The sequence below is a fragment of the Oncorhynchus gorbuscha genome, unplaced genomic scaffold (genome assembly GCF_021184085.1).
Source record: "Oncorhynchus gorbuscha isolate QuinsamMale2020 ecotype Even-year unplaced genomic scaffold, OgorEven_v1.0 Un_scaffold_1224, whole genome shotgun sequence".
In the NCBI taxonomy this organism is placed as follows: Eukaryota; Metazoa; Chordata; class Actinopteri; order Salmoniformes; family Salmonidae; genus Oncorhynchus; species Oncorhynchus gorbuscha.
Window position 1 is genome coordinate 1,985 of NW_025746064.1, and position 72,089 is coordinate 74,073.

The window sequence follows — 72,089 nt, forward strand, 5'->3', positions numbered from 1 at the left end:
GAATTGAATGACCCCTGAAGGTACATTTTGTCACACTCTGACCATAGTTTGCTTTGTATGTTTCTATGTTTTGTTTGGTCAGGGTGTGATCTGAGTGGGCATTCTATGTTGGATGTCTAGTTTGTCTGTTTCTGTGTTTGGCCTGATATGGTTCTCAATCAGAGGCAGGTGTTAAGTCATTGTCTCTGATTGGGAACAATATTTAGGTAGCCTGTTGTCATTGTGGGTGATTGTCTATGTTAGTTGCTTGTGTCAGCACAGTTCTCATTATAGCTTCACATTCGTTTATTGCTTTGTATAGTTTGTATTCAGTGTCCAGTGCTTTCTTTAATTAAAAAATCATCATGAACACATACCACGCTGCGCTTTGGTCTGCTTCATACGACGATCGTGACACATTTAAAGGTATACCAAACAATAAGGGGATTTCCTGAACCTATATTATACTAGAAAAAAAAATCTGTTATAAATTATTTTGTCTTAGTTAAAAATAAGTTGTCCTCCAGTAAACTGTGATTAAATTGCCAATATCCACGTCCACGTGGAATATCTATAAGAGTTATGTGAAGGCCAATTAGATGATGATCCGATCGCATTCTGTCTCCTATTAAAACTTTTTTAACCTTTGATGCAAGAGAGAAAGAGACAAGAAAGTAGTCAAGACGACGAGCTTGATTAAGTCTCCTCCATGTATATCTCACTAGGTCGGGGTTTTTTAGTCTCCAAATATCCACTATTTCTAATGTGTCCATAATATTTCTGATTTCCTTAAGGGCATGGTGATTAGCTTTACGGTCCATTGAGGTACTTAACACTGTTATAGTCTCCTACCATCATGATTAGATCATTTGTTGCCTATAAGTTCAAGAAATTGGTATAAATGTTTTCAAAGAAGTGTGGATCATCCTAATGGGGACCATATAAATTAATGAGCCAAATCTCTTCTTCGTCCACTTTCATATTCAAAAGTATCCACCTTCCTTGCGAATCATTCCTGACTATTTGCACATTCAGATGGAAATGATTGTTAAATAATATCATCACACCCTTTCCCCATTCCCTTTTCCACGCAACTTCATCTCAGGATGTAGAGTGACTTTCCTGTAAACAGTTTATGTTATATTCCTTTTCTTTTAGCCATGTAAAGACTCATCTTTTTTAATAATCTGCTAAACCATTACAATTATAACTGATGCTAGGACAGCAGAGTCTCTGCCCAACTGCCCGAAATGGTCTGAAACACCTAAGTCTTGAAAGAGTAACCCCCCAAAATACAAATAATAATAATACAAATCATAATAATGTGACACTGACTAATTGAGGAGAAATGTGTTTGCTGTGATATGTGGTTGTCTCACCTGGCTATCTTAAGATGAATGTACTTAATGTGCTGGTGACATCACAGGCACTCAGTCAGAGAGAACTCAACCATGACTGTAGTCATACAAAAACACTCCAGGCACTCAGCCCATAAGAACCATTCATTCAGATCTAATATGAAGAACTGAATACAGAACCATTCTAATATGAAGAACTGAATACAACCATAAGAACCATTCATACTGTCAGATCTAATATGAAGAACTGAATACAACCATAAGAACCATTCATACTGTCAGATCTAATATGAAGAACTGAATACAACCATAAGAACCATTCATACTGTCAGATCTAATATGAAGAACTGAATACAACCATAAGAACCATTCATACTGTCAGATCTAATATGAAGAACTGAATACAACCATAAGAACCATTCATACTGTCAGATCTAATATGAAGAACTGAATACTAAATAGAAGAAGAGGTTGACCAGTACATATTCATGTCACTTTATTTTTCATTGGCAGATCAATAAAGTTTGCTTATGGTTGCTTCAATGCAGTTTTCCAAACACATTCATGATCAGTAACTAAAATAACTCATCTAGTTCTAAAGACAATTAATAAACACACTTATTCATTTCATAAACTGTGTAACATTAAATAAAGTTGTAAAACACCACCCCCCAAACTAGTGGTGAAAAGTGATCATCACACCATCTCTATCATCACATGTGAGGGGCGGAAGGTAGCCTAGTGGTTAGAGCGTTGGGCCAGTAATCAAAAGGTTGCCAGATCGAATCCCTGAGCTGACAAGGTAAAAATCTGTTGTTCTGCCTCTGAACAAGGCAGTGAACCCACTGTTCCTAGTCCATCATTGTAAACATGAATTTGTTCTTAACTGACTTGCCTAGTTAAATAAAGGTTCGATAAAAAAGTGTCTACTAGCTCCTTCCCACAGAATACTGCAGAGGGACAACCTGGTCTCAGAGCAAAACGTATTATATATTACAAAAAAATCCGTGCCACTCCATTCAGTATGGATTTCACAGCCCCAGTCATGTGAAATCCATAGATTAAGATTTCATTTGACTGATTTCCTTATACAAAATGTAAATCTTTGAAATTGTTACGTTTAGATTGTTGTTCAGTATAATACGACTTGCAGGACGTATCGTATGTTAAGAATTACAATTCGTATGTTATTTCATGCATTGTTATTCATACAATATGTTACGAACTTGTAATATGGAAGATTTGTTACGAATTCCAATTTGTTGTTGCTGACGTTAGCTTGGTTAGGGGTGAGGGGTTTAAGATAGAGTTAAATGGGTTCAGGAGAAAGGGTAGCTAACATGCTAAGTAATAGTAGTAAGTAGTTCCCAAGTTGGTAATTAGCTAAAATGTTAAAGTCCTCCATGATGAGATTCAAACACTCAACCTTTGGCATGACGTTTGAGTTTACACGCCCACCCTTCCACAGAGCAGGAGTAAGGCTTCTCTCCTACATGTAAACGTTGGTGTGTTTTTAAGCTGCCCAGTTGAAACTCTCCCTACAGACAGAGACAGACCAGGCTGAGAGGGAAGCAGTACCACCCAGTCAATTGGCAGACTAGTGTTTGTTTTCAAAATGAGAAGAATAAAAGAGGGTATTCAACACCAAGTGCAAATCTTTACAGTAGAAGCCAACAAAACACACCAAAACTGACAAGGTGCAAAGTAAAGAGAGGCTAAAATTCTATAATGCTACCTTTCCTCTGCACAGTTCTCTCACAGTGAGAACCAATAGGATTACAGTGTTCTACAGTGTTCTATGCTTTCTTCATTTGATCCAATTACAACTTCTTTTATGAGATGAGAATTAAGTGATGGAGTGACTTTATTCTTAGCTGGTCAGAGAACCGATGAGGCTTTTCTCCTTAACCTCACTAGGGTAGGGGTCACTATTTTCACCTCCGGATTAAAAGCGTTCCCAAAGTAAACTGCCTGCTACTCAGGACCAGAAGCTAGGAAATGCATACAATTAGTAGAAATGGAAAGAAGACAACACTCCAAAGTTTCTAAAACTTAAAAAATATTGTCTGTGAGTATAACAGAACTGAAAAGGCAGGCAAAAACATGAGGAAAATTCAACCAGGAAGTGCCATTATTTTGAAATGGCTGTTTTTCCAATGTAAGCCTATTCACCATTTAAAGGGATAAGACCCAGATTCCGTTCCCTATGGCTAACACTAGATGTGAACAGTCTTTAGACATTGTTGCAGGCTTGTATTCTGAAGAATGAGGGAGAATGACCACATTGAGTCAGTGGATAGTGGGATGTCCCCAGAGCTGGGTCCTGCAGAGCGCACCTTTCTTGTTGTTCTTTTATATTGACGACGCTGTTTCCAGTTTAAATATAATCTATTATTTAGGCTAAAAACAACCTGAGGATTGATTATAAACATCGTTTTACATGTTTCTACAAACTTTACGGATACTATTTGGAATTTTCGTCTGCCTCTTGTGACCGCATTTGAGCCATTGGATTACAGAACAAAATGTGCCAACAAAATGGAGGTTTCAAGATATAAAGAGGGACTTTATCGAACAAAATGAACCTTTATTGTGTAACTGGGAATGTTGTGAGTGCAACCATATGAAGATCATCATATTTCTGACTTTCGTGACTAGTCTACTTGGCTGGTAACTGTATGTAATGTTTTGTGTGCTGAGCGCCGTCCTCAGATAATCGCATGGTTTGCTTTCGCCTTAAAGCCTTTTTGAAATATGACATGGCGGCTAGATTAACAAGTTAAGCTTTATTTTGATGTATTACACTTGTGATTTCATGAAATGTAAATGTTTATAGTAATTAAATTTGAATCGGTCACTCTGCAATTTCACCGATGTTGACCAGGTGGGACGCAACCGTCCCAGGTACCCACATGAAGTTAATGTATACGTTGGTGTGTTTTTAAGTTGCTCTGGTGAGATAAACTCTTCCCACAGTCAGAGCAGAAGTAAGGCTTCTCTCCTGTGTGTTCTCTGGTGAACTTTTAGCGCATTTGATGTTTTAAAACATTTTCCACAGTCAGAGCAGTAATAAGGCTTCGCTCCTGTGTGTATACGTTGGTGTGTTTTTAAGGTGCCCAGCTGAGAGAAACTCGCCCCACAGTCAGAGCAGAAGAAAGGCTTCTCTCCTGTGTGTGTCCTCTGGTGAACTTTTAGCTCAGTTGATGTTTTGAAGCATTTTCCACAGTCAGAGCAGAAGTAAGGCTTCTCACCAGTGTGTATAAGTTGGTGTGTATTTAAGTTGCTCTGGCGAGAGAAACTCTTCCCACAGTCAGAGCAGAAGTAAGGCTTCTCTCCTTTGTGTGTTCTCTGGTGAACTTTTAAGTTGGTCTTATGAGAGAATCTCTCCCCACAGTCAGGGCAGTAGTAAGGTTTTTCTCCTGTATGGATACGTTGGTGTGTTTTTAAGTTGCCCAGATGAGAGAAACTCGCCCCACAGTCAGAGCAGACGTAAGGCTTCTCTCCTGTGTGTATAAGTTGGTGTGTTCTTAAGGTGCCCAGCTGAGAGAAACTCGCCCCACAGTCAGAGCAGACGTAAGGCTTCTCTCCTGTGTGTATACGTTGGTGTGTTTTTAAGGTGCCCAGCTGAGAGAAACTCGCCCCACAGTCAGAGCAGACGTAAGGCTTCTCTCCTGTGTGTATAAGTTGGTGTGTTTTTAAGGTGCCCAGCTGAGAGAAACTCGCCCCACAGTCAGAGCAGACGTAAGGCTTCTCACCAGTGTGTATACGTTGGTGTATTTTTAAGGTGCCCAGATGAGAGAAACTCGCCCCACAGTCAGAGCATACGTAAGGCTTCTCTCCTGTGTGTATAAGTTGGTGTGTTTTTAAGGTGCCCAGCTGAGAGAAACTCGCCCCACAGTCAGAGCAGACGTAAGGCTTCTCTCCTGTGTGTGTTCTCTGGTGAATTTTTAGATATGTTGATGTTGTGAAGCATTTTCCACAGTCAGAGCAAGAGTATGGCTTCTCCCCTGTATGTATACGTTCATGTGATTTTAAGTGGGAAAGCTGAGAGAAACTAGTTCCACAGTCAGGGCAGAAGAAAGGCTTCTCTCCTGTGTGTGTTGTCTGATGACGTTTTAGCACATTTGATGTTTTAAAACATTTTCCACAGTCAGAGCAGACGTAAGGCTTATCTCCTGTGTGTATTTTTAGGTGTATTTTTAGCTTTGATAGAAATGGGAAAATCTCTTCACAATGTGGGCAGTGATGAGACCTCTTAGCTCTCTGATCTTCCTGCTGTTGCTCTCTGGATGTGGAGAATGTCTCAACATGGTCTCCTGTGTGAACAACAGAAAAAAACAGTCAGTTGGTGTGATATACATGTTAATCAAATGTATTTTATGAAGCACTTTTTACATCAGTAGTTGTCACAGAGTGCTTAACCTGTCTGGTTCAAATCCCATAATTAAAATTATTCTACACCATTTTAAAGATAAACTTCTAGTAAAACCAGCCACAGTGTTCGATTTCAAATAGGCTTTACGGCGAAAGCACACCAAACGATTATGTTAGGTCAGCACCTAGTCACAGAAAACCATAGTCATTTTCCAGCCAAGGAGAGGTCTCATAAAAGTCAGAAATAGCGATTAAATTAATCACTAACCTTTGATGATCTTCATCAGATGGCACTCACAGGACTTCATGTTACACAATAAATGTGTGTTTTGTTCGATAAAGTTAATCTTTATGTCCAAAAACCCCATTTGAAATTGGTGTGTTGTGTTCAGAATTGCATTGTCTCAAACAAACATCCGAGGAAAGTAGAGAGCCACATCAAAAAACAGAAATACTCATCATAAACATTTATAAAAGATACAAGTGTTAAACATACAAATACAGATAAACTTCTCATTAATGCAACCGCTGTGTCAGATTTCAAAAAGTCTTTACGGCGAAAGCACACTCTGCGATTATGTTAGTTCAGTGACTAGACACAGAAACCCATACAGCCATTTTCCAACCAAGGAGAGCTTCACAAAAGTCAGAAATAGCATTAAAATTAATCACTTACCTTTGATGATCTTCATCTGGTGGCACTCCCAGGTCTCCATGTTCGACAATAAATGTTTGTTTTCTTCGAAAAAGTTCATCTTTATTTCCAAATACCTCAGTTTTGTTGGTGCGTTTAGTTCAGAAATCAAAAGGCACAATAAGCACTCTCGAAAAGTCAAAAAACACAATAAAAGATAGTAGAAACATGTCAAACGATGTTTAAACTCAATCTTTCGGTTGCCTTTGTCATAAATAATCAATAATAAATATTTCAACCGGACAAAAGCTTCGTCAATGGAAAAAGGTAAACAAGAAATGCGCGCTCCCGATCACGTGCCTGGCTCATGTGGATGGAAATTTCCACTGTCCTCTCATTGAAAGCGGTGTATCTCCCTCATTTTTTCAGAGTAAAAGCCTGAAACAATGCCTAAAGAATGGTCACATGTTGAGGAAGACAGATTTCCACTGGGTCCTAAGTCTTTGTGTGGTGGATAGGCTTTCAATGGAAAAACAGCCTTTCAAAATAATAGTACTTCCTGGTTGGATTTTCCTCTGGTTTTCGCCTGCCATATCAGTTATGTTATACTCAGTCATTATTTTAACAGTGTTTTCTATCCAAATCGACTAATTATATGCATATCCTAGCTTATGGGCCCGAGTAGCAGGCAGTTTAATTTGGGCACGCTTTTCATCCAAAATTCCAAATGCTGCCCCATACCCTAGTGAAGTCAACTTCTTTGGGGTAGGGGGCAGTATTGGGTAGCTTGTATGAAAAAAGTGCCCAAATTAAGCTGCCTGCTACTCAGCCGAAAAAGCTAGAATATGCATATAAATAGAACATTTGGATAGAAAACACGCTGACGTTTCTAAAACTGTTTGAATGATGTCTGTGAGTATAACAGAACTCATATGGCAGGCAAAATCCTGAGAAAAAAATCCTACCAGGAAGTGGGAAATCTGAGGTTTGTAGTTATTCAACTCAGCTCCTAATCGAAGATACCGTGTGATGTTAGTTATTTTTCACTTCCCAAGGCTTCCACTAGATGTCAACAGTATTTAGAACCTGTTTTGAGGATTCTACTCTAAGCGGTCCTTCTGTAGCTCAGTTGGTAGAGCATGGCGCTTGTAACGCCAGGGTAGTGGGTTCGATCCCCGGGACCACCCATACGTAGAATGTATGCACACATGACTGTAAGTCGCTTTGGATAAAAGCGTCTGCTAAATGGCATATATTATTATATATTATTAAGGAGGGGCTCATAAGGGCTCTATGAGTGAGTGGTCTGGCAGAGTGCCACAGCCTCAGTCTGGCGCGCTCACATGAAAGGTAGCTACGTTCCACTTCATCTGTACAGACAAAGGAATTGTCCGGTTGGAACATTAATGAAGATTTATGTTAAAAACGCCCTAAAGATTGATTCTAAACATCGTTTGACATGTTGCTATGGACTGTAACGGAACTTTTGAAACTAGTGAAAGCGCTTGGTGAGTTTAGATTGTGTACTGAACGCGCAAACAAAATGAGCTATTTTGAAATAAATGATGTACATTATCGAACAGAACAAGCACTTATTTTGGACCTGGGATTCCCGGGAGTGCATTCTGATGAAGATCATCAAAGGTAAGTGAATATTTATCATGTTATTCTGACATCTCTCGACTCCAACATGGCGGACATTTGTTTGGCTTGATTTTGTTGTCTGAGCGCCGTACTCAGATTATGCTTTTTTGGTAAAGTTTTTTTTCAATCGGACACAGCGGTTGCATTAAGGAGAAGTATATCTATAATTCTGTGCATAATTATTGTATTTTCATCAACATTTATTATGAACATTTCCGTAATTGATGTGGCTTTCTGCAAAAATCACCGGATGTTGTGGAACTACTGAACGTCACGCTTCTATGTAAACTCAGATCCACTCTTTCGTTGGAAAATGGCTGAATGCTTTCTGTGACTTGGCTCTGACCTAACATAACGATATGTTCTGCTTTCGCCGAAAAGTGTTTTTGAAATCGGACACTGTGGTTGGATCTTTAAAATGGTGTAAAATACTTGTATGTTTGAGGAATATTAATTATGGGATTTCTGTTGTTTTGAATTTGGCGCCCTGCAGTTTCACTGGCAGTTGAAAGGTGGGACGCTCGCGTACCAAACGGTCCCAGAGAGGTTAACAGAAACCCAGCCTAAAATCCCCAAAGAGCAAGCAATGCAGATGTAGAAGCACAGTGGCCACAAAAAAACTCCCTAGAAAGCAGGAACCTCGGAAGAAATCGAGAGAGGAACCAGGCTCAGAGTGAGGAACATCCCCACAGCATGCTGCTGCCACCACCATGCTTCACCGTAGGGATGGTGCCAGGTTTGCTCCAGACATGACGCTTGGCATTCAGGCCAAAGAGTTCAATCTTGGTTTCATCAGACCAGAGAATCTTGTTTCTCATGGTCAGAGTCATGTAGGTGCCTTTTGGCAAATTCCAAGCGGACTGTCATGTGCCTTTTACGGAGGAGTGGCTTCCGTCTGGGCACTCTACCATAAAGGCATGATTAGCGGAGTTCTGCAGAGATGGTTGTCCTTCTGGAAGATTCTCTCATCTCCATAGAGGAACTCTGGAGCTCTGACAGTTTGCTCAGTTTGGCCAGGTGGCCAGCTCTAGGAAGAGTCTTGATGGTTCCAAACTTCTTCCATTGAAGAATAATGGAAGCCTCTGTGTTCTTGGGGACCTTAAATGCTGCAGAAATGTTTTGGTACCTGTCTCCAGATCTGTGCCGACACAATCCTGTCACGGAGCTCGACGGACAGATCCTTCCACCTCATGACTTGGTTTTAACTCTGACATGCACTGTCAACTGTGGGACCTGACATAGACAGGTGTGTGCCTAATCATGTCCAATCAATCGAATTTACCACAGGTGGACTCCAAGTTGTAGAAACATCTCAAGGATCATCTCATAGCAAAAGGTCTTAAAACTTATTTACATAAGCAATTATTTTTTCTTAATTACATTTGCAAGAATTTCTAAAAACCTGTTTTGGCTTTGTCATTATGGGGTATCGTGATGTCATTATGGGATATTGTGTGTAGATTGACGAGGAAAAACATGTCATCAATTTTAGAATAAGGCTGTAACGTACTAAAATGGGAGAAATGGGAAAGGGTCTGACAGTGCCCTCGGAAAGTATTCAGACCCCTGGACTTTTTCCACATTGTTATGTTACAGCCTAATTCTATAATGAAATAAAAAATATCCTCAGCAATCTACACACAATACCCCATAATGACAAAGTGAAAACAGGTTTAGACACTTTTGCAAATGTATAAAAACAAAAAAAAAACAGAAAAACAAGAGACTCAAAATTGAGTTCAGATGCTTCCTGTTTCCAATGATCATCCTTGAGATGTTTCTATAACTTGATTTATACAAAATATTAAATATCCACTACTGTTCAAATGTCTGGGGTCACGTAGAAATGTCCTTGTTTTGAAAGAAAAGCACATTGTTTGTCCATTAAAATAACATCAAACTGATCAGAAATACAGTGAAGACATTGTTATAAATGACTATTGTAGCTGGAAACGGCAGATATTTTATGGAATATCTACATAGGCGAACAGAGGCCCATTATCAGCAACCATCACTCCTGTGATCCAATAGCATGTTGTGTTAGCTAATCCAAATTGATCAATTTAAAAGGCTAATTCATCATTAGAAAACCCTCTTGAGGGCCTCCCGGGTGGTGCAGTGGTTAAGGGTGCTTTACTGCAGCGCCAGCTGTGCCACCAGAGACTCTGGGTTCGCCCCCTCTGTCGTGACAGGCCGCGACCGGGAGGTCTGTGGGGCGACGCACAATTGGCCTAGCCTCGTCCGGTTTAGGGAGAGGTTGGCCGGTAGGGATATCCTCATCACGCACCAGCGACTCCTGTGGCGGGCCGGGCGCAGTGCACGCTAACCAAGGTTGCCAGGTGCACAGTGTTTCCTGTATGCCTAACTTGGTGATTGAGGATATTAAACATTTTCAACGTTCTTAAGACAATGTGTGGGCAAAGGCAGGCGTGACAAGTTTTTAAATGTTTTTGCTTCGCTGTGAAGTCTTGAGTTGTTCAGGGATGTGTGATGTCAGAATTACAGAATTCAACCTAGCAATAGACTGGTCATAACTTATGTAGGTCTAATATATGAAGATAACATATAGATAGAACCAGCTCTTACCGTGACTAACAGTTGTCCTAATCTTCTCCTCCTCTTCCTCTTCATCTTTAATGTTGACATTCAGCTCCAGTGTTTGACTGCAGTCTTCCAGCTTCACTGATGCCATCTCTGGATCCTGCAGAACAAACTGGGCTCCACTGTCACAATCAGGACCCAGTGACTGTAGGTTTGTACTTAGTGTGGAAGGAGAGAGGCAGGCTGGGTTTGTCCTCACTGTTGATGTTACCGGCCTCATACTTAATCTGAGTCGGTCTGTAGTAATGAAGACAAACGGACACAAAAGTTATTTTCTTGACAGTTCTGGCACTTTATTCTGTAAAAATATTTTCTATTTTTTCATGTTCAATTATCTAATTTCAGTAGATCAGGTAGATAATCCCTGACAAAACATTCATTCACATTAGACACAAAGTACACATTTTAAATTGCACAACATAAGTGCACTTAATCTATCGTAGATTTCCTATATTCACATAAATTCATAAATGACTCAACAACCATTTAGTACAAGATCACAGTATGTTTCAGGCAGCACTATGTACTATTATTTAGAGTGGTTGTATCTAAATGACAATTTGATATATGCCTGTTGATTTGGAGGATTGGTTTATGGTTTCTGGGGTTTGGGAAAGGAGACAAAGCTGAACGATGAATTATGTCTATGCTGTCTGACTATGGGTGTCTTTGCTATTAAAGGAACTCGGTTGCATTGTAAGGGGACTCTCAGAAAATTCACTGGGAGACACTGAATTTATCTGAGAGTCACAGGATTGTGATAAGAGCTCATACAATTAAAGATGGACTTTTATAACTAACTCTGACGTGTGTGTGTGTGTGGTTTGCTCCCATGATTTGTTAGAGGAAATTTCCACGACAGTTTCTGTACAGCACTTTGTGACATCAGCTGATGTATGAAGGGCTTTATAAATACATTTGATTGGTTGATTGATGAGGCTGGGTCAAACTTCTCTGACATTGAAGCTAAGGAATCCTTTTCTGTACTTTTCCAGACAAAACCTTCTAACACCTCAACAGCACTGATAAGCTTTCACTTCTTTAACCCTCTTTCCTACTGATCAACCTTTAGGCTTCAACCACTCTGTCTCCCTTCACATGTTCTTTAACAATATCATCCATGGACATAGATATTGGGACCTCAGAGATTATTACTCCCTTCAATGTAGCATCAGCTCCAGGGTCATGGCTTCTGAGCTTTGTCCCATTATGATTTTCCAATTGAATAATCTTCCCTTGCAGAACCTGACCAGCACAAGATATTAACAATCTACCATTTTCAATGTTTTATTTCACCTTTATTTAACCAGGTGGGCTAGTTCAGAACAAGTTCTCATTTACACAGCTGCATCCCAGTTTAACTTCACCTCTTTTTATAGCCTATAGCCTATAGGTTAATCAGGGTGTGAATGAGGCCCTGTGGTCTCCTCAAACACCATCCCAACTTTCCACTCTAACACATTATTACTCTAGCTCCCTACCTTGGGCCTCTAGTTACTATGCTACATGCACCCCTGCTTCCAGTATCAATATATCTGTTCTTCCTGTCTTTCCACTACAGACCATTCACATACTAGGCCCTCATCCTCCAGCTCCATATCATCAGAACTGTCCCCCACATTGATCGCATTCCAGCACAGCTGTTGCTTCTCAAACTCTCCATTTCCATTGTTTCAGGGGTGTCAAACTCATTCCATTGAGGGCCGAGACTCAGCGGGTTTAAATTTTTTCCTTTCAATTAAAACCTAGACAATCAGATGAGCGGAATTCCTTTCTAATTAGTGACCTTAATTCATTAATCAAGTACAGGTGTGGAGTGAAAACACGCAGACACTTGGTCCTCCATGGAATGGGTTTGATACGTGAACCGATTCATCCGCATTAATCGACGCCATTTCATGCAGTTGGCCTCTCTCTCCAAATGGTGAAGGATAACTCCAGTTAGCTTCCCTCTATTTTGACACTTCATCACACAGCCTCATGCCGCCATTTCACCACGAATAAACTCCAAGAATTACACAGCCTCATGTCGCCATTTCACCACGAACAAACTCCAAGAAAGACGACCGAAACGGTTCCCGCCATTTGACTTGCTTCGTCCGAATCTGTGTATGTAAACTCGCGAGAACAGGATGGTTCGGACGAGACTATTGACCAGCTCATAAACATTTTACACAAAACCAAGAACATGTAAAAACAAACTTAAATAAATTGAATCTTTATGAAATGACATTGACGAAATTATGTACATAGACTTTGGGTTTGTCTTAGTCTATCTACGTGACTTGTAAAATCGTTTTTCATCACGTTCTTCACTCACTCGGTTAGACTCCAAAATAACACATACAATTAAAACCATTACCAGACGTGAAACGGATTTGTTACATAGCATGTTATATATTCTTTCGACATTAGAAAGTTTAAACATGCTATTACATACCTACAATGATACATTTGAAACAGACACAACCACTATCCAAACAACAGCACAGTTCTGTCGATTCGACCCGGAACTTCCTGTTCCCCACTACGACATGTTCAACAGCATCATCTTATTCTCTGGTATACTGACATTTGCACACTATAACCTCTCTGCCGCCACCTACTGTAAGGTTAGTAAACTGTAGAAGAAAGTACATTACCTTTGCCGAAAAGGGGAGGGGGATTCCTAAAGAAAATAATGTACTTTTAACTCCATACATGTTCCTTGACACCCAAAAGTACTCGTTACATTTTGAATGATTAGCAGAACAGGAAAATGGTTAAATTCGCGCAGCCCTACTGCATCTGATCTGTCGGACTCACTAAACACAAATACTTTGCTCTGGATAAGAGCGTCTGCTAAATGACTTAAATGTAAATGTAAATTATGGATGTGATCTTAAATTCAATCTGGAGAGCCAGAGTGCGCTTGGTCGTTCGTAAATTCTGAGCGTTGTCAGACTGTCAGTTCATATCGCTCTCGGAGCGTTCAGAGCCACACTGGACGCTCTGGCGGAGGAGGAGGGTTGATTCAAGCGTTCTGACCTCACAACGGCAGTCAAGCATCCAAGATAACTGGTTAACATTGGCTGGCTTGCTGGCTACTTCCAGTACAAATGAGAGAAGTCTGACATTTCACTCGCCTTAGCAGAGCTGGTTAGGCTGTGTTCATGTTATCCAGAGCATTGGTTACTTTAACTGTGCTTCAGGCAACAATTTAATAACACATTTTTTGCCGACGCTTACTGACACCGGCGGCTAAAGCTAACTCTCTCTCCTCTGCTCTCATCCTTCTAGATCTATCGGCTGCCTTCGATACTGTGAACCATCAGATCCTCCTCTCCACCCTCTCCGAGTTGGGCATCTCCGGCGCGGCCCACGCTTGGATTGCGTCCTACCTGACAGGTCGCTCCTACCAGGTGGCGTGGCGAGAATCTGTCTCCTCACCACGCGCTCTCACCACTGGTGTCCCCCAGGGCTCTGTTCTAGGCCCTCTCCTATTCTCGCTATACACCAAGTCACTTGGCTCTGTCATAACCTCACATGGTCTCTCCTATCATTGCTATGCAGACGACACACAACTAATCTTCTCCTTTCCCCCTTCTGATGACCAGGTGGCGAATCGCATCTCTGCATGTCTGGCAGACATATCAGTGTGGATGACGGATCACCACCTCAAGCTGAACCTCGGCAAGACGGAGCTGCTCTTCCTCCCGGGGAAGGACTGCCCGTTCCATGATCTCGCCATCACGGTTGACAACTCCATTGTGTCCTCCTCCCAGAGCGCTAAGAACCTTGGTGTGATCCTGGACAACACCCTGTCGTTCTCAACCAACATCAAGGCGGTGGCCCGTTCCTGTAGGTTCATGCTCTACAACATCCGCAGAGTACGACCCTGCCTCACACAGGAAGCGGCGCAGGTCCTAATCCAGGCACTTGTCATCTCCCGTCTGGATTACTGCAACTCGCTGTTGGCTGGGCTCCCTGCCTGTGCCATTAAACCCCTTCAACTCATCCAGAACGCCGCAGCCCGTCTGGTGTTCAACCTTCCCAAGTTCTCTCACGTCACCCCGCTCCTCCGTTCTCTCCACTGGCTTCCAGTTGAAGCTCGCATCCGCTACAAGACCATGGTGCTTGCCTACGGAGCTGTGAGGGGAACGGCACCTCAGTACCTCCAGGCTCTGATCAGGCCCTACACCCAAACAAGGGCACTGCGTTCATCCACCTCTGGCCTGCTCACCTCCCTACCACTGAGGAAGTACAGCTCCCGCTCAGCCCAGTCAAAACTGTTCGCTGCTCTGGCCCCCCCAATGGTGGAACAAACTCCCTCACGACGCCAGGACAGCGGAGTCAATCACCACCTTCCGGAGACACCTGAAACCCCACCTCTTTAAGGAATACCTAGGATAGGATAAGTATCCCTCTCACCCCCCCCCCTTTAAGATTTAGATGCACTATTGTAAAGTGACTGTTCCACTGGATGTCATAAGGTGAATGCACCAATTTGTAAGTCGCTCTGGATAAGAGCGTCTGCTAAATGACTTAAATGTAATGTAAATGTAAATGGTGTTGAGCGTTTGTTTTTCATAAATTATTCTGCCCTCTTGCACTCAGACCAGAGTGGTCTGAAATCGGAGTATATAGCCAGAGCAAATTTAGGAATGCAGGCTATGTCTGAGTGTTGGAGTGTGCCCCTTACAGGTTAGGATAATGAAAGTGGCAATTTAGGTGAATTACTGTGGCAGGTTAGGAGACTGAGGTTAAGGTTAGGAAAAGGGTTAGGGTTAGCTACAATGTAACAGATGTCAACAACTGTTGTCCCAATGCAAAAGAAACGGCCACGGACCAATGGGGAGCATCAATTGGTTTAAAGTAGATATCATGAAACACCCGATATCAGAGAACGCCCCAAATTGCGGTCTGCAATTACACCTCTTTCAGATCAAGGGTCCAGGCTTCCAGTCTGTAAGCATGCTTTCCACTGTGCTCAGAGGGCATTTTCCGTACTGCAGTTCAGCTGAAGCACGGCCCAATTCCCATTGATGGCCCCATTGCGAAGTCACCTTTTTTTAAACAATACAATTTACTCATCAAGTCTGTAATCAAAACATCCATTGAATTATTCAAGTAATTGCCGTAGTCAGATTTTTTCCCCATCACTCACAGCCGAGGTTAACCATTTTAGATTCATGCTGTGAGGTGGGTGAGATTATGCCACATGCAGATGCTGAAGGGAAAACACACCTCTTGACCTGCTGTGCATAATTTAGGTGCAGCCTCCTCTCATAGACTAGGTGTAACATAGTAAATATAAATCAGGGACTCTCAAAACAGTATTATGTTACGTTTTTCTGGTTCCATAAGACAGATGGTTACTTAATAAATGGAATTTGGTGGTGCTGTGCTGTAACAGCGAGCTGAGCCAGTTGAAAGTATTGACGTCAGGGATATATTGTTGGTGACTGTGTGCTCCTTCATTAGTTTTATGTTTTTTATTATTTTACTTCTGGTACCCTCCTACCTGAGAGGCAAAGCCACATGCTCTGTCCTCTCTGCTCTACCTCTGTGTTTTAATGTGGGTTATACAGAGATAATACTAATACCGAGAGAACCACTGCTCTACCTAGGTGTTGTAATGTGGGTAATACAGAGATAATACTAACACAGAGAGAACCACATATACAGGGCATTATACAGGACCCCTTGACTTTTTCCACATATTGTTACAGGCTTATACAAAAATTGATTAAATGCATTTTTTACCCCTCATCAATATTCACATAATGACAAAGTGAAAAAAGTTTAGAAATTTGTCAATTTATAAAAATGAATACCTTACTTGCATAAATATTCAGACTGTAACGCTCAATGAGTGAATGGGTGTGGAGTCAGGAGCAGAGAGCAAAGGATGCGGGAAAAAACACGCTTTAATGTCCAAAATCAAAGGAACTAAATAGTTCACCCAACACAGGCGTAACTATAAAAACAAAATAGTACCCTTAGGTAAAATACCTGGACAGCGAGAAAACCCAACAAACCACTAACACCTCTCACAAATACAGAAGAACAAGCCCGCACAAACAGAAGCGGGCTAAACGAACTTAAATAACCCCACCCGAACAACCAAACAATGAACAGGTGAAACCAATTAGACAAAACCAAACGAACACGGAACAAAGGATCGGTGGCAGCTAGTAGACCGGCGACGACGACCGCCGAGTGCCACCCGAACAAGAAGGGGAGCCACCTTCGATAATATTCGTGACAGATCCGGATGGAGGCGATGGAACTCTCTCAACATGGATGGATCCAGAATATCCCCCACCAGGACCCAGCACCTCTTCTCCGGACCGTACCCCTCCCAGTCAACGAGGTACTGCAGGCCCCTCACCCGGCGTCTTGAGTCCAGAATTGCTCGTATCGTGTACGCCGGGGACCCCTCGATGTCCAGAGGGGGCGGAGGGACCTCCGGAACCTCACCTTCCTGCATGGGACCAGCTACCACCGGCCTGAGGAGAGACACATGAAACGAGGGGTTAATGCGATAATACGAAGGAAGTAATAATCGATAACAAACCTCGTTTATCCTCCTCGGGACTTTAAATGGCCCTACACACTGCGGACCCAGCTTCCGGCAGGGCAAGCGGAGGGACAGGTTTCGGGTCAAGAGCCAGACCCTGTCCCCCGGTGCAAACATGGGGGCCTCACTGCGGTGACGGTCAGTGCTCTTCTTCTGCTGTCCACTCGCCTGACGTAATGACTCCTGGATGGCTCTCCAGGTCTCCTTAGAACGCTGCACCCACTCCTCCACCGCAGGAGCCTCAGTCTGGCTCTGATGCCATGGTGCCAGGACCGGCTGGTACCCCAACACGCACTGAAACGGTGACATGTTGGTAGAGGAGTGGCTTAGTGAATTCTGGGCCATTTCAGCCCAGGGGATGTATCTCGCCCACTCCCCTGGCCTGTCCTGGCAATACGACCACAGAAACCTACCCACCTCCTGGTTCACTCTCTCCACTTGCCCATTACTCTCCGGGTGATATCCTGAGGTCAGGCTGACCGAGACCCCCAGATGTTCCATGAATGCCCTCCACACTCGGGAGGGAAACTGGGGACCCCGATCAGAAACAATATCCTCGGGCACCCCGTAGTGCCGGAAGACATGGGTGAAAAGAGCCTCGGAAGTCTGCAGGGCCGTAGGGAGACCGGGCAACGGGATAAGACGGCAGGACTTAGAGAACCGATCCACAACGACCAGGACCGTCGTGAGGGGGGAAGGTCAGTAAGAAAATCCTGGAAGATACGAGATCGTAAAACGAAATCTGGTGAAATACATGGCCCACCTTGCCTTACGAGGATTCAGTTTCCTAGCTGAACGGATATACTCCAGTTTACGGTGGTCAGTCCAGATGAGGAAAGGGTGCTTAGCCCCCTCAAGCCAGTGTCTCCACACCTTCAGGGCCTTAACCATAGCCAACAACTCCCTGTCCCCCACATCATAATTCCGCTCCGCTGGCCCGAGCTTCTTCAGGGGGAAAAAGCACAGGGGCGGAGCTTCGGTGGCGTACCCGAGCGCTGTGAGAGCACCGCTCCAACCCCAGCCTCGGATACGTCCACCTCTACTATGAACGCCAAAGAAGGGTCTGGATGCGCCAACACCGGCAACTCAGTGAACCGCGCCTTCAACCTACGGAAAGCTCCGTCCGCCTCTGCTGACCACTGCAAATGCACTGGCCACCCCTTCAGCAGTGAGGTAATAGGAGCTGCTACCTTACCAAAACCCTGGATAAACCTCTGGTAGTAATTGGCAAACCCTAAGAACCGCTGCACCTCCGTTACCGTGGTCGGAGTTGGCCAATTACGCACGGCCTTGACGCGGTCACCCACCATTACCACCCCCGAGCTGGAAATGTGATAACTTCTCGCGTCGAGCCATCCCGAATCCGGGATCGTGACTACAGCCTCAAGCCCATTACCATAACGCAACGTTAACTATTCATGAAAATCGCAAATGAAATTAAATAAATATGCTAGCAAATGTTCAGTTTTTCCTGAAAGATGATTTGTTTAGGAGAAATCGCTACATTTTGTTCATCACGTTTAGCTACGAAAAAAACCTGTATCCAGGAGTGTAATTCTATTCACAAGCTCATTAGCATAACACAACGTTAACTATTCATGAAAATCGCAAATGAAATGAAATAAATGTGCTAGCTCTCAAGCTTAGCCTTTTGTTAACAACACTGTCATCTCAGATTTTCAAAATATGCTTCTCAACCATAGCAAAACAAGCATTTGTGTAACAGTATTGATAGCTAGCGTAGCATTTAGCTTTAGCATTTAGCGTTAGCATTCAGCAGGCAACATTTTCACAAAAACCAGAAATGCATTCAAATAAAATCATTTACCTTTGAAGAACTTAGGATGTTTTCAATGAGGAGACTCTCAGTTAGACAGCAAATGTTCAGTTTTTCCTGAAAGATTATTTGTTTAGGAGAAATCGCTCCGTTTGGTGGGTCACGTTTGGCTACCAAAAAAAAACTAAAATTCAGTCATCAAAACGCCAAACTTTTTTCCAAATTAACTCCATAATATCGACTGAAACATGGCAAACGTTGTTTAGAATCAATCCTCAAGGTGTTTTTCACATATCTCTTCGATGATATATCGTTCGTGGAAGTGTGCTTTCTCCTCTAAATCCCATGGGAAAATGCCTGCAGCTGAAGATTACGCACCAATTTAGACAAAGGACACTGGGCGGACTCCAGGTAAATGTAGTCTCTTATGGCCAATCTTCCAATGATATGCCTACAAATACGTCACAATGCTGCAGACACCTTGGCCAAACGGCAGAAAGCTTAGGCTCGTTCATGGCACATTCACAGCCATATAAGGAGACAATGGAAAACAGAGCCTCAAAAATTCTGCTCATTTCCTGTTTGAAGTTTCATCTTGGTTTCGCCTGTAGCATGAGTTCTGTGGCACTCACAGATAATATCTTTGCAGTTTTGGAAACGTCAGAGTGTTTTCTTTTCAAAGCTGTCAATTATATGCATAGTCGAGCATCTTTTCGTGACAAAATATTGCGCTTAAAACGGGCACGTTTTTTATCCAATAATGAAATAGCGCCCCCATAGCTTCAAGAGGATAACCCAGGAAGGAAATGGCTCGTTTGGAAAACTCACATTTCTCCGCCTTCACGTACAGGTCATGCTCCAGCAGTCGCCCAAGAACCTAATGATTCCACTGTCGTAGCGATGAGAGGTAGTGGGTAACTAAAACTCACCGTGATGGAATTGAGACCTCAATGATCAATACACGGATGCAAACCACCATCCTTTTTCTTCACAAAAAAATAACCTCGAGGAGACGGGTGACATGGAGGGCCGAATGTACCCCTGTCCCAGAGTTTCCGTGACGTATGTCTCCATAGCCAACGTCTCCTCCTGGGATAAAGGATACACGTGACTCCTGGGGAGTGCAGCGTTTACCTGGAGGTTTATCATGCAATCCCCCTGTCGATGGGGTGGTAATTGGGTCGCTTTCTTTTTACTGAAAGTGATAGCCAAATCGGCATACTCAGCGGGAAATCGCACGGTGGAAACCTGGTCTGGACTCTCCACCGTTGTCGCACCGAAGGAAACTCCTACACACCTGCCTGAACACTCATCAGACCACCCCTGGAGAGTTCCCTGTTTCCACAAAATCGTGGGATTGTGAATAGCCAGCCAGGGAATCCCCAGCACCACCGGAAACGCAGGTGAATCGATAAGGAACAGACTAATCAAATCAAATCAAATGTATTTATATAGCCCTTCGTACATCAGCTGATATCTCAAAGTGCTGTACAGAAACCCAGCCTAAAACCCCAAACAGCAAGCAATGCAGGTGTAGAAGCACGGTGGCTAGGAAAAACTCCCTAGAAAGGCCAAAACCTAGGAATAAACCTAGAGAGGAACCAGGCTATGTGGGGTGGCCAGTCCTCTTCTGGCTGTGCCAGGTGGAGATTATAACAGAACATGGCCAAGATGTTCAAATGTTCATAAATGACAAGCATGGTCGAATAATAGTAAGGCAGAACAGTTGAAACTGGAGCAGCAGCATGGCCAGGTGGACTGGGGACAGCAAGGAGTCATCATGTCAGGTAATTCTGGGACATGGTCCTAGGGCTCAGGTCAGTTGAAACTGGAGCAGCAGCATGGACAGGTGGACTGGGGACAGCAAGGAGTCATCATGTCAGGTAGTCCTGGGGCATGGTCCTAGGGCTCAGGTCCTCTGAGAGAAAAGAAAAAGATAAGGAGAGAATTAGAGAACGCACACTTAGATTCACACAGGACACCGAATAGGACAGGAGAAGTACTCCAGATATAACAAACTGACCCTAGCCCCCCGACACATAAACTACTGCAGCATAAATACTGGAGGCTGAGACAGGAGGGGTCAGGAGACACTGTGGCCCCATCCGAGGACACCCCCGGACAGGGCCAAACAGGAAGGATATAACCCCACCCACTTTGCCAAAGCACAGCCCCCACATCACGTTCCTTATGATTCCACTGCGTAATCATCTCCAAAGGAATTGTGGCCTCCCTGACCAGCCCTGACCCTAAAGAGTGCACGGGAAAAGGGGGTTCTACTTTAACTAACGGAATCCTCAACCTCTGAGCGAGTCCGCGATCTATAAAGTTCCCAGCTGCGCCTGAATCGACTACATTTAAAGTCATTTAAACATTTAACATTTAGCGCCTTATGCTGGAGAGAGGGAACAAATTTAAGGAAACAAATTAATAAAAACATGTGACCAACAGGAAACTCTGGGAGAGTGTGGTGCCGACTCACCTGGGGTAACCGAGGAGTGTTCTGCCTGCCCTCTCGACTCCCAGATGAACTCCTCCAGCACCGACCTGAAGTGTGCCCTCTCCGGCCACAACTGGTACAGGAGGAGCCTCCTCCTCCGATCTCCCTCGATGCGGCCCCTCCAAGCTCCATCGGGATAGGAGCGGGAGGGTCAGGAGGTGGAACTAACAGGACCCTTTCAGAACGTCCGCGAGCAGCTAGTAGATGGTCTAACCGGATCGACAGGTCTATCAGTTCATCCAGGCTGAGCGTAGTGTCCCGACAAGCCAGCTCCCTGCGGACGTCCTCTCTCAGGCTACACCTGTAATGGTCTATCAGGGCCCTGTCGTTCCACCCTGCTCCAGCGGCCAAGGTCTGGAAATCCAGCGCGAAGTCCTGCGCGCTCCTCGTCCCCTGGCGGAGATGAAACAACCTCTCACCCGCCGCTCGGCCCTCTGGAGGGTGATCGAACACGGCCCGGAAACGGCGGGTGAACTCCGGGTAGTCGCCCCTCGCTGAGTCGGGCCCATTCCAGACAACATTGGCCCACTCCAGGGCTCTACCCGTCAGGCAAGAGACGAGGACACTCACTCTCTCCTTGTCCGAGGGAGCCGGCCGAACGGTGGCCAGATAGAGATCTAGTTGTAGCAGAAATCCCTGGCACCCCACCGCCGCTCCATCGTAATCCCTCGGAGGCGTAATGCGCAGAGCGCTGGCACCGGATCCCGCTGGAGGAGATGGTAGAGTTGCTGGTGGGAGGGTAGGTGGGGTAGTAGGGAGACCACTCCTCTCCCAACGGTCCATCCTCTCCATCATTTGATCCATCGCTGATCCGATGCGATGGAGGATGGACTTGTGATGAAGGACTCTCTCCTCCATCGTGGGGAGAGGGGTGGTCGCTGCTCCTGCTGACTCCATAAGGTGGGTGCGGGCTTCTGTAACGCTCAATGAGTGAATGGGTGTGGAGTCAGGTGCAGAGAGCAAAGGATGCGGGAAAAAACACGCTTCAATGTCCAAAATCAAAGGAACTAAATAGTATACCCAACACAGGCGTAACTATAAAAACAAAATAGTACCCTTAGGTAAAATACCAGGACAGCGAAACAAAACACTAACACCTCTCACAAATACAGAAAAACAAGCCCGCACAAACAGAAGCGGGCTAAACAAACTTAAATAACCCCACCCTAACAACCAAACAATGAACAGATGAAACCAATTAGACAAAAACAAAAGAACACGGAACAAAGGATCGGTGGCAGCTAGTAGACCAGCGACGACGACTGCCGAGCGCCACCCGAACAAGAAGGGGAGCCACCTTCGGTAATATTCGTGACACAGACCCTTTCCTCTGAGACTCAAAATTCAGCTCAAGTGCATCCTGTTTCCATTGATCATCCTTGCGATGTTTCTACAACTTGATTGGAGTCCACCTGTGGCAAATTCAAATGTATGGACATGATTGGAAAAGGATCACACCTGTCTTTTTAAGGTCCCACAGTTGACAGTGAAAGTCAGAGAAAAAACCAAGCAATGAGGTCGAAGAAATTTTCCGTCGAGCTCCGAGACAGATTTGTGGTGAGGCACAGATCTGGGGAAGAGTACCAAAACATTTCTCAATTCTCTGTTGGCTGGGGTCCCCGCTTGTGCCTTCAAACTCCTGCCCTACATTGGGCACAAATCTTTTAAGGGCTCCTGAGTGGCGCAGCAGTCTAAGGCACCTCATCTCAGTGCAAGAGACATCACTACAGTCCCTGGTTCGAATCATAGCTGAATCACATCTGGCCATGATTGGGAGTCCCATAGGGAAGCACACAATTAGCCCAGCATCGGTGAGGATTGGCCTTCTTTGTAAATAAGAATTTGTTCTTAACTGACTAACCTAGTTAAATAAAATAAAAAAATTGGACGCATGCCAGCAAAGCCACTAAACAATACATTAATTGCACTATAACAGTGAGAAACAGTGCCCACAAACTGTTAGGACCAACAGCATAGTCTCAACAACTTACCACTGCTTTCACCTGGCTATCAGCAGAGCCTTGTCTGGCAACGAAACAGTTCATTCAGCCTCATTTACTGCCTTTTAAAATAACATAGTTGACTTACTTAAACAATTGTGGTTTCTACTGACAATTGAGATGTACAAACTATGGCATAAGGGGACGATAAGAGGCAATCCGTAATTTCGATTAAGACATTAATGAGCGAGCTAGGACGGACGTAGTCAATGTAACTATTTGTTCAGCACTTTGGAAATGTACAGCAACATAATTCAGAACATGGGCCGTTCTTAGTGTTCTCCCTGTACGCCAAGTCAGAACCGTAGGATAAATAAAGGGGCATATATGCACACAATGAAATTTCTTACAATATTCAATGATTACATTTCTCAAAAACAGGTTATAGGCTACATGTGTACCACCAAGTCAGAACAGTAGGCAAAATTAAGATGTGAAACTAGATAAAATTATTAGGGTGAGGCACATGGGCTACTAACATCTTACTACACAACATACACTTAGTATTACTTTCTTAGCTACAGTACACACATCTCCCTGGCATATTACATCATTTATGCAGCAGCATACAAGACATTATTGGACTCACCTTGTTGTGCTGTGCTCACTCGAACAGGAAGGTGGCGCGGCAGTAATACTTGGGCATATTTTGTCATCAAACTTCGTCAACAAAGTCTGTCATTCTCTGGATTTATGGTGCTTTCAAGACAACCTGGAACTCGAAGAAGAAGAAAAAAGGAATCTTGATGACATCAGTGATCTTCAGGTTGTAGCTGTAGAAAGAGGTCTGAGTTCCCAATTTACAATTTTGAGTTGGATGAAAGTTCAAAACGTATCTTCCCAGTCGTAGCTTGTTTTTCCCCAAGTTCCCAGTTGTTTTGAACTCACACAAGTCAGATTTTGCAGTACCGAGTTAAGTTGATTTGAGCATGGCACAAGTCAAGCTTTATTGACAGCATGGCCAATGTTGAATGTTTACAGGAAAAGAGCCCTTAATCTTAGACTTGGGACCACACAGCCACTCCACTGAATAGCAGGCTAATGATGGCTTTGCAATGCTTGCAGTTTGCCACTGATTCCTTCCAAACCACTCATTGTTGAATTTGCAATTTGTTGTGTGATGTTTATGTCCAATGACCACCGATACATTTTATATATCATTTCTCATTATTTCTCTTCATATGACAAAGATTAAAAAGGATTTGCCAGTAGACTGTCAACTTGATTCATGATGATGACTGCTATCTCAGATGTTGAAAGTATGATGCTGACATGATCAGTCCAATCAAAGCGACTGTAGATATCACATGATTTGAAGTTATTCAATCTGTGGATAATGACCTTGAGCCTTCTTTGATGGGCACTTCTAATGTAACTCTATGGCAGCACCCAAGGGGCTTGAATTTTCCATTTCTACCCTTAGACTTGGCAGTGACGTATTGTCCCCATGAATGACAGAACACTGAGCCGATCACGGCGCAAAGCTCCGTATTTTCTGCGGGCTTGCCCCACCTCCACAGAAGGCTGAAGACCTGCATTTTGGAGCTGCCTTACTCAAGAAAACAAAAAAGGAGTCCATGTTTGTATGCAGCTTTATTAATAACTCAATATGTTTTTTTTACATTGTTTGTAAACAAATCATTTATTTCACACTGTTTTATCGCTAAAACTGTGGTGCTCAAAACAGGTGGCTCACCTGCCCTGAATGATGGGTCTCCACTGAACTTATCTAGAACACTGCAGTACGTCTGGGTGTTTAACCTTCCCAAGATCCCTCAGGTCACCCTGCTCCTCCGTACATTCCACTGGCTTCCAGTCGAAGCTCACATCCACTACAAGACAATGGTGCTTAATTACGGTGCAGCAAGAGAAACTGCCCCATCTCTACTTTCAGGCTCAAACCCTGTATCCCAACCCGAGCACTCAGTTCTGCCACCTCTGGTCTCAAGGTCGTCCCACTGCTACAGGAGGTCAAGCTCCCTCTCAGCCCAGTCAAATCACTTCTCTGTCCTGGTACCCCAATGGTGGCACCAGCTTCCTTCTGATGCTAGGACAGCAGAGTCCCTGCCCATCTGCCCGAAAAGGTCTGAAGTCTTTTTTTGTCTTTTTTTACATTTATTTTTTTACATTTATTTAACCAGTAATATATAATACGTTTTGCTCTGAGACCAGGTTGTCCCTCTGCAGTATTCTGTGGGAAGGAACTAGTAGACACTTTTTTATCGAACCTTTATTTTACTAGGCAAGTCAGTTAAGAACAAATTCTTATTTTCAATGACGGCCTGGGAACAGTGGGTTAACTGCCTGTTCAGGGGCAGAACGACAGATTTGTACCTTGTCAGCTCGGGGGTTTGAACTCGCAACCTTCCGGTTACTAGTCCAACGCTCTAACCACTAGGCTACCCTGCCACCCCTAAAGAGTATCCCCCCCAAATAATACTACTACTAATAATAATACTTCAATAATAAATAATAATAATAGTGACACTGGCTAATTGAGGAGAAATTATTACCAACAACGACGAGACGGCCTACAGGGAGGAGGTGAGGGCCCTCACACTCAACGTCAACAAAACTAAGGAGATGATTGTGGACTTCAGGAAACAGCAGAGGGAACACCCCCCTATCCACATCGATGGAACAGTAGTGGAGAGGGTAGTAAGTTTTAAATTCCTCGGCATACACATCACAGACAAACTGAATTGGTCCACTCACACAGACAGCATCGTGAAGAAGGCGCAGCAGCGCCTCTTCAACCTCAAGAGGCTGAAGAAATTTGGCTTGTGAGGGTAGTGAGGTCTGCACAACGCATCACCGGGGGGCAAACTACCTGCCCTCCAGGACACCTACACCACCCGATGTTACAGGAAGGCCATAAAGATCATCAAGGACAACAACCACCCGAGCCACTGCCTGTTCACCCCGCTATAATCCAGAAGGCGAGGTCAGTACAGGTGCATCAAAGCTGGGACCGAGAGACTGAAAAACAGCTTCTATCTCAAGGCCATCAGACTGTTTAACAGCAACCACTAACATTGAGTGGCTGCTGCCAACACACTGACTCAACTCCAGCCACTTCAATAATGGGAATTGATGGGAAATTATGTAAAATATATCACTAGCCACTTTAAACAATGCTACCTAATATAATGTTACATACCCTACATTATTCATCTCATATGAATAAGTATATACTGTACTCTATATCATCTACTGCATCTTTATGTAATACATGTATCACTAGCCACTTTAACTATGCCACTTTGTTTACATACTCATCTCATATGTATATACTGTACTCAATACCATCTACTGTATGCTGCTCTGTACCATCACTCATTCATATATCTTTATGTACATATTTTTTATCCCCTTACACTTGTGTATAAGACAGTAGTTTTGGAATTGTTAGTTAGATTACTTGTTGGTTATTACTGCATTGTCGGAACTAGAAGCACAAGCATTTCACTACACTCGCATTAACATCTGCTAACCATGTGTATGTGACAAATACATTTTGATTTGATTTGATTTGTGGTTGTCTCACCTGGCAATCTTAAGATGAATGTACTTAATGTGCTGGTGACGTCACAGGGTCAGAGAGAACTCCTGACTGTAGTCATACAAAAACACTCCAGGCACTCAGCCCATAAGAACCATTCATACTGTCAGATCTAATATGAAGAACTGAATACAACCATAAGAACCATTCATACTGTCAGATCTAATATGAAGAACTGAATACAACCATAAGAACCATTCATACTGTCAGATCTAATATGAAGAACTGAATACAACCATAAGAACCATTCATACTGTCAGATCTAATATGAAGAACTGAATACAACCATAAGAACCATTCATACTGTCAGATCTAATATGAAGAACTGAATACTAAAGAGAAGAAGAGGTTGACCAGTACATATTGATGTAACTTTATTTTTTCATTGGCAGATCAATAAAGTTTGCTTCAATGCAGTTATCCAAACACATTCATGATCAGTAACTAAAATAATTAATCCAGTTTTAAAGACAATTAATAAACACATGTATTCATTTCATATGTGTATCATTAAATATTTAATGTGTATCATTAAATAAAGTTGTAAAATAATCCCCCCAAACTAGTGGTGAAAAGTGATCATCACACCATCTCTATCTGATACATGTTAGGGGTGGAAGGTAGACTTGTGGTTAGAGCATTGGGCCAGTAACCAAAAGGTCCCCGAGCTGACAAGGTAAAACTCTGTTGTTCTGCCTCTGAACAAGGCAGTTAACCCACTGTTCCTAGGCCATCATTGTAAATAAGAATTTGTTCTTAATTAACAGACTTGCCTAGTTAAATAAAGGTTCAAAAATGTTTGTTTTTTAAAGAAGTGTCTACTAGCTCAATCCCACAGAATACTGCAGAGGGACAACTTGGTCTCAGAGCAAAACGTATTATGTATTACAAAAACATCCGTGCCACTCTATTTAGTATGTTAGGTTACGTTACAATACCAATATAAACTGAACTAAAATATAAACTAAACATGTAAAGTGTTGGTTTCATGAGCTGAAATAAAACATTCCAGCAATGTTCCATGTGCAGAAAAAGCTAATGTCTCTCAAATGTTGTGACCAACTTTGTTACTATCCCTGTTCGTGAGCATTTCAGCCTTTGTCAAGATAATCCATCCACCTGACAGGTGTGGCATATCAAGATGCTGATAAAACAGCATTATCATTACACAAGTGCACCTTGTGCTGGGGGACAATAAAAGGCCACACAACACAATGCCACATATATCTCAAGTTCAGGGAATGTGCAATTACATGATGACTGCAGGAGAGAATTCAATATGTATATCTCTAACATAAGCGACCTCCAACGCCATTTTAGAGAATTTGGCAGTACATCCAACCGGCCTCAACTCATGTTGATTGAATGAGCCTGGCTTCCAAGTGAAATCCATAGATTATGGCCTCTTATTTAAAATGACTGATTTCCTTATACAAACTATAAATCTTTGAAATTGTTCAGTATAATACAACTTCTAGGACGTATCATATGTTACGAATTACAATTCTTACGTTATTTTACACATTGCTATTCATACAATACGGTGTTGCTAACATTAGCTAGGTTAGGGGTTGAAGGGTTAAATGGTTTTAGGGGAAAGGTTAGCTAACATACTAGTAGTAGTTGCATGCTAAGCTAACATGCTAAGTAATAGCTAAAAAGTAGTAAGTAGTTGCAAAGTTGCTGATTAGCTAAAATGCTACAGTCCTCCTTGATGAGATTCTAAACACAGCAGCCTTTGGCTAGAAGTTTGAGTTACACGCCCACCCTTCCACAGAGCAGGAGTAAGACTTCTCTCCTGTGTGACTACATTGGTGTGTTAAGTTGCTGTGGTGAGAGAATTCACCCAAAAGTCAGAGCAGACGTAAGCAGGCTTCTCTCATGCGTGTGTTCTCTGATGAACTATTAGCTCGGTTACTGTTTTGAAGCATTTTACACAAACAGAGCAGGAGTATGGCTTCTCTCCTTTATGTATATGTTGGTGTGTGTTTAAGGTATCCAGTCGAGAGAAACTCACCCCACAGTCAGAGCAGGAGTATGGCTTCTCCCCTGTATGTATACGTTCATGTGATTTTAAGTTGGAAAGTTGCGAGAAACTAGTTCCACAGTCAGAACAGACGTAAGGCTTCTCTCCTGTGTGTGTTCTCTGGTGAACTTTAAGCTTATTTGATGTTTTAAAACTTTTTCCACAGTCAGAGCAGGAATGAGGCTTCCCTCCTATGTCTGTTCTCTGATGAACTGTTAGCACAGTTGATGTTTTGAAGCATTTTCCACAGTCAGAGCAGGAGTATGGCTTCTCCCCTGTATGTATACGTTCATGTGATTTTAAGTTGGAAAGTTGCGAGAAACTAGTTCCACAGTCAGAACAGACGTAAGGCTTCTCTCCTGTGTGTGTTCTCTGGTGGACTTTAAGCTTATTTGATGTTTTAAAACCTTTTCCACAGTCAGAGCAAGAATAAGGCTTCTCTCCTGTGTGTGTTTTCTGATGAAATTTTAGATCAGTTGATGTTGTGAAGCATTTTCCACAGTCAGAGCAGGAGTAAGGCTTCTCTCCTGTGTGTGTTCTCTGATGAACTTTTACCTCTTTTGATGTTTTAAAACATTTTCCACAGTCAGAGCAAGAATAAGGCTTCTCTCCTGTGTGTGTTCTCTGATGAACTTTTAGATCAGTTGACGTTGTGAAGCATTTTCCACAGTCAGTGCAGGAGTAAGGCTTCTCTCCTGTGTGTATACGTTGGTGTGTTTTTAAGGTGCCCAGACGAGAGAAACTCGCCCCACAGTCAGAGCAGACGTATGGCTTCTCCCCTGTATGTATACGTTCATGTGATTTTAAGTGGGAGAGTTGAGAGAAACTAGTTCCACAGTTAGAGCAGACGTAAGGCTTCTCTCCTGTGTGTGTTCTCTGGTGAGCTTTTAGCTCATTTGATGATTTAAAACTTTTTCCACAGTCAGAGCAGGAATAAGGCTTCCCTCCTGTGTGTATTTTTAGGTGTGTTTTTAGCTTTGATAGAAATGGGAAAATCTCTTCACAATGTGGGCAGTGATGAGACCTCTTTGCTCTATGATCTTCCTGCTGTTGCTCTCTGGATGTAGAGAATGTCTCAACATGGTCTCCTGTGTGAACAACATAAGAAGAACCAGTCAGTTGGTGTGATATACATGTCAATCAAATGTATTTAAGAAGCCCTTTTTACATCAGTAGTTGTCACAAAGTGCTTAACAGAAACCCAGCCTAAAATCCCCAAAGAGGAAACAATGCAGATGTAGAAGCACAGTGGCCACAAACAACTCCCTAGAAAGCAGGAACCTAGGAAGAAACCAGGCTCAGAGTGGTGACCAATCCTCTTCTGGCCATACCGGGTGACAGGTAGCCGAGTGGTTAGAGCAACCGAAAGGTTGCAAGGTCGAATCCCCGAGCTGACAAGGTAAAAATCTGTTGTTCTGCCTCTGAACAAGGCAGTTAACCCACTGTTCCTAGGCCGTCATTGAAAATAAGAATTTGTTCCTAACTGACTTGCCTAGTTAACCTGTTTGGGTGCATGTCCAAATGCTAGCAGGACACCTACGACAACATCCGGTGAAATTGAAGAGCGCGAAATTCAAAATACAAAAATCGTAATATTAAACATTCATGAAAATACAAGTGTCTTACATCACTTAAAAGCTTCTTGTTAATCCAACTGTGTTGTCAGATTTCAAAAATGCTTTAAGGAGAAAGCATACCATGCTATTATCTGAGGACAGCACCCCACAGACGTCACAAAATCAGACAGCATTTTTTTTAAAATCACTTACCTCTGAAGATCTTCTGATTGCAATCCCAAGGCTCCCAGCTACACAATGAATGGTTGTTTTGTTCGATAACGTCCTTCCTTATATCCCAAAAATGTCCGTTTAGATGGCGCGCTTGATTCAGTAATTCACTCGTTCAACGAATCCAAAAAGTTACCGGCTCCCCACGTCAAAATACTTTTTCAACCAGCACAGGCGTCACAAAATAACAGACAGCAATTAAATAAATAACTTACCTTTGAAGATCTTCCTCTGATTGCAATCCCAAGGGTCCCAGCTACAGAATGAATGGTTGTTTTGTTCGATAATATCCTTCATTATATCCCAAAAGTATCAGTTTAGACGGTGCGCTTGATTCAGTAGGTCACTCGTTCAACATGCACACAAATGAATCCTAAAGGTTACCGGTAAAGATCGTCCAAAGAAGTCAAATGATGTTTCTAATTAATCCTCAGGTATTCTAATATCTAAATAAACAATCATATTTAAGACGGAGAATAGTGTGTTCAATAGCGAAGATAAATAACGAAGAGCGCATTCTCGTTGATGCGTGCAACATGACTACTTTTCTAAAGGGGGAAACCTTGGAAAAACTTCAAATACTTGTTCATTTTTCATTGTGCATATCCTAGCTTCTGGGCAGTTTACAGGCAGTTTACTTTGGGCACGTCAGTCATCCAAAATTCCGGGACAATAACAGGTATGCTAAGAAAGTTAAATAACGAACAGCGCAAACAGTCTAACCAGAATAGTGTCTCGAAGGCCAGCATCCCGGAGTCGTCTCTTCACTGTTGACATTGAGATTGGTGTTTTGCGGGTACTATTTAATGAAGCTGCCAATGAAGCTGCCAGTTGAGTACTTGTGAGACGACTTTTTCTCAAACTAGACACTCAAATACTTGTCCTCTTGCCCAGTTGTGCACCGGGGCCTCCCACTCCTCTTTCTATTCTGGTTAGAGCCAGTTTGCGCTGTTCTGTGAAGGGAGTAGTACACAGCGTTGTACAAGATCTTCAGTTTCTTGGCAATTTCTCACCTGGAAGAGCCTTCATTTCTCAGAACAAGAATAGACTGACAAGTTTCAGAAGAAAGGCCATTGTTTCTGGCCATTTTGAGCCTGTAATCGAAGAGACAAATGACCCAGATACTCAACTAGTCTAAAGAAGGACCATTTTATTGCTTCTTTAATCAGCAACACATTTTTCAGCTTTGCTAACATAATTGCAAAAGGGTTTTGTAATGATCAATTAGCCCTTTAAAATGATAAACATGGATTAGCTAACACAACATGCCATTGGATCACAGGAGCGATGGTTGCTGATAATGGGCCTCTGTACCACCTATGTAGATATTCCATTTTTTTTTTTAAATCATCCGTTTCCAGCTACAATAGTCATTCTGTGCAGCGCATAACGAGACATAGGCCTATATCATGTTTCTCAAATCCTTTTCAGGCTAAATTCCAGCCGACCATTGAGAGAACAGTAATGCCTAACTACACTGACAAATATATATATAAATATAACATGTAAAGTGTTGGTCCCATGCTTCATGAGCTGAAATAAAATATCTGAAATTTTCTAACACACATAAAAACCTTATTTCTCTAAAATTGTGTGCACAAATATGTTTACATCCCTGTTAGTGAGCATTTCTCCTTTGCCAAGATAATCCATCCACCTGACAGGTGTGGCATATTAAGAAGCTGATTAAACGGCATAATCATTACACAGTTGCACCTTGTGCTGGGGACAATAAAAAGGACACTTTAAAATGTACAGTTTTGTTACACAACACCACAGATGTCTCAAGTTGAGGGAGCGTGCAATTGGCATGCTGACTGCAGGAATGTCCACCAGAACTGTTGCCAGAGAATTGAATGTTCATTTGTCTACCATAAGCTGCCTCCAATGTCGTATTCGAGTATTTTGCAGTACATCCAAACGGCCTCACAATCGTAGACCACGTGTAACAACGTCAGCCCAGGACCTGAGGTGGGTCTGGCTGCCAAGTGGGTGGGCCTATGCCTTCCAAGGCCCACCCATGGCTGCACCCCTGCCCAGTCATGTGAAATCTACAGGTTAGGGCCTAATTCATTTCAATTGACTGATGTCCCTATTATATATATATAAAAACAGCCAAACATGTTCTCTTATTTCTGCGTCACCAAATGTTGTGTGAGACAAAAGAGTAGGCTAGGTGAGCATCAATCACTAGTTCGGTGCAGCAGACTGCAGGGGTGTAGTGCTGCAAGTGATGAGCCGCCACAATGGTGTTTGTTTAGTAAAGTTAGATCAATGTCTTGGACGATCACCTAATGATTAATTAGTAGTCCACATCACCAAATATTATAGCATAACAACATTACTGTTACAACAAAAACAACACCTCATATCTTAGGAGATTTTAGGATGGTTTGCTGAATCGTCCCAAACTCAACAGCGCCATGAGGCAGAATGTGTTTTGATTAAAACAAAATACAGGAAGTCTATATAATTTAACACCATCTGCTCTAATTTTATAACCAAACAGTAATTCAAGAAGATTTAAATGCATATTCCCATGAAATTGATTGAGGTCAAACGATTGGCATGCAGACGCAGCTTGGTCTTTTCACTGGTAAAACGTGAAGAATTATAATTCAATATTGACAGTGATGATGCCATGGCCTATGTTGAAATGAGGTATGCCTAACTTGGTGATTGAGGGTATTAAACATGTTCAACGTTCTTGAGACAATGTGTGGGCAAAGGCAGGCGATACAAGTTTTTTTTTAAATGTTGCTTCGCTGTTCAGGGATGTGTGATGTCAGAATGACAGAATTCAACCTAGCAATAGACTGGTCATAACTTAGAGGTCTAATTTAGAGGTCGACCGATTAAACAGAATGGCCGATTAAATCGGTGAATTTCGCGTTTTCATAACACCGATTATTTTTTTTATTTTTTTTACCTTTACTTTTCAGGTATTTTTAATTTCACCTTTATTTAACCAGGGAGGCAAGTTGAGAACAAGTTCTCGTTTACAATTGCGACCTGGCCAAGATAAAGCAAAGCAGTTCGACACATACAGTAAAACAAACATACAGTCAATAATACAGTAGAAACAAGTCTATATACGATGTGAGCAAATGAGGTGAGATAAGGGAGGTAAAGGCAAAAAAAGGCCATGGTGGCAAAGTAAATACAATGTAGCAAGTAAAACACTGGAATGGTAGATTTGCAGTGGAAGAATGTGCAAAGTAGAAATAAAAATAATGGGGTACAAAGGAGCAAAATAAATCAAATAAATAAATAAAATAAAATTAATACAGTAGGGAAAGAGGTAGTTGTTTGGGCTAAATTATAGGTGGGCTATGTACAGGTGCAGTAATCTGTGAGCTGCTCTGACAGCTGGTGCTTAAAGCTAGTGAGGGAGATATATGTTTCCAGTTTCAGAGATGTTTGTTCCAGTCATTGGCAGCAGAGAACTGGAAGGAGAGGCGGCCAAAGAAAGAATTGGTTTTGGGGGTGACCAGAGAGATATACCTGCTGGAGCGCGTGCTACAGGTGGGAGATGCTATGGTGACCAGCGAGCTGAGATACCTAGCAGGGTCTTGTAGATGACATGGAGCCAGTGGGTTTGGCGACGAGTATGAAGCGAGGGCCAGCCAACGAGAGCATACAGGTCGCAATGGTGGGTAGTATATGGGGCTTTGGTGACAAAACGGATTGCACTGTGATAGACTGCATCCAATTTGTTGAGTAGGGTATTGGAGGCTATTTTGTAAATGACATCACCGAAGTCGAGGATTAGTAGGATGGTCAGTTTTACAAGGGTATGTTTGGCAGCATGAGTGAAGGATGCTTTGTTGCGAAATAGGAAGCCGATTCTAGATTTAACTTTGGATTGGAGATGTTTGATGTGGGTCTGGAAGGAGAGTTTACAGTCTAACCAGACACCTAGGTATTTGTAGTTGTCCACGTATTCTAAGTCAGAGCCGTCCAGATGTCAACTGGTTGCTGCGGAAAAGGAGGAGGTCAAAAGGGGGGTGAGTGTAGCCGATGTGAAACGGCTAGCTAGTTAGAGGTGGTGCGCACTAATAGCGTTTCAATTGGTGACGTCACTTACTCTGAGACCTTGAAGTAGCGGTTCCCCTTGCTCTGCAAGGGCTGCGGCTGTTGTAGTTATTGTTACATATAGAGACAGATATGACACTATTGAGCAAAGATAGGTATACATTAGACCACAAACAGAAAGCGGACAGGAAACCAATGATTAAACAGACATAAGTGTAATGGCCGAAGCCATACTTGCTTTACTGTGCATAAGGGCTTAGGGCAAAGAGGAGGAGGTGACCCTTAAATACATGATCTATTATGGAAGGAGCAGGACATCATTATAAAGATTAGATAGAGAGGGTAAAGGACATAAGGGCTTAGGGCAAAGAGGAGGTGACCCTATTATGGAAGGTGCTTAGGGTAAGATAGATATACATTAATTTTAGGACATGAGAGGGTTCTGCCACCTTTGTAATCTAATCCAGAGCGGATACAGGCGTTATTAGACATGAACATGGAGGAAGCCTGGACTGAAAGATAATGGTGACCGATGACCTGAGGGAAGTCACTTCATTAACATATGGAATGGACTCATACACTGTGTGTGTATAAAGACAGAGCCAGTGCTCTGGGAAGGTGTGTGTTCCGCGGACCATCTAGGCTTCTGATATGTTTGTATTAAAAGCCTTTATTGAATTCACAAGTTCTTGTAAGTGTTATATTTTGTAACGATCCTCCAAGACAACACTCGGTAGCGGTGAACAACTCATCGCTGCTCATATTTTTAGTCTAAACACCCCTCAACTTGGATATACGCACCAAGTCCCCAACTATGAATTTAAAAATATTTTTTTTCTTACGGCGAAGGGGGAGCAAACCATACAGAGCTTTTGTGGAGCGATGGGTAACGATGCTTCGAGGGTGACTGTTGACTGTGTGCAGAGGGTCCCTGGCTCGCGCCCGGGTCGGGGCGAGGGGACGGACTAAAGTTAGACTGTTACAAATCCAGAGCCGATGTCAACGAGGCAAGTCAGTTAAGAACACATTCTTATTTTCAATGACGGCCTAGGAACAGTGGGTTAACTGCCTTGTTCAGGGGCAGAACGACAGACCTTAACCTTCCGGTTACTAGTCCAATGCTCTAACCACCTGCCTTATATTGCACTCTACGAGGAGCCTGCAGGCTGACTACAAGTTAAGCGAGGGCAGCAAGAAGCCAAGGTAAGATTAAACTTATAAAAAACAATCAATCTTCACATAATCACTAGTTAACTACACATGGTTGATGATATTACTAGTTTATCTAGTGTGTCCTGCGTTGCATAAAATCGATGCGGTGCCCATTAATTTCTCATCGAATCACAGCCGACTTCGCCAAACGGGTGATTGAACAAGCGCAGTCGAGAAAAAAAGCACTGTCATTTCACCAATGTGTACCTAACCATAAACAACAACTCCTTAAAATCAATATACAAGTATATATTTTTAAACCTGCATATTTAGTTAATATTGCCTGCTAACATGAATTTCTTATAACTAGGGAAATTGTGTCACTTCTCTTGCGTTCCGTGCAGCAGTTTGGGCCGCCCGGCTCGTTGCGAACTGTGTGAAGTCCATTTATTCCTAACAAAGACCGTAATTAATTTACCAGAATATACATAATTATGACATAACATTGAAGGTTGTACAATGTAACAGTAATATTTAGACTGATGGATGCCACCCGTTAGATAAAATACGGAACGGTTCCGTATTTCACTGAAAGAATAAACGTTTTGTTTTCAAAATGATATTTTCCAGATTCTACCATATTAATGACCAAAGGCTCATATTTCTGTGTGTAATTATGTTATAATTAAGTCTATGATTTGATGTTTGATAGAGCAGTCTGACTGAGCGATGGTAGCACTGTGGTGCGTTTTGCCAGCAGCTCGCTCTGAGACTTGGAGTAGTTGTTCCCCTTGCTTTGCAAGGACCGCGGCTTTTGTGGAGCAATGGGTAACGATGCTTCGAGGGTGACTGTTGTCGATGTGTTCCTGGTTCGAGCCCAGAGGCGAGGAGAGAGACGGAAGCTATACTGTTACACTGGCAATACTAAAGTGCCTATAAGAACATCCAATAGTCAAAGGTATATGAAATACAAATGGTATAGAGAGACATAGTCCTATAATTCCTATAATAACTACAACCTAAAACTTCTTACCTGGGAATATTGAAGACTCATGTTAAAAGGAACCACCAGCTTTCATATGTTCTCATGTTCTGAGCAAGGAACTGAAACGTTAGCTTTCTGACAAAGCACATATTGCACTTTTACTTTCTTCTCCGACACTTTGTTTTTGCATTATTTCAACCAAATTGAACATGTTTCATTATTTGAGGCTAAATAGTTTTTATTGATTATTTTAAGTTAAAAGTGTTCATTCAGTATTGTTGTAATTGTCATTATTACAAATAATATAAAATAGGCCGATTAATCGGTATCGGCTTCTTTGGTGCTCCAATAATCGGTTGAAAAATCATAATCTTGACTAGTCTAATTTATGAAGATAACTTATAGATAGAACCAGCTCTTACCATGACTAACAGTTGTCCTAATCTTCTCCTCCTCTTCTTCATCTTTAAGGTTGACATTCGGCTCCAGTGTTTGACTGCAGTCTTCCAGCTTCACTGATGCCATCTCTGGATCCTGCAGAGCAAACTGGGCCCCACTGTCACAATCAGGACCCAGTGACTGTAGGTTTCTACTCAGTGTGGAAGGAGAGAGGCAGGCTGGGTTTGTCCTCACTGTTGATGTTACCAGCCTCAGACTTAATCTGAGTCGGTCTGTAGTAATAAAGAGAACCGGACATAAAAAAGTTAGTCTTGACAGTTTTGGCACTTTCTTTATTCTCTAAAAATATATATTATTAATGATCTAATTTCAATAGATCAGGTAGCTAAGCATTGACAGAAGATTAAATAATTTCCCATTAGACAAAGTGCACACTTTAAATTACACAACGTAACCTATAGATCTCCTGAATTAAAATAAATGACTCAAAAACCAATCAGTACAAGGTTGCAGTACGTTTCAGGCAGCACTATGTACTATTTTCCTGAATAACCTTGTCTTCACTGTATTATTTCAATCAGAAACCAATTGTATTTCCCGTCCACACCACAGCAACATTTATAGCTAAAGATAAATACAACTGAATGTGTTTGAATATTAGTACACATGAAGACAACTGATACATTCAGCGCCAAGTCAAGTCTGGGACCAAAAGGCTCCTGAACAGCTTCAATCCCCAAGACTTCAGACTGCTGAAGAGTTAATTAAATGTTCAGCCAGACAACTTGTATTGATCCCGTTAATTACTTATCTGTTTGCACTGGCTATATGGACACTCACATATTCTACACCGACACTCACACACACACACACACACACACACACACACACACACACACACACACACACACACACACACACACACACACACACACACACACACACACACACACACACACAGTAGTGCAACAGTGAAATTCTCCCTCGCTCATGCACCCGCACTGCTTGCACTGAAGTCTGTTGACGCAAATGACGTCGATACAAAACCAATAACACGTCAAACGAACTCAGAAATCTCAAAGAAATGTGGTTTATTTAGTTATCTTGACGAGATCTCGTACATTCACTCAGACAAACCCAAAGTATCTAGCTAACTTATGTGACTTGTAAAATAGTTTTATCACGTTCTTCACTCATTCGGTTTGACGGAAAAACAACACATACAATTAAAACCTTTACCAAACGTGATGATACCGATTGTTTAGCTAGAATTTGATAACATGTTCTTTCCAACGTTTGAACACGCTATTACATACCTGTAGCCATACATTTAAAACGGAGACAAAAGGTATCATATTAACATCAATAGTTCTGACGCTTTCTTTATTCTGAAGAATGGCGTGCGCTTGCCCGGAAGTTCCTGTTTCAGTCATACAAATGTAATGTGTATGTGTCCACCTACTGTACAGTTAGTGAACTGCGGGGGAAAAAGTCATGTCCATTCCAGAAAAGCGGGTAAAACGACATCAGACAAAATACGAAAATGGATCAATAAAAAAACCATCTCACTCCTTCTGTCACAGTCCAAATCACACCCCTACACACACACCCCTACACAGTCTCAGGGGCCCGAGAGTGGGGAATGTCTTCATTCCCTGCAATGCTTCGGCAGTTAATTACAAAAACCTTTCAGCCGCACATACAATTATATCCAGTTTCTTAAACGTCTTGTTCGTTTGGGCAGTACAATTAATCACCTGCGTAATAAATGCCACAAAATCCACCTTCGTTACAAATCAGTGTATGAGTATCCCTCAACTGGTGAACGACATTCTGAATCTCTACAGGCTGCGGGGCATCCACTGCCATAGCTTCCACAGCTCCCCTCGCTCCTTCAACTACTTCCCGTCCTGTAGGAGACCTGCTGTCTGCTGTACAGCCCAGATCCTCGCTCCTTCAACTACTTCCCGTCCTGTAGGAGACCTGCTGTCTGCTGTACAGCCCAGATCCTCGCTCCTTCAACTACTTCCCGTCCTGTAGGAGACCTGCTGTACAGCCCAGATCCTCGCTCCTTCAACTACTTCCCGTCCTGTAGGAGACCTGCTGTCTGCTGTACAGCCCAGATCCTCGCTCCTTCAACTACTTCCCGTCCTGTAGGAGACCTGCTGTCTGCTGTACAGCCCAGATCCTCGCTCCTTCAACTACTTCCCGTCCTGTAGGAGGCCTGCTGTACAGCACAGATCTTCAAACTCCTTCACCCTAGCAGGGCACTCTGGGAATTCGTCAACTTGAATTCTACCTCAATTGCTACACAGCACATCATCAGATACTTCAATTACACACACTTAGCCATAAATGACCATGCTTTTCTCAATGTCATCACGGAACCGGCTTATACACCAAACTCTCACTGGGTATATTATGTTTCCCAGCATCACATGAGTAGCAGTAGCGAGCGGTGCGTGGGTCAAATCACTGAGGAAGTATATTACAACCGATGTCAGACATAATGATTCATAGATCATACCACATAATGACAACATAATGAGTAATAGATTATGACAACATAATGATTAATAGATTATGACAACATAATGATTCCAATTTGACCGGTAGTATACTTTCTAGACGTATAGTTAGGTAGGCGATTAAATGTATTATGCGAGAAATGGCGATGTAAACGGATTTATGTACAAATATTGCTATAATAACCATGATATGGAAGTAAACTTGGAGTCACCCGATGATACTTTATTGATATTGTTTATTGTTTACTCCATGTGTAACTCTGTGTTGTTGTCTGTTCACACTGCTATGCTTTATCTTGGCCAGGTCGCAGTTGCAAATGAGAACTTGTTCTCAACTAGCCTACCTGGTTAAATAAAGGTGAAAAAATATATTTAATAAATAAATAAATACATAAATACGGTGTGTGGTCCTCCCACCACCGCTCGGGAAACCATGCAGTTTACTACAGATTAACTTCACAGTTTGGTGAAAGTGCAAGGTTATCTTGGTACTCCTTTCCAATAAATATCGAGGGTCTCATTCTGGTGACATTGTGATCGATGCTCGACTGCCGTTTGACAAATAAAAACGTTCTCTTGTCCGTAAGAACCAAACAAAAACATCATTACTTTCACGAAACGTGTTTGTGCCGTCGTGTGCCTTAGTAGCGCAAGTCCCAACTTAAAGTGCATTCGGAAAGTATTCAGACCCCTTTGCTTTTTCCACACGTTACAGCCTTAGTTTTAAATAGATTAAATACAACAAAAAATACTCACACAGAATACCCCATAATGTCAAAGCGAAAACAGGTTTAGAAAATGTTTGCAAATGTATTAAATATCAAAAAACAGAAATACCTTATTTATGTAAGTATTCAGACCCTTTGCTATGAGACTCGAAATTGGGCTCAGGTGCATTCTGTTTCCATTGATCATCCTTGAGCTGTTTCTACAACTTAATTGGAGTCCACTTATGGTAAATTAAATTGATTGGACATGATTTGGAAAGGCTCACACCAGTCTATATAAAGGTTCAACAGTTGACAGTGCATGTTAGAGCAAAAACCAAGCCATGAGGTCGAAGGAATTTTACCGTAGAACTCCGACACAGGATTGATTCAAGGCACAGATCTGGGGATGGGTACCAAACATTTCTGCAGCATTGAAGGTCCCCAAGAACACAGTGGACTCCATCATTCTTCAATGGAAGAAGTTTGAAACCACCAAGACTCTTCCTAGAACTGGCCACCAGGCCAAACTGACCAATCAGGGGAGAAGGGCCTTGGTCAGGGAGGTGGCCAAGAAGCTGATGGTCACTGACAGAGCGCCAGAGTTCCTCTGTGGAGATGAGAGAACCTTCCAGAAGGACAACCATCTCTGCAGCACTCCACCAATCAGGCCTTTATGGTAGAGTGCCCAGACAGAAGCCACTCCTCAGTAAAAGGCACATGACAGCCCGCTTGGAGTTTGCCAAAAGGCACCTAAAGGACTCACAGACCATTTAGAAACACAATTATCTGGTCTGATGAAACCGAGATTGAACTCTTTGGCCTGAATGCCAAGCATTCCTCCATGTCTGGAGGAAACCTGACACCATCCCTACGGTGAAGCATGGAGGTGGCAGCATCATGCTTTGGGGATGTCTTTCAGTGGCAGGGACTGGGAGACTAGTCAGGGTCGATGGAAAGATGAACAGAGCAAAGTACAGAGAGATCCTTGATGAAAACCTGTTCCAGAGCACTCAGGACCTCAGACTGGGGTGAAGGTTCAACTGCCAACAGGACAACGACCCCAAACACACAGCAAAGATATCGTAGGAGTGGCTTCGGTACAAGTCTCTGAATGTCTTTGGTCAAATCAAATGTTATTTGTCACATGTGCCAAATACAACAGGTGTAGTAGACCTTACAGTGAAATGCTGAATACAACAGGTGTAGTAGACCTTACAGTGAAATGCTGAATACAACAGGTGTAGTAGACCTTACAGTGAAATGCTGAATACAACAGGTGTAGTAGACCTTACAGTGAAATGCTGAATACAACAGGTGTAGTAGACCTTACAGTGAAATGCTGAATACAACAGGTGTAGTAGACCTTACAGTGAAATGCTGAATACAACAGGTGTAGTAGACCTTACAGTGAAATGCTGAATAAAACAGGTGTAGTAGACCTTACAGTGAAATGCTGAATACAACAGGTGTAGTAGACCTTACAGTGAAATGCTGAATACAACAGGTGTAGTAGACCTCACAGTGAAATGCTGAATACAACAGGTGTAGACCTCACAGTGAAATGCTGAATACAACAGGTGTAGTAGACCTTACAGTGAAATGCTGAATACAACAGGTGTAGTAGACCTCACAGTGAAATGCTGAATACAACAGGTGTAGTAGACCTTACAGTGAAATGCTTACTTACAAACTCTTAACCAACAATGCAGTTAAGAAAAATACCTAAAGAAATAAAACAAATAATTAAAGAGCAGCAGTAAAATAACAATTGTGAGGCTATATAAAGGGGGTACTGGTACAAAGTCAATGTGAGGGGGCACCGGTTAGTCGAGGTAATTGAGGTTAATATGTACATGTAGGTAGAGTTATTAAAGTGACTATTATCTAGCCAGAGCCTGAACTCGAACCCGGTCGACCATCTCTGGGGAGACCTGAGAATAACTGTGCAGCGATGCTCCTCATCCAGCCTGACAGAGCTTGAGAGGATCTGCAAAGAAGAATGGGAGAAACTCCCCAAATACAGGTGTACCAAGCTTGGAGTGTCATACCCAAGAAGACTCGAGGCTGTAATCGCTGCCAGAGGTGCTTCATACAAGTACTTTAGGTCTGAATTCTGGAAATTAGATTTTTTTTTATTATATACATTTGAAGAAAAAAATCTAAAAACCTGTTTTTGCTGCTTTGTCATTATGGGGTATTATGTGTAGATAGTCAATTTAATTGAATCAGAACGTGGAAAAGTCAAGGGGTCTGAATACTTTCCGAATGCACTGAATTTTCCGTTAGTTTTCGCCATATTGATGTTGGTTTTAAGTTTTAGGAGACTTTTCTTAGCGGATGTACAATCATCTTGAATTGAATTATGGGTGGTTTCAGGCTCCCCGGTGTGAACAGGCCCCGGAGTGAACAGGCCCCCCGGTGTGAACAGGCCCCGGTGTGAACAGGCCCCGGTGTGAACAGGCCCCGGTGTGAACAGGCCCCGATGTGAACAGGCCCCGGTGTGAACAGGCCCCGGTGTGAACAGGCCCCGGTGTGAACAGGCCCCGGTGTGAACAGGCCCCGGTGTGAACAGGCCCCGGTGTGAACAGGCCCCGGTGTGAACAGGCCCGTGAACAGGCCCCGATGAACAGGCCCCGATGTGAACAGGCCCCGGTGTGAACAGGCCCCGGAGTGAACAGGCCCCGGTGTGAACAGGCCCCGGAGTGAACAGGCCCCGGAGTGAACAGGCCCCGGTGTGAACATACTCGTTCAGAAACGAGGGCTGAGGGGGCTTACATTGACAACTTCTCTTGATTGGCTAATGGGTTTCGACCGCCAGCAAAGATGGCCGTGGGGATTCCCCCAAGGGCATAAGGCGAGGGTAAATGGAGGCTGTGTTGTACGTGTTTGTAACACAGCCATAGATCAGGGTGTGAAGAGGACAGGGCTGTTTATCTAAACTAACATGTGACAACATAAACACTACGTCAACATCATGTGAGAGAGTCACATGACCTGAACACGTCGGCAGTTTGGCGCCTTACAAAAAAAAAAAAAAAAAAAAAACTTGTCTCCGTTGACAGTCCATGATGGGAAGTGGACAGGAGGGTATGGGACAGAGGATTGTGTAGTTTCAGGTGTATAAAGTGGTGTGCCAAATGTAGGGGATGATCATGTTGCGGGGGATCAGAAGTGTCCGGTACAAGAGAGGTCGGTCGAGGTGGTCAGAGTATGGGATGTGATGTGAATTGGACATCACAGTTTGTGTGAATCTCATTATACCAGAGAAGAAGTTAGTGCATTAGTCCAGAGACAGAGTAGTGCATTAGGTGTCATATGCCGAGGCAGTGAAGAAAGTAGAGGATGTATCAAGGGTGAGGGATTCAGAGAGGATCCCTGTGAGTAGTAGATCTGTACCAGTACAGAGGGATACTGAGAGGAGCCCTGTGAGTAGTAGATCTGTACCAGTACAGAGGGATACTGAGAGGAGCCCTGTGAGTAGTAGATCTGTACCAGTACAGAAGGATACTGAGAGGAGCCCTGTGAGTAGTAGATCTCTACCAGTACAGAGGGATACTGAGAGGAGCCCTGTGAGTAGTAGATCTGTACCAGTACAGAGGGATTCTGAGAGGAGCCCTGTGAGTAGTAGATCTGTACCAGTACAGAGGGATTCTGAGAGGAGCCCTGTGAGTAGTAGATCTGTACCAGTACAGAGGGATTCTGAGAGGAGCCCTGTGAGTAGTAGATCTGTACCAGTACAGAGGGATTCTGAGAGGAGCCCTGTGAGTAGTAGATCTGTACCAGTACAGAGGGATTCTGAGAGGAGCCCTGTGAGTAGTAGATCTGTACCAGTACAGAGGGATTCTGAGAGGAGCCCTGTGACTGATACTGTAGAGTACCAGTCAGAGTGATACTGAGAATGGAGCCCTGTGAATGAGTGATCTGTACCAGTACAGAGTGATACTGAGGTCAATGAGCCCTGTGAGTCAATGAGTGATACTGTACTGAGTGAGGAGCCAATGAGTGATACTGTAGGAGTGATACTGTAAATGAGTGATACTGTAGGTCAATGAGTGATACTGTAATGAGTGATACTGTGAGTAGTCAATGAGTGATACTGTAGGTCAGAGTGATACAAATGAGTGATACTGTAGGTGAGTGATACAGTGATACTGTAAGTCAATGAGTGATACTGTAGGTCAATGAGTGATACTGTAAGTCAATGAGTGATACTGTAGGTCAATGAGTGATACTGTAGGTCAATGAGTGATACTGTAGGTCAATGAGTGATACTGTAGGTCAGTGAGTGATACTGTAGGTCAATGAGTGATACTGTAGGTCAATGAGTGATACTGTAGGTCAGTGATACTGTAAGTCAATGAGTGATACTGTAGGTCAATGAGTGATACAGGTCAATGAGTGAGTGATACTGTAGGTCAATGAGTGATACTGTAGGTCAATGTGATACTGTAATCAATGAGTGATACTGTAGGTCAATGAGTGGTCAATGTGATACTGTCAATGAGTGATACTGTAGGTCAATGAGTGATACTGTAGGTCAATGATACTGTAGGTCAATGAGTGATACTGTAGGTCAATGAGTGATACTGTAGGTCAATACTGTAGTCAATGATATACTGTAAGTCAATGAGTGATACTGTAGGTCAATGAGTGATACTGTAGGTCAATGAGTGATACTGTGAGTGATACTGTAAGTCAATGAGTGATACTGTAGGTCAGTGAGTGATACTGTAGGTCAGTGATACTGTAGGTCAATGAGTGATACTGTAGGTCAGTGATACTGTAAGTCAATGAGTGATACTGTAGGTCAATGAGTGATACTGTAGGTCAGAGTGATACTGTAGGTCAATGAGTGATACTGTAGGTCAATGAGTGATACTGTAGGTCAATGAGTGATACTGTAGGTCAGTGATACTGTAAGTCAATGAGTGATACTGTAGGTCAATGAGTGATACTGTAGGTCAATGAGTGATACTGTAGGTCAATGAGTGATACTGTAGGTCAATGAGTGATACTGTAGGTCAATGAGTGATACTGTAGGTCAATGAGTGATACTGTAGGTCAATGAGTGATACTGTAGGTCAATGAGTGATACTGTAGGTCAGTGATACTGTAAGTCAATGAGTGATACTGTAGGTCAATGAGTGATACTGTAGGTCAATGAGTGATACTGTAGGTCAATGAGTGATACTGTAGTCAATGAGTGATACTGTAGGTCAATGAGTGATACTGTAGGTCAATGAGTGATACTGTAGGTCAATGAGTGATACTGTAGGTCAATGAGTGATACTGTAGGTCAGTGATACTGTAGGTCAATGAGTGATACTGTAGGTCAATGAGTGATACTGTAGGTCAATGAGTGATACTGTAATACTGTAAGTCAATGAGTGATACTGTCAAGGTCAATGAGTGATACTGTAGGTCAGTGTCAGTGATACTGTAGGTCAATGAGTGATACTGTAGGTCAGAGTGATACTGTAGGTCAATGAGTGATACTGTAGGTCAATGAGTGATACTGTAGGTCAATGAGTGATACTGTAGGTCAATGAGTGATACTGTAGGTCAATGAGTGATACTGTAGGTCAATACTGTAGTGATACTGTAGGTCAATGATGATACTGTAGGTCAATGAGTGATACTGTAGGTCAATGAGTGATACTGTAGGTCAATGAGTGATACTGTAGGTCAGTGATACTGTAGGTCAATGAGTGATACTGTAGGTCAATGAGTGATACTGTAGGTCAATGAGTGATACTGTAGGTCAATGAGTGATACTGTAGGTCAATGAGTGATACTGTAGGTCAATGAGTGATACTGTAGGTCAATACTGTAGAGTGATCAATGACTGTAGGTCAATGAGTGATACTGTAGGTCAATGAGTGATACTGTAGGTCAATGAGTGATACTGTAGGTCAGTGATACTGTAGGTCAATGAGTGATACTGTCGGTCAATGAGTGATACTATAGGTCAATGAGTGATACTGTAGGTCAATGATACTGTAGGTCAATGAGTGATACTGTAGGTCAATGAGTGATACTGTAGGTCAGGATACAAATGAGTGATACTGTAGATAGTGATACTGTAGGTCAATGAGTGATACTGTAGGTCAATGAGTGATACTGTAGGTCAGTGATACTGTAAGGTCAATGAGTGATACTGTAGGTCAATGAGTGATACTGTAGGTCAATGAGTGATACTGTAGGTCAATGAGTGATACTGTAGGTCAATGAGTGATACTGTAGGTCAATGAGTGATACTGTAGGTCAATGAGTGATACTGTAGGTCAATGAGTGATACTGTAGGTCAATGATACTGTAGGTCAATGAGTGATACTGTAGGTCAATGAGTGATACTGTAGGTCAATGAGTGATACTGTAGGTCAGTGATACTGTAGGTCAATGAGTGATACTGTAGGTCAATGAGTGATACTGTAGGTCAGTGAGTGATACTGTAGGTCAATGAGTGATACTGTAGGTCAATGAGTGATACTGTAGGTCAGTGATACTGTAGGTCAATGAGTGATACTGTAGGTCAATGAGTGATATGTTTCAGTAAGGTTGGCTTATTGTTCATAGTAAATGGTTATCAACTGTACAGCAGAAATGGAATGTAAATCACAGACAATAGATGTGGCAGCAGTGGAGAAGTACTTCAACGTACGAGACTGGAGATCAGAGGAGTTACAGGGGGTGTCCTGTTCTCCCAGGTCATCGGCATGATGCAGGAGCAGATAGGGTCACAGTAGCATGATGTAGGAGTAGATAGGGTCACAGTAGCATGATGCAGGAGCAGATAGGGTCACAGTAGTATGATGTAGGAGTAGATAGGGTCACAGTAGCATGATGCAGGAGCAGATAGGGTCACAGTAGTATGGAGCAGGAGTAGATAGGGTCACAGTAGCAATGTCCCTCTTGGAGGGAACGCTACACCCTGCTACACTCACCTCCCCACGGAGTGAAAGAGGTATGTGATTTTAGGTGCAGGTAAGGATGACAGAGGCAGAGAATATGACCATTTACTGGGAATTTATTTCCTTAACACGGGTCATTTGAGGAAAAGGGGCTAGATGGAACCAAACCAAAGAAAGTAGAAGTTAAAGAGCCCCCTCTCCTACCCTTACCTACCCATCTTAGCACCACCTGGCGCGCTAACCAAAACACAGGGGGTGGTCCGCCCAGGTCTTACCTAGTGCGCATAGACATAGTAAATACTAGGGATATGTATGCCTGCAGGCCTCTTGCCTAAGCACTCCCAAGGAGCCTCCCCCCCCCCATAAAAAACTAAGTCCCATGGCATACACATACCGCTGCAGGACCGGCTACAAAACACTGGCAACATATTATACATGACATACCCAGAAAATCTCTCTTCCCAACAAAGGAACACTTGCTTTTAAAGCTATGAAGGAGTCGGTAATTGCCAACAGCTGTATCCCCTAACGAGAGGGCGGGGTTAGAGTGCCACTCTGCAATGGGGCCGACCAATCAGCTGCTTTGGACTTCAGGAAGCCATTTCCTGAAATACACACATACAAACAAACCCACAACACAGAAACTGGGGAACGTAACAAGCATGGTGCAGATAGGGTCACAGTAACATAGAGCAGGAGTAGATAGGGTCACAGTAGTATGATGTAGGAGTAGATAGGGTCACAGTAGTATGATGTTGGAGTAGATAGGGTCACAGTAGTATGATGTAGGAGTAGATAGGGTCACAGTAGCATGGAGCAGGAGTAGATAGGGTCACAGTAGTATGATGTAGGAGTAGATAGGGTCACAGTAGTATGATGTAGGAGTAGATAGGATCACAGTAGTATGATCTAGGAGTAGATAGGGTCACAGTAGAATGATGTAGGAGTAGATAGGGTCACAGTAGTATGATGTAGGAGTAGATAGGGTCACAGTAGTATGATGTAGGAGTAGATAGGGTCACAGTAGTATGATGTAGGAGTAGATAGGATCACAGTAGTATGATCTAGGAGTAGATAGGGTCACAGTAGAATGATGTAGGAGTAGATAGGGTCACAGTAGTATGATGTAGGAGTAGATAGGGTCACAGTAGTATGATGTAGGAGTAGATAGGGTCACAGTAGCATGGAGCAGGAGTAGATAGGGTCACAGTAGTATGATGTAGGAGTAGATAGGGTCACAGTAGCATGGAGCAGGAGTAGATAGGGTCACAGTAGTATGATGTAGGAGTAGATAGGGTCACAGTAGTATGATGTAGGAGTAGATAGGGTCACAGTAGCATGATGTAGGAGTAGATAGGGTCACAGTAATATGATGTAGCAGTAGATAGGGTCACAGTAGCATGGAGCAGATAGGGTCACAGTAGCATGGAGCAGGAGTAGATAGGGTCACAGTAGTATGATTCAGGAGTAGATAGGGTCACAGTGGTGGGTTTTTAATAAGTGTACGGTTAGTTGGAAGGTGTTTTTCCCCTTTCCCATTGTCCCGTTTTGCATCACAAAGTATAATGGATTTATACGATAGTCCAGTTGGGGGCGGTAATGCAACATATTGTATGCCAACCGCAGTTAAACCCCACTGAAGAAGAAGAACGACGACGACTCACTGTTGTGCTGTCAATATGCTCACCTTTGTGTCCGTTTCAAATGCATCACTACAGGTATGTAATAGCACGTTTACACTTTATAATATCGAAAGAACATGTCATAACATGTTAGGTAACAAACCTGTCAAGGTGTGATGACGTGTTATTTTTGTGTCAAGCCGAATGCGTGAAAAACGTGCTAAAAACACATCTAACGTTAGACTTTGGCTTTGATTTAATTGATATACAGTTCGACAATGACAATTTTCATAAAGATTCAATTCATTTGAGATTTCCGAGTTCGTTTTTTATTACGTTATTTGGTTTTCTGTAAAATGTTGTTCACAAGCTGGTAAAATGGCGTCGCATACTCGGTCAACAGACTAAAGGGCAGACAGCCTCTTCGCTCTGGGAGACGGTAATGTGATGTCTAGATGGGATACAGCTTTTGTCGAATTAACTTCATATTTGACTTTTAGTGGCAGTTTAGGATAATTAACATAGCAGGTTTAGGATAATTCGGTTTGGGTTAGCTAAAATGTTAGGGTTAGCGAAAATGCAAAGAAAATCAACCTTTTGACGGTAATTTGACAAAAGCTGGATCCCTTCTAGCCATGACCCCGAAGTCCCGGGGCCTCGTTATAAACTGCATACATACAAAATATACCACTAAACACGCGTGAGCCAGTTTTCACTCAAATGTTGGCACTTAGAAAAACTGAACTTGACGTGAGAATGTGGGTTCTCCAACCCTGTTCCTGCAAGGCTACTGTCCTGTAGGTTTGAACTCCAACCCTGTTCCTGCAAGGCTACTGTCCTGTAGGTTTTAACTCCAACCCTGTTCCTGCAAGGCTACTGTCCTGTAGGTTTTAACTCCAACCCTGTTCCTGCAAGGCTACTGTCCTGTAGGTTTTAACTCCAACCCTGTTCCTGCAAGGCTACTGTCCTGTAGGTTTTAACTCCAACCCTGTTCCTGCAAGGCTACTGTCCTGTAGGTTTTAACTCCAACCCTGTTCCTGCAAGGCTACTGTCCTGTAGGTTTTAACTCCAACCCTGTTCCTGCAAGGCTACTGTCCTGTAGGGTTTAACTCCAACCCTGTTCCTGCAAGGCTACTATCCTGTAGCGAAAACAAAAACCTACAGGAGGGTAGCTCTCCAGGAACAGGGTTGGAGTGAAAACCTACAGGAAGGTAGCTCTCCAGGAACAGGGTTGGAGTGAAAACCTACAGGAGGGTAGCTCTCCAGGAACAGGGTTGGAGTGAAAACCTACAGGAGGGTAGCTCTCCAGGAACAGGGTTGGAGTGAAAACCTAGAGGAGGGTAGCTCTCCAGGAACAGGGTTGGAGCAAAAAACCTACAGGCGATTTAAGATTGAGACTCTTAGGGCCTACCGAGTGGTGCAGTGGTCTAAGGCAGTGCTAGCTGTGCCACTAGAGATTCTGGGTTTGAGTCCAGGCTCAGTCGCAGCCGGCCGCAACCGGGAGACTCGTGGAGAGGCGCACAATTGTCCCAGCGTCATCCGGTTTAGGGGAGGGTTTGACCAGCAGGGATGTCCTTGTCCCATCGGGCACTAGCGACTGCTGTGGCGGGCCGGGAGCAGACTTGCCTTCGCTGTTGGAAAAAAGGTTTCTGGGAAATAGGTCAACCAGAGGGCTGGTAAATCTATTTATTCTAGGTACGGGATGTCTCCTTCAGTGGCGGGAGATCAATGTGTTGTGTGACAGGTGTTCGGTTCTAACATGAACCGAGTACAACTCAAGGACGATTAGTAAAGCTAAAACTAAGTGAATTCACCCAAAGGATCGGACAGCTGAACAGACAGACATTGTTCCACCTGTGTGTGTGTGTGTGTGTGTGTGTGTGTGTGTGTGTGTGTGTGTGTGTGTGTGTGTGTGTGTGTGTGTGTGTGTGTGTGTGTGTGTGTGTGTGTGTGTGTGTGTGTGTACACACACACTGCTTCTACATCCGCATTGCTTCCTGTTTGTGTGGTTTTAGGCTGAGGGTTTCTGGACAGCACTTTGTGACATCAGCTGATATAAATCCATTTGATTGTACTATTTTCCTGACTATCAATCATAAAACATACTGCAACCTTGTACTAAATGTTTTTGTTGTTGTCAATTTATGCATTTAATTCAATTTCAGAAATGTATTATAGGTTATGTGCAGCGAGTGTGCAGTTGTCTAATGGGAATCAGTGAATGTTTTGTTGTCGAAGCTTAGCTACCTGATCTATTGAAATGAGATGATTTGAACGAGAGCAAATATAATATATTTTTAGAGAAAAAAGAAAAGTGCCAGAACTGTCAAGATAGTAACTTTTTGCATTTCTCTTTTATTACTACAGACCGACTCAGATTAAGTCTGAGGTCGGTAACATCAACAGTGAGGACAAACCCAGCCTGCCTCTCTCCTTCCACACTGAGTAGAAACCTACAGTCACTGGGTCCTGATTGTGACAGTGGGGCCCAGTTTGCTCTGCAGGATCCAGAGATGGCATCAGTGAAGCTGGAAGACTGCAGTCAAACACTGGAGCTGAATGTCAACATTAAAGATGAAGAAGAAGAGGAGGAGATTGGTACATCTGTTTCTCATGGTAAGAGCAGGTTCTATCTACAGCATTTTATATTGACAGCAAAGTGTTTCTTGCTTCAATAGAACGATCAGGGGTGTGCAACTACAATGTGTTTTCCTTCACGGAAAACACATTAGGCAGAAAATAGCTTCATTTTCATTCGATGACAACAGAACTGCAACACTCATTGGCTAGCAGCCACACAAGTCAATGAGCTTACAATGAAAAAGCAAAGGTATATTATTTTTGTTTTTGCTACAACGTTGCATGGTCATCATATTTCTGATGTTTATCATAGAAAGAATGTAGCCAGCTACATTTCCTGATCTAATGTGTTGATTGAAGTGAATCTGGCATTTTACTGGAGAAAAGTAGTCTGGCTACACCAAGAAAAGTACCAGAGTAGCTCCACATCAGTCAGGGTGCTGTCTGCTGATAGAATGATGGAGAACAGTAGCTCCCCATCAGACATAGTGCTGTCTGCTGATAGAATGATGGAGAACAGTAGCTCCCCATCAGACATAGTGTTGTCTGCTGATAGAATGATGGAGAACAGTAGCTCCCCATCAGAGTGTTGTCTGCTGATAGAATGATGGAGAACAGTAGCTCCACATCAGAGTGTTGTCTGCTGATAGAATGATGGAGAACAGTAGCTCCACATCAGAGTGCTGTCTGCTGATAGAATGATGGAGAACAGTAGCTCCACATCAGAGTGTTGTCTGCTGATAGAATGATGGAGAACAGTAGCTCCACATCAGAGTGCCGTCTGCTGATAGAATGATGGAGAACAGTAGCTCCACATCAGAGTGTTCTCTGCTGGTAGAATGATGGAGAACAGTAGCTCCACATCAGAGTGTTCTCTGCTGATAGAATGATGGAGAACAGTAGCTCCACATCAGAGTGTTCTCTGCTGGTAGAATGATGGAGAACAGTAGCTCCACATCAGAGTGTTGTCTGCTGATAGAATGATGGAGAACAGTAGCTCCCCATCAGAGTGTTCTCTGCTGATAGAATGATGGAGAACAGTAGCTCCACATCAGAGTGTTCTCTGCTGGTAGAATGATGGAGAACAGTAGCTCCACATCAGAGTGTTCTCTGCTGGTAGAATGATGGAGAACAGTAGCTCCCCATCAGAGTGTTCTCTGCTTGTAGAATGATGGAGAACAGTACCTCCACATCAGAGTGTTGTCTGTTGATAGAATGATGGAGAACAGTAGCTCCACATCAGAGTGCTGTCTGCTGATAGAATGATGGAGAACAGTAGCTCCACATCAGAGTGCTGTCTGCTGATAGAATGATGGAGAACAGTAGCTCCACATCAGAGTGTTGTCTGCTGATAGAATGATGGAGAACAGTAGCTCCACATCAGAGTGCTGTCTGCTGATAGAATGATGGAGAACAGTAGCTCCACATCAGAGTGCTGTCTGCTGATAGAATGATGGAGAACAGTAGCTCCACATCAGAGTGCTGTCTGCTGATAGAATGATGGAGAACAGTAGCTCCACATCAGAGTGCTGTCTGCTGATAGAATGATGGAGAACAGTAGCTCCACATCAGAGTGCTGTCTGCTGATAGAATGATGGAGAACAGTAGCTCCACATCAGAGTGCTGTCTGCTGATAGAATGATGGAGAACAGTAGCTCCACATCAGAGTGCTGTCTGCTGATAGAATGATGGAGAACAGTAGCTCCACATCAGAGTGCTGTCTGCTGATAGAATGATGGAGAACAGTAGCTCCACATCAGAGTGCTGTCTGCTGATAGAATGATGGAGAACAGTAGCTCCACATCAGAGTGCTGTCTGCTGATAGAATGATGGAGAACAGTAGCTCCACATCAGAGTGCTGTCTGCTGATAGAATGATGGAGAACAGTAGCTCCACATCAGAGTGCTGTCTGCTGATAGAATGATGGAGAACAGTAGCTCCACATCAGAGTGCTGTCTGCTGATAGAATGATGGAGAACAGTAGCTCCACATCAGAGTGCTGTCTGCTGATAGAATGATGGAGAACAGTAGCTCCACATCAGAGTGTGTCTGCTGATAGAATGATGGAGAACAGTAGCTCCACATCAGAGTGCTGTCTGCTGATAGAATGATGGAGAACAGTAGCTCCACATCAGAGTGCTGTCTGCTGATAGAATGATGGAGAACAGTAGCTCCACATCAGAGTGCTGTCTGCTGATAGAATGATGGAGAACAGTAGCTCCACATCAGTCAGAGTGTTGTCTGCTGATAGAATGATGGAGAACAGTAGCTCCACATCATAGTGCTGTCTGCTGATAGAATGATGGAGAACAGTAGCTCCACATCAGTCTGTCTGCTGATAGAATGATGGAGAACAGTAGCTCCACATCAGAGTGTTGTCTGCTGATAGAATGATGGAGAACAGTAGCTCCCCATCAGTCAGAGTGTTGTCTGCTGATAGAATGATGGAGAACAGTAGCTCCACATCATAGTGCTGTCTGCTGATAGAATGATGGAGAACAGTAGCTACACATCAGAGTGCTGTCTGCTGATAGAGTGAGTGCTGTCTGCTGATAGAGTGAGTGCTGTCTGCTGATAGAGTGAGTGCTGTCTGCTGATAGAGTGAGTGCCGTCTGCTGATAGAGTGAGTGCCGTCTGCTGATAGAGTGAGTGCCGTCTGCTGATAGAGTGAGTGCCGTCTGCTGATAGAGTGAGTGCCGTCTGCTGATAGAGTGAGTGCCGTCTGCTGATAGAGTGAGTGCCGTCTGCTGATAGAGTGAGTGCCGTCTGCTGATAGAGTGAGTGCCGTCTGCTGATAGAGTGAGTGCCGTCTGCTGATAGAGTGAGTGCCGTCTGCTGATAGAGTGAGTGCCGTCTGCTGATAGAGTGAGTGCCGTCTGCTGGTAGAATGAGTACTGTACTGTATTGTACTGTATTGTATTGTACTGTATTGTATTGTATTGTACTGTATTGTATTGTACTGTATTGTATTGTACTGTAGTATTGTACTGTATTGTACTGTACTGATACACTACCGGTCAAAAGTTGTAGAACACCTACAAGAGTGTGTAAAGCTGTCATCAAGGCAAAGGGTGGCTGTTTGAAGAATCCTAAATATAAATTATATTTTGATTTGTTTAACCTTTTTATTTTATTTTGGTTACTACATGATTCCATATGTGTTATTTCATAGTCTTGATGTCTTCACTATTATTCTACGATGTAGAAAATAGTAAAAATAAAGAAAAACCTTTGATTGAGTAGGTGTTGTAAAACTTTTGACTGGTAGTCGCCCGGTACAGGCAGAAGAGGATATGATGTCATGTGTTTATCACACCAACTGACTGGTTCTTCTGTTGTTGTTCACACAGGAGACCATGTTGAGACATTCTCTACATCCAGAGAGCAAGAGCAGGAAGATCAGAGACCTAAGAGATCTCACCACTGCCCACATTGTGAGGAGGTTTTCCCATTTCTATCAGGACTAAAAATACACCTACAAATACACACCGGAGATAATCCGTATTCCCCCACTGACTATGGGAAGAGATTCACAACATCACATTCTCTGACAGTTCACCAGAGTGTGCGCTCTGGAGAGAAGCCTTACTCCTGCTCTGACTGTGGGAAGAGTTTCTCTCGACTGAGCCATTTAAAAAGACACCAAAGTATACATAAAGGAGAGAAGCCTTACTCCTGCTCTGACTGTGGGGAGAGTTTTGCTCAACTGGGGACTTTAAAAAAACACCAACGTATTCACACAGGCGAGAAGCCTTACTTCTGTTCTGACTGTGGGAAGAATTTCTCCCGATTGGATACCTTAAAAACACATGAACGTATACATACAGGAGAGAAGCTTTACTCCTGCTCTCATTGTGGCAAATGCTTCACAACATCAACTGAGCTAAAAGTTCATCAGAGAACACACACAGGAGAGAAGCCTTACTCCTGCTCTGACTGCGGGGTGAGTTTCTCTCGACTGGGCCACTTAAAAACTCATGAAAGTATACACACAGGAGAGAAGCCTTACTACTGCTCTGACTGTGTGAAATTCTTCACAACATCAACTGAGCTAAAAGTTCACCAGAGAACACACACAGGAGAGAAGCCCTACTCCTGCTCTGACTGCGGGGCGAGTTTCTCGCAACTGGGCAACTTAAAAACACATGAACGTATACATACAGGAGAGAAGCCTTATTACTGCTCTGACTGTGGGAAATGTTTTAAAACATCAACTGGGCTAAAAGTTCACCAGAGAACACACACAGGCGAGAAGCCCTACACCTGCTCTCACTGTGGTGTGAGTTTCTCTCGATTGGGACACTTAAAAACGCATGAACGTATACATACAAGAGAGAAGCCTTAAACATGCTCTTGACTGTGGGGCGAGTTTCTCTCGACTGGGCCACTTAAAAACCCATAAAAGTATACACACAGGAGAGAAGCCTTATTACTAGAGCTGTGGCGGCCATGATTGTCATATAAATATTTACCAGTCTCATGGTAATTGACCGGTAATTAACCTAAACATGTTTAGCATGTCTTGGCTTCCATGCATAGCCTACGAGCCACTGATGTGGACCTTTTTTGAAACATCTACATTGTAAAAAGTATAATAAATCCATATAATATAATGCACCTTCACAATAAATCCATTATTTATTTTATACAGGTCTAAAATAAACATGATATAAAGAAAATGTAGCCTATTTCAGAAGAACAAAATAGCATATTCTGAGTTGTCCTTACAGTATGTTAGGTCCTGATCTGGCTTGGCCATATGGCTGTGGGCAACACTAGTTCATTTAGCACACAATTGAGCATAGCTGAAATAAATAAAAATATTCCCCAAAGAATTTCAGAGGAAGTGTGCACTCTTCTGTGTTAACAGGTCCTCCTATATGATTACTTTAGATGTGTTTTTGCAACTTTAGTTGGGATCTAAACGTACGTTTAGATTTTGAATACATTCTAAGGCTGCATGGTGCAACTCTAATGATGATTTGAAAAAAAGCTGGATGAAAGGCCTGCTTCTCTTCTCTGTTTCTTTACGCAGGCTGCACACACTTCATCAGTCTCTCATTCACAATTTGACAAGCACTTTATCATGTTATCAACCATCAGACTGTTCATCATTTAATCTCGTCTTTACATACAGCCTATTAATATATATGTGTAGAATAATTTTTCAATTTAAAAAAACGTCATCCGTAGCATGCAGTCGATTAGGGAATGAAGGTTACGACGCATCCATAAGGTTAGAGGAAGCTAAAAGTTCATTGAAATAAATTCACAAAATTGTATAGCCTAATTAGCCTACTCCTGTATATGCAGGAAGAAAGACAATATTTCCAAATAGGCTACTGAAGTATAGTTTGTCCTCAGAGGATCATTTCCTTCTTTAAAATATAAAGAAATTGTATATAAATGGCATTGTCTACAGTCGGAAGGAAAGGCAGGAAAGTGCTCAATTTGGGCAGATTATTGATGAGTTGAGACTGTCTGATAAGTAGAGGCCAAGCCAGACATTTCACAATATTTTCAAAATACAATCGTGAGGAAAATGTACACTACATGATCAAAGTATGTGGACATGTGCTCATTGAGCGTCTCATTCCAAAATCATGGACATTAATATGGAGTTGGTCCCCCCCTTTGCTGCTATAACAGCCTCCACTCTTCTGTGAAGGCTTTTCACTAGATGTTGAAACTTGCTTCCATTCAGCCACAAGAGCATTCGTGAGGTCAGGCATTGATGTTAGGTGGTTAAGCCTGGTTCGCAGTCTGCTTTCCAATTCATCCCAACGGTGTTCGATGGGGTTGAGTTCAGGGCTCTGTGACGGTCAGTCAAGTTCTTCCACACCTGATCTCGACAAACCATTTCAGTATGGACCTCGCTTTGTGCACGGGGGACATTGTCATGTTGAAACAGGAAAGGGCCACCCCAAACTGTGGCCCCAAAGTTGGAAGCACAGAATCGTCTAGAATGTCATTGCCTGCTGCATTAAGATTTCCCTTCACTGTAACTAAGGGGCCCAAACCATGAAAAACAGCCCCAGACCATTATTCCTCCTCCACCACACTTGTCAGTTGGCCCTATGCATTGAGGCAGGTAGCGTTCTCCTGGCATCTACCAAACCCTGATTTGTCCGTCGGACTGCCAGATGGTTAGGCCTGATTCATCACTCCAGAGAACACGGTGTCCTATGGCGGCGAGCTTTACACCAGCTGACGCTTAGCACTGCGCATGGTGATCTTTGGCTTGTGTGCGGCTGCTCGGCCATGGAAACCCATTTCATGAAGCTCCCGACGAACAGTTCTTGTGTCGAAGTTGCTTCCAGAGACAGTTTGGAAGTCGGCGGTGAGTGTTGCACGCTTCAGCACTCGGCGGTCCTGTTCTGTGAGCTTGTGTGGCCTACCACTTCGCTGTACCTTCGCTGTACCTCTTATAGCCCGGGCCGTATCTGTTATAGCCCGGGCCTGCTCTACGCTATACGCGCTCAGCCATGCATTGAATGGTCTTTTTTGCCAGCAGTGATTGAGTGATATTATTAGTCAGAATTATGACTATCCAATCTACTCATAGCATTACCAATAATAAGCTATTTTACATAAGTCTACAAATGTAATAATGCATAGAATGCTTTAATACGAAGGTGCGTTTTTATGGTGAAAATCGGCTTCCCCAAAGTTGGAGGTCACCTATGTATGTCTGATAGGCTACACCGGTTAGGACATAGGATTCATGTCCTAGAGACAGCTGGGATCCTCTTTAACATAGTGGCCAGTCAACTCAATGACTGGGCTTATAAGAACATGTTTTCACTAGGCTCTGTAGGCTCAATGACTTGGCTTTAAAGAACATGTTTTCACTAGGCTCTGTAGGCTCAATGACTTGGCTTTAAAGAACATGTTTTCACTAGGCTCTGTAGGCTCAATGACTTGGCATTTTTCAAAGAACATGTTTTCACTAGGCTCTGTAGGCTCAATGACTTTTTAAAGAACATGCTTTCAAAGAATGATTGGCTTTAAAGAACATGTTTTCACTAGGCTCTGTAGGCTCAATGACTTGGCTTTAAAGAACACGTTTTCACTCAATGACTTGGCTCTGTAGGCTCAATGACTTGGCTTTAAAGAACATGTTTTCACTAGGCTCTGTAGGCTCAATGACTTGGCTTTAAAGAACATGTTTTCACTAGGCTCTGTAGGCTCAATGACTTGGCTTTAAAGAACATGTTTTCACTAGGCTCTGTAGGCTCAATGACTTGGCTTTAAAGAACACGTTTTCACTAGGCTCTGTAGGCTCAATGACTTGGCTTTAAAGAACACGTTTTCACTAGGCTCTGTAGGCTCAATGACTTGGCTTTAAAGAACACGTTTTCACTAGGCTCTGTGCTCTCTAACCGTGTTCCAGGGGTCCTAGTCTATAGGCTACGTTTGGTGTTATTTGGACATTTTTAGTTATGATATAAACCTTATTAAAACATATAGGGCTATGAGCTATGCTACATGATGCGTGCGACTATGATTTGGGGAAAAAAATGCATGCGCTGATTCTTGCTTTAGACTGTATACTCTGGACACCATTCACAAGTGATAATACATTGTTCACAAGTGACAATATTGTCAAATCAATAGACATTTTCTGAAGTTAATCTTATCTTTTACATGTACTAAATAACGTTTGAATTATATGTCGTGTTTTTCCCGCAGTTCATTTTCATGACGGCCGTGTATGTAGGCTACTCCTGTTGTAAAGCGAAGCAATCGACTTAATATTAAGAACGTTGATAAATAAACTGCATTGGGAATATTATATTATTATCATATTCAGACCCCTTCCTTCCTCCACTTCCTGTTATATTACAGACTTATTCTAAAATGGATTCAATTGGTTGTTTTTTTACTCATCAGTCTAAACACGATACCCCATAATGACATTGCAAAAACAGGTTTTACAACATTTTTCCAATTTATTATTATTAAATTGTGTTTACGTGATAGCTACCTACAGAAATAGCTAGCTCGAACAAAGTGTTAAGATAAATTCATTAAAAAGATTAAAAGCAGTACAAATAAGTTCTCTGGAGCTATTTACAGCACTCCACCATTCAGGCCTTTATGGTAGAGTGGCTGAAAGAATCCACTCCTCAGTAAAAGGCACATGACACCCTGCTTGAAGTTTGCCGAAAGGCACCTAAAGGACTCTCAGACCATTTAGAAACACAATTATCTGGTCTGATGAAACCAAGATTGAGCTCTTTGGCCTGAATGCCAAGTGTCACGTCTGGAGCAAACCTGGAATCATCCCTATGGTGAAGCATGGTGGTGGCAGCAGCATGCTGTGGGGATGTTTTTCAGTGGCAGGGACTAGGAAATCAGGATTGAGGGAAAGATGAATGGGGAGCAAAGTACAGAGAGATCATTGATGAGAACCTGGTCCAGAGCGCTCAGGACCTCAGACTGGGGGCGAAGGTTCAACTTCCAACATGACAACGACCCTAAACACACAGCCAAGACAATGCAGTAGTGGCTTCGGGACATGTCTCTGAATGTCCTTGAGTGGCCCAGCCAGAGCCCAGACTTGAACCCGATTGAGCATCTCTGGAGACACCTGAAAAAGCTGTGCAGCGATGCTCCCCATCCCAACCTGACAAAACTTGAGCGCATCTGCAGAGAAGAAATGGGAGAAACTCCCCAAATACAGGTGTGCCAAGCTTGTAGTGTCAAACCCAAGAAGACGCGAGGCTTTAATCGCTGACAAAAGGTGCTTCAACAAAGTACGGAGTAAAGGGTCTGAATACTTATGTAAATGGGATGTTTTTGTCTTGTCATTATGGGGTATTGTGATGTCATTATGGGGTATTGTGATGTCATTATGGGGTATTGTGATGTCATTATGGGGTATTGTGTGGAGATTGGTGAGGGGGGAAAAAACACAACAAAACTTGGAAAACGTCAAGGAGTCTGAATACTTTACTAATGCACTATATATGGTATTTTGTATTGTATTGTATTGTATAACATGGTTGGGATACGACTGGTGTGTTGTTGTCTCGCCTGGCTGTCTTCAGATGAATCCACGAGCTGTGGGTAGCTCTCGATGGGAGTGTCGGCTCAATCAGGGGTTTATAAACTTGGTCCTGGGTGGATCATTTGTTTTACTACTAAATGACTTTTGTTTAATGACACACAGGCTATGAAATGACTACATGTGTTTTAAAACTAGATGTACTATGTTAGTCATTGATGATTCACGTATTTGGATAACTTCAATGAACTTAATTGATCTGCTAATAAAAAATATGCTTTTTTTTGGTGGGGGGTTTATCTATACAGAAAATACTAAGTTTTTGTTTAATTCATGGCATTCAAAATAATGTTAATTTATCTAGTCAAAACATGTCACTAGATCTCTACACATCACCATTGGAAGAGGCCCATTTATCTAGTCAAAACATATCACTAGATCTCTACACATCACCATTGGAAGAGGCTCATTTATCTAGTCAAAACATGTCACTAGATCTCTACAATCACCATTGGAAGAGGCCCATTTATCTAGTTTCACCATCATTTATCTAGTCAAAACATGTCACTAGATCTCTACACATCACCATTGGAAGAGGCTCATTTATCTAGTCAAAACATGTCACTAGATCTCTACACATCACCATTGGAAGAGGCTCATTTATCTAGTCAAAACATGTCACTAGATCTCTACACATCACCATTGGAAGAGGCTCATTTATCTAGTCAAAACATGTCACTAGATCTCTACACATCACCATTGGAAGAGGCTCATTTATCTAGTCAAAACATGTCACTAGATCTCTACACATCACCATTGGAAGAGGCCCATTTATCTAGTCAAAACATGTCACTAGATCTCTACACATCAAAAACATGTCACTAGATCCACCATTGGAAGAGGCTTTTATCTAGTCAAAACATGTCATCTCTACACATCACCATTGGAAGAGGCTCATTTATCTAGTCACTAGATCTCTACACATCACCATTGGAAGAGGCTCATTTATCTAGTCAAAACATGTCACTAGATCTCTACACATCACCATTGGAAGAGGCTCATGTCACTAGATCTCTACACATCACCATTGGAAGAGACTCATTTATCCAAAACATTGATCTCTGCACATCACCATTGGAAGAGACTCATTTATCTAGTCAAAACATGTCACTAGATCTCTACACATCACCATTGGAAGAGGCTCATTTATCTAGTCAAAACATGTCACTCAAAACATGTCACTAGATCTCTTTGGAAGAGGCCCATCAAAACATGTCACTAGATCTCTAGTCACCATTGGAAGAGGCCCATTTATCTAGTCAAAACATGTCACTAGATCTCTACACATCACCATTGGAAGAGGCTCATTTATCTAGTCAAAACATGTCACTAGATCTCTACACATCACCATTGGAAGAGGCTCATTTATCTAGTCAAAACATGTCACTAGATCTCTACACAACACCATTGGAAGAGGCTCATTTATCTAGTCAAAACATGTCACTAGATCTCTACACATCACCATTGGAAGAGGCCCATTTATCTAGTCAAAACATGTCACTAGATCTCTACACGTCACCATTGGAAGAGGCCCATTTATCTAGGCACCAGTATTGTCTACAATCCGTACAAATATATGTTTATCAGTGTAAAGGATTTACATAGGTTTCTTATTAAATAACAGTTAAATAAATGTATTTGTCATTTGTTTTATATGGTGCTACAGTCCAGGGACAGCATGACATTCACCATCCAATAATGACCCAGTTACTATTGGGGGAATGGAACCAGAGAGGAAGCTCGTTGTTACCTTTCTCACACCACTACAGTATTCATTTCAACAGACCTTTTCCACGACCCCTTTGTTAGAGATCAACAGAACCAGTCAAAGGTTTGGACACACCCACTCATTCAAGGGGTTTTCTTTATTTGGACTATTTTCTACATTGTAGAATAATAGTTAAGACATCAACACTATGAAATAACACATGGAAGCAAACAAGTGTTAAATTGCCCAAAAACTGTTCGCTGCTCTGGCCCCCCAATGGTGGAACAAACTCCCCCAAGAGCCAGGACAGGCTGTCAATCAAACATGCTTCATTGGAGACTCCTGAAACCCCACCTCTTTACCAGGAATACCTAGGATGGATAAGTATCCCCCCTTTAAGATTTAGATGCACTATTGTTGGAGTGACTGTTCCACTGGATGTCAAAGGTGAATGCACCAATTTGTAAGTCGCTCTGGATAAGAGCGTCTGCTAAATGACTAAAATGTAAAAAAAATTAAATGTTAAATCAAAATATATTCTTTAGGGAATTGGGAGCTATTTGGAACTCAGCCCAAGAGAATTAGCATTGGCTGTCTCACTAAAACATGCTGCATTGTGGTGTTGGAGTGATTCCACATGAAACCAGGGTAAAGCTCATAATGCTGTTGGAGTGATTCCACCTTAAACCAGGGTAAAGTTCATAATGCTGTTGGAGTGATTCCACCTTAAACCAGGGTAAAGCTCATAATGCTGTTGGAGTGATTCCACCTTAAACCAGGGTAAAGCTCATAATGCTGTTGGAGTGATTCCACCTTAAACCAGGGTAAAGCTCATAATGCTGTTGGAGTGATTCCACCTTAAACCAGGGTAAAGCTCATAATGCTGTTGGAGTGATTCCACCTTAAACCAGGGTAAAGCTCATAATGCTGTTGGAGTGATTCCACCTTAAACCAGGGTAAAGCTCATAATGCTGTTGGAGTGATTCCACCTTAAACCAGGGTAAAGCTCATAATGCTGTTGGATGATTTACCTTTATACCCTAAAGCTCATCTCTGTATGTATATCCACTGTACCATAAAGCCATCTAATGCCATTTTAATGTTTACATACCCTACATTACTCATCTCATATGTATATACTGTACTCTATACCATCCACTGCATCTTTGCCTATGCCGTTCGGTACCATCACTCATTCATATTTTTTTAATGTACATATTCTTATTCATTCCTTTACACTTAGGGGATTTTTTTAGGGGATTTTCACTCAATTTAATGGGGGATGGATTTCACAGGAGGTTGGTGGCACTTTAATTGGGGAGGACAGGCTCATGGTATTGACTGGAGCGGAATCCACGGAATGGTATCAAATACACCAAACACATGGTTTCCATGGTTTCCATGGTTTCCAGGTGTCTGATGCCGTTCCATTCGCTCCGTTCCAGACATTATTATGAGCCGTCCTCCTCTCAGCAGCCTCCACTGGTAGGATTGTTGACATATTATTGACATCTGTATCTAAAAGCACAATTGATAAATAATTGGAAGAAGTCTGTATATTTAGGACATTTCAGCCTTACCCAGGCCCATATTTCATCTGTAGCTTTTACCCCTCTGTAATATGAGTAGAGACCCTTTTTGTTATACTTTTTCATTGTTAAATTGTTCTGTGTGTTATTTTATTTTGTTGGTTGACAGTAAGTCCCTTTGACATGTAGCCAATGGCAGCGCCACCTAGTGGTGGAAAAATGTAATCTCAAATATAATCTAAGTAACTATTAACCCGTTAAATGTAACTAAATGTAATAGAAAATGTAATCTAAGTAACTATTAACCAGTTAAATGAACTTCATTCCTTTGAACTTTACCCTGGTTTGAGCAACTGAAAGCTCGACAGGAGCTGGCAGAGGAATGCAGTTCACTGTCATTACACAATAGATAGGTAGGTTCTCATGGGTACTACACATCAATACACAGACCATTCAGTTTATCATGCATCTCCATCTCGCCACGGCATCAAGAAAAAGAGAGATTTAATGTTGACCCGTGGCTGTGGGGACCGAAATGAGGTTGTTTGGACTGCTGATTGGTCAGTTGTTTGGGGTTTAGGGACGTGGCCTTGGCTCCACCTTGGGGCCTCCCACCGATACCCAGGAAGTGGAGTCTGAAGGTCGTCCACTCGCCAAAGGTCATCTGGAGCAGCTGTTTGAGGTCGTCGGGATCACCGAAGACCAGCGCCTGGCCGGTGAGGTCATTGCTACGGACGATGTCTGCGTACTTCTTAGGGAGGTTCATCCTCGCCAGCTTTTGGGGAATTTGGAAATATGCAGAACATAGAAAGAACATTTCAGTTTAACATGTTTGGGGAGGCAGGTAGCCTAGCGGTTGGAGCGTTGGACTAGTAACCAAAAGGTTGCTAGATCAAATCCCCAAGCTGACAAGGTAAAAATCTGTCATTCTGCCCCTGAACAAGGCAGTTAACCCACTGTTCCTAGACAGTCATTGTAAATAAGAATTTATTAATAACTGACTTGCCTGGTTAAATAAAGGTTTAAAAAAATCATTAATGTATTTATCTGAGATCTAAAGGTGGCTATGGACCCTGGTCTAATGGAGTGCACTAAATAGGGAATAGGGTGCCATGTGGGACACAACCAACCCCCTACCGCTTTGCAGACGTCCTCAGAGGTCATGTTGATAACAGTCCTGATGTTGAGAGGAGCCAGGTTCCTCCCCCACCCAGAATTCTTCAGTCCGGTGGTCCCTCTGATGCGGGCCAGCTCCCTCCTGATAGAATGATCCAGGTTAACCGTGGTCAGCTTGAACCTCTCCGCGTCCCTCACCCTGAACTGGAAATGCACCTGGAAGATTGGAAGATGAAGTGTTGGAGAGATGCACACACAAACACAGGTCGCTGGTTCAAATATGTCACGAAGGAGCGCAAACGGAACACACACCTTGAGGAACATCTCAAACATCTCTGGATCTCCGTCCTGCTCCAGCAGGTCTTCGATCTCCTCCCTCATCATGTGAAGCTCCATCCTCGAGTCGCTGAACACCTATTATAATGTATATAATAACGCATTAGTAATGTATAAAATAATAATGTGGAATTTGACTAATTATAATAATATATGCCATTTAGCAGACCTCCCACAAAGCCTTGGACTCGTCGACGACTGTCGCCGTCCCGACGGCGTCGTCGATCTCTGCTCTCTGCTGCTCGTCCTCCAGACACTGTAGGATCCAGCTGAGACGACAGGGCCAATGGTTGGCAAGAACAACCTGTAATGTGGTGAACATTACTGTTAGTCCAGTCCATGTTTTCATTACACTACAAACTGTCGCTTAGAATTCCATTCCATGTTTTACTCTAATGTCGTGATCATTACAGGTAGTCCAGTCCATGTTTTCTATCTCCACAATGCTTTCAGTAAAGGCCAACAAACATATCAGACGCCCCAACCGAATTACGTTTTTCTAATCTTATCATTTGTATGACCTCCCTCCCTCCCTCCCTCCCTCCCTCCCTCCCTCACCCAGGCAGCGATGTTCTCTGGCGGAGGCAGCTCAGTCTTCAGAGCCTCCATGAGCACCACGGTGACCCTGATGGAGTTGATGACCCGTCTCATGGACATGGTGTCATCAGAGATGTAGTGGTGGAGGTTCCCTCTGTTACTGGACAGGATGCTCTCCAGCGCAGATTCTATCGCCTTGTCCGCCTCGTCCTCACTCAGCGCAAACGCCACGTGCGCCTCCTTGATGTGGTTGTTGTCTATCAAAGGAATACTGGCCTCCATCAGAATACTTGACGTCTCCTTTGTTTCGGTGCTGCTCTCGATCCAGGAGAGGGACGACTTCGGGCTGCCCAGGTCCAGCTCTCTCAGCTCGATCCCCTTTGACCCATGACCCTTGGCTTCTTCCGTGATCTCTGATTGTCCGCTAACGATATTGTAGAACACCTTGGGAGAGAGACGGAGAGAAACAGAGAGCAGAAGAGAGAGAGAGAGACAGAGAGAGAGAGAGAGAGAGAGAGAGAGAGAGAGAGAGAGACAGAGAGAGAGAGACGGAGAGAAACAGAGAGCAGAAGAGAGAGAGAGAGAGAGAGAGACAGAGAGAGAGAGAGAGACAGAGAGAGAGAGAGAGAGAGAATATATATTTTTTTACACATTTTGGAAGCATCACAGAGATTATGAATGGCAGCAAACGCTGAGTGATTTGATACAATGTATCCATTTCATATAGAACACCTTGCGCTTGGAGGTGTGGCAGAGCGGCGGTATGGTGAAGGCCAGGGTCACGATGCGGTTCAGGAAGGCATAGGCTCTGTCTTCTTTACTGAAGCACCCGTCTGCATCGTTCACCTGTTGGAGAGAAACAAACTGCATTATTGCCCTATTCACATTTTTCCACTGTAAATAATATTAATTATATTGATTCACCTTCTTCCACTGTAAATCATTTAAATAGTCAACATTTCGGTGCTGAGGCTTTTCTCAAGACCAGACCTCTATTTTTCCCTCTTGTATGCAACTCTGGAAGATATACACTTATAGCAGTGGTTCCCTCTAGTCCTCCAATCCCCCAACAGTGGTTCCCTTCAGTCCTCCAGTCCTCCAGTACCCCAACAGTGGTTCCCTTCAGTCCTCCAGTAGCCCAACAGTGGTTCCCTTCAGTCCTCCAGTACCCCAACAGTGGTTCCCTCCAGTCCTCCAGTACCCCAACAGTGGTTCCCTTCAGTCCTCCAGTCCTCCAGTACCCCAACAGCGGTTCCCTCCAGTCCTCCAGTACCCCAACAGTGGTTCCCTCCAGTACCCCAACAGTGGTTCCCTCCAGTCCTCCAGTACCCCAACAGTGGATCCCTCCAGTCCTCCAGTACCCCAACAGTGGTTCCCTCCAGTCCTCCAGTCCCCCAACAGTGGTTCCCTCGAGTCCTCCAGTACCTCAACAGTGGTTCCCTCCAGTCCTCCAGTACCCCAACAGTGGTTCCCTCCAGTCCCTCCAGTACCCCAACAGTGGTTCCATCCAGTCCTCCAGTACCCCAACAGTGGTTCCCTCCAGTCCTCCAGTACCCCAACAGTGGTTCCCTCCAGTCCTCCAGTCCTCCAGTACCCCAACAGTGGTTCCCTCCAGTCCTCCAGTACCCCAACAGTGGTTCCCTCCAGTCCTCCAGTACCCCAACAGTGGTTCCCTTCAGTCCTCCAGTACCCCAACAGTGGTTCCCTCCAGTCCTCCAGTACCCCAACAGTGGATCCCTCCAGTCCTCCAGTCCTCCAGTACCCCAACAGTGGTTCCCTCCAGTCCTCCAGTACCCCAACAGTGGATCCCTCCAGTCCTCCAGTCCTCCAGTACCCCAACAGTGGTTCCCTCCAGTCCTCCAGTACCCCAACAGTGGTTCCCTCCAGTCCTCCAGTACCCCAACAGTGGATCCCTCCAGTCCTCCAGTACCCCAACAGTGGTTCCCTCCAGTCCTCCAGTACCCCAACAGTGGTTCCCTCCAGTCCTCCAGTACCCCAACAGTGGTTCCCTTCAGTCCTCCAGTCCTCCAGTCCTCCAGTACCCCAACAGTGGATCCCTCCAGTCCTCCAGTACCCCAACAGTGGTTCCCTCCAGTCCTCCAGTACCCCAACAGTGGTTCCCTTCAGTCCTCCAGTCCTCCAGTCCTCCAGTACCCCAACAGTGGATCCCTCCAGTCCTCCAGTACCCCAACAGTGGTTCCCTCCAGTCCTCCAGTACCCCAACAGTCCTCCAGTTCCCTGGTTCCCTCCTCCAGTCCTCCAGTCCTCCAGTACCCCAACAGTGGTTCCCTCCAGTCCTCCAGTACCCCAACAGTGGATCCCTCCAGTCCTCCAGTACCCCAACAGTGGTTCCCTCCAGTCCTCCAGTACCCCAACAGTGGTTCCCTCCAGTGGTGGTTCCCTCCAGTCCTCCAGTCCTCCAGTCCTCCAGTACCCCAACAGTGGTTCCTCCAGTCCTCCAGTACCCCAACAGTGGTTCCCTCCAGTCCTCCAGTCCTCCAGTGGTTCCCTCCAGTCCTCCAGTACCCCAACAGTGGTTCCCTCCAGTCCTCCAGTACCCCAACAGTGGTTCCAGTCCTCCAGTACCCCAACAGTGGTTCCCTCCAGTCCTCCAGTCCCCCAACAGTGGTTCCCTCCAGTCCTCCAGTCCTCCAGTACCCCAGTAACAGTGGTTCCCCAGTACCTCCAGTCCTCCAGTAGTCCCCAGTACCCCAACAGTGGTTCCCTCCAGTCCTCCAGTGGTTCCCTCCAGTCCTCCAGTACCCCAACAGTGGTTCCCTCCAGTCCTCCAGTCCCCCAACAGTGGATCCCTCCAGTCCTCCAGTACCCTAACAGTGGTTCCCTTCAGTCCTCCAGTCCTCCAGTCCCCCAACAGTGGTTCCCTCCAGTCCTCCAGTACCCCAACAGTGGTTCCCTCCAGTCCTCCAGTACCCTAACAGTGGTTCCCTCCAGTCCTCCAGTCCTCCAGTACCCCAACAGTGGTTCCCTCCAGTCCTCCAGTACCCTAACAGTGGTTCCCTCCAGTCCTCCAGTCCTCCAGTCCTCCAGTACCCCAACAGTGGTTCCCTGCAGTCCTCCAGTCCTCCAGTCCTCCAGTACCCCAACAGTGGTTCCCTCCAGTCCTCCAACAGTGGTTCCCAACTCCAGTAATCTAGTACCCCAAACAGTGGTTCCCAACCACTGTTGGGGGTAGTGGAGGACTGGAGGGAACCACTGGAGTACTGGAACCACTGGGTACTGGAAGACTGGAGTTGGGAACCACTGGAGGACTGGAGTTGGGAACCACTGGAGGACTGGAGTTGGGAACCACTGGAGGACTGGAGTTGGGAACCACTGCTATAGAGGATATACTTTACTGTCTGTGACTTATTCTTATCATGAGGGTCCCAACAGTTACCCAGATTGTATTATTATTATTATTATTACTACCATACTGTATATACTTATTCCTGTTTAGTACTGAACTCAACCCTGGAATTTAAAAAGCGTCTTTCACAGGGCTTAATTCTGTGACCGCTGTTGTTGATTAAAACTGTAGAAATCCGTCTGCATATTTCAAGACATGGCATATGGGGTGTAGGGGGATACCCAACGGGCTGGACCATTCTCTTCTCATCACTCATCTTGGGAACAAAACGACTCAAAAGAACGTGGAAATCAAATGATCCGCCATCATTAACACAATGAAAACATCTTATGATTTATTATTGAAATAGAATGGGTGACGAGAAAACAAATTGGCACAATTTAAGGCCAAGTGGAAAACAATGATGCAGGCACAAGGGATGGGGGTGTGGTCCGGTATGGGGGTGTGGTCCGGGATGGGGGTGTGGTCAGGGATGGGGGTGTGGTCAGGGATGGGGGTGTGGTCCGGATGGGGGTGTGGTCCGGGATCCAGGTGTGGTCTGGGATGGGGGGATCCAGGTGTGGTCTGGGATCCAGGTGTGGTCTGGGATGGGGGTGTGGTCTGGGATGGGGGTGTGGTCCGGGATCCAGGTGTGGTCTGGGATCCAGGTGTGGTCTGGGATCCAGGTGTGGTCCGGGATGGGGGTGTGGTCCGGGGTGTGGGTGTGGTCTGGGATGGGGGTGTGGTCTGGGATGGGGATGTGAGCATGCAGGTCTGACCATTGTTTGTATGCGTCTGTCTGTAAATTGTTGTTCGTATGTATAGAAATCAATCTGACGACTCTTAGTCTACCTGCTGAACCGGGACCTCAGGGTTGACTGATGTAACAATATGTACCTGTTGAACCAGGACCTCAGGGTTGACTGATAACACAATATGTACCTGTTGAACCAGGACCTCAGGGTTGACTGATACCACAATATGTACCTGTTGAACCAGGACCTCAGGGTTGACTGATGTAACAATATGTACCTGTTGAACCAGGACCTCAGGGTTGACTGATGTAACAATATGTACCTGTTGAATCAGGACCTCAGGGTTGACTGATGTAACAATATGTACCTGTTGAACCAGGACCTCAGGGTTGACTGATGTAACAATATGTACCTGTTGAACCAGGACCTCAGGGTTGACTGATGTAACAATATGTACCTGTTGAACCAGGACCTCAGGGTTGACTGCCAGCAGAGAGATAAAGGGGGACTCCTCATCAGAGAGCAGTATACTGATAGCATCCAGGACACCAACGATCTTCTTAGGAGCACATCGGTCCAGGTTAGTGATCTCCAGAACCACGCGGATCCTCCTCTGCTCAAACACCTCCATGAACAGGATGAACCTGGACAACAGCCACATCTCCTTCCTCACCTGGGAGAGGAAGGGAGAGAGAGAGAAAGAGAGAGAGAGACAAACAGAGGCAGAGAAACAGAGAGAGAGAGGTGATAGAGAGAGTGAGAGAGAGGTGATAGAGAGAGTGAGAGAGAAAGAAAGATAAAAAGTTGGAGAAAGCAGGTTAGGGAGCTGTTTCATTGGTCAAAAGTTGGTGAATTGATCTAAAATAGTGTACTATGTAGGGAATAGGGTGCCATAGGGCCCTGGTCTAAAGTAGTGCACTCTGTAGGGAATAGGGTGCCATTATATCCTCCCTCACCTCGTTCATGAACCCCAGTTGGCCGCTGACCCTCTCGTTGTCCAGCGCCTTACGGACGTTCAGGTCCTGGTTGAAGATCAGGTTCTTTCCCATCTGGAAGATGAATCGTATAGCTGCTGCTGCAGGAAGCCCGAAGACAGCGAACGCCAGGCCCTCCAACATCCCGGCTCCTCTTTGGGCTTCACTCGGACCTTCTTCTTCTCCTGTTCCGTTTCCGGATCCCAGTCCGTCCAGTTCAGGTGCGTCTGGAAACTCCGGGAAGCCATACTTCACCTATAGGTGCAGGAACACAAGGTCAGGACAACGTCCTACTCCGTGTTCACTGACTTGTTCACTGAAATTCACAATGAATGTGTTATCTTTTCAATCTTAATGCTGATTGGTGAACTGTTTCATGCTACCAAAGATTCCCTCACTCGTAGTCATATTGTATCACCTTGCTTCACTGGTCCCTTTGTTTAAAATTCTTCCTCGTTTACGCTAAACATATTATGGGATACTAGAACATGAATGGACCTTGTTACTATGGTTCTATCCCTGGTTGGAACCCTGTTCCCTACATAGTGCACTACTTTTACTCCAAGGTAGTGCACATTGAAGGCAAAAGGGTGTCATTTGGGAAGCAGCCTCTAACAACCTGATTCTCACCAGAAAGACGAGGACTGTGAGAGCAGCAAGCAGCACGGCCAGGACCAGGGACCAGAGGGGGAAACAGCAGAACTTCTTAGATCTCCACTCTGACGATGTGTTTTCAATCACCTTCTTCCTCACCTCATCCTCCTCGTCGTGCTGCGCCACGCGGTACAGACCCAGCTGAAGAACAACAAGAAGACTTTATTGTCCGTTATCTTGATGTTTCCAGTCAGAACTGGGTTTGGAACTGACAAAGCTCTCACCTCTTATTGGATTTAACCATTATTTATACAGGAAGTCCTGTTGAGGTCAAAGGACCTATTTTATGAGGGAGACCGCTAACCTCTAGGTCACCTACCTGAAGTATACCTCTAACC

The 72,089-nt window shown here is 43.6% G+C and overlaps 3 protein-coding genes across 5 annotated transcripts in view; 1 reads left to right on the forward strand and 2 right to left on the reverse strand.

Annotated features, from left to right (window-relative positions):
• Positions 1–1,816: 1,816 nt before the first annotated feature.
• LOC124021811 (gastrula zinc finger protein XlCGF26.1-like) lies at positions 1,817–39,749 on the reverse strand. 2 transcript variants are annotated; one of them, XM_046336933.1, is made up of 3 exons: positions 39,133–39,749; positions 37,399–37,647; positions 1,817–5,653 (listed from the first exon to the last, which is right to left on the reverse strand). In XM_046336933.1, exons 1-3 carry the CDS (start codon positions 39,242–39,244, stop codon positions 4,314–4,316), a joined length of 1,701 nt encoding a protein of 566 aa, XP_046192889.1. In that variant the 5' UTR covers positions 39,245–39,749; the 3' UTR covers positions 1,817–4,313. The 2 variants fall into 2 exon arrangements, with proteins under 2 accessions (XP_046192889.1, XP_046192890.1); XM_046336934.1 differs by lacking the exon at positions 1,817–5,653 and adding an exon at positions 27,349–30,105.
• Positions 39,750–51,707: 11,958 nt separating this feature from the next.
• Positions 51,708–57,618, forward strand: LOC124021817 (zinc finger protein 239-like; the record flags this gene model as incomplete). Its single annotated transcript, XM_046336945.1, has 2 exons — positions 51,708–51,762; positions 55,077–57,618. Coding segments are annotated over 2 exons (1,050 nt in total), but the record flags the coding sequence as incomplete, so codon positions are not given.
• A 6,005-nt stretch (positions 57,619–63,623) lies between these two features.
• Positions 63,624–72,089, reverse strand: part of nkpd1 (NTPase, KAP family P-loop domain containing 1) — a 19,121-nt gene continuing 10,655 nt past the window's right edge. For both annotated transcript variants that reach the window (XM_046336935.1, XM_046336936.1), the window contains 9 exons: positions 71,728–71,892; positions 71,080–71,352; positions 70,581–70,796; positions 66,755–66,868; positions 66,044–66,466; positions 65,655–65,789; positions 65,462–65,563; positions 65,171–65,365; positions 63,624–64,808 (listed from right to left, as the gene is read on the reverse strand). In XM_046336935.1, coding sequence (XP_046192891.1) covers positions 64,521–64,808; positions 65,171–65,365; positions 65,462–65,563; positions 65,655–65,789; positions 66,044–66,466; positions 66,755–66,868; positions 70,581–70,796; positions 71,080–71,352; positions 71,728–71,892 — 1,911 coding nt within the window. In that variant the 3' untranslated portion in view covers positions 63,624–64,520. The remainder of the gene's footprint in view (positions 64,809–65,170; positions 65,366–65,461; positions 65,564–65,654; positions 65,790–66,043; positions 66,467–66,754; positions 66,869–70,580; positions 70,797–71,079; positions 71,353–71,727; positions 71,893–72,089) is intronic.

What these genes read in the sequence shown, in the direction of transcription:
- LOC124021811 (XM_046336933.1), bottom strand. Translation starts at nt 39,244, where the DNA reads ATGGCAGTGGATGCCCCGCAGCCTGTAGAGATTCAGAATGTCGTTCAC. An exon ending in TTGTGGCATTTATTACGCAG is followed by an intron (nt 37,648 to 39,132) that starts GTGATTAATTGT and finishes TTATTACTACAG; the next exon opens with ACCGACTCAGATTAAGTCTG. An exon ending in TAGGACAACTGTTAGTCATG is followed by an intron (nt 5,654 to 37,398) that starts GTAAGAGCTGGT and finishes TTGTTCACACAG; the next exon opens with GAGACCATGTTGAGACATTC.